The sequence below is a fragment of the Pelecanus crispus genome, chromosome 14 (genome assembly GCF_030463565.1).
Source record: "Pelecanus crispus isolate bPelCri1 chromosome 14, bPelCri1.pri, whole genome shotgun sequence".
Lineage (NCBI taxonomy): Eukaryota > Metazoa > Chordata > Aves > Pelecaniformes > Pelecanidae > Pelecanus > Pelecanus crispus.
Genome location: NC_134656.1, coordinates 16,050,541 through 16,111,488, shown reverse-complemented (window position 1 = coordinate 16,111,488; position 60,948 = coordinate 16,050,541). Strand labels below are relative to the sequence as shown.

General features: G+C 55.7%; 3 protein-coding genes across 4 annotated transcripts; 1 reads left to right on the top strand and 2 right to left on the bottom strand.

Annotated features, from left to right (window-relative positions):
- The first annotated feature begins 1,126 nt into the window (after positions 1 to 1,126).
- On the top strand, positions 1,127 to 28,164 carry NECAB3 (N-terminal EF-hand calcium binding protein 3). Its single transcript, XM_075721197.1, has 13 exons — positions 1,127 to 1,219; positions 6,047 to 6,071; positions 7,089 to 7,197; positions 14,278 to 14,303; positions 14,648 to 14,745; positions 23,322 to 23,458; positions 23,665 to 23,786; positions 24,094 to 24,173; positions 24,596 to 24,649; positions 25,282 to 25,394; positions 26,773 to 26,850; positions 27,166 to 27,257; positions 28,129 to 28,164. The coding sequence occupies exons 1-13, from the start codon at positions 1,127 to 1,129 to the stop codon at positions 28,155 to 28,157; spliced, it is 1,056 nt and encodes a 351-aa protein (XP_075577312.1). The 3' UTR covers positions 28,158 to 28,164.
- Positions 15,862 to 22,209, bottom strand: ACTL10 (actin like 10). The gene is given in 10 exon segments (XM_075721109.1): positions 15,862 to 15,922; positions 17,097 to 17,208; positions 20,959 to 21,128; positions 21,130 to 21,238; positions 21,241 to 21,310; positions 21,313 to 21,358; positions 21,360 to 21,481; positions 21,484 to 21,680; positions 21,683 to 21,811; positions 22,035 to 22,209. Coding segments are annotated over 10 exon segments (1,191 nt in total).
- Positions 28,165 to 32,705: 4,541 nt separating the features above from the next.
- CBFA2T2 (CBFA2/RUNX1 partner transcriptional co-repressor 2) lies at positions 32,706 to 49,706 on the bottom strand. 2 transcript variants are annotated; one of them, XM_075720904.1, is made up of 11 exons: positions 49,571 to 49,706; positions 45,402 to 45,643; positions 42,750 to 42,839; positions 41,985 to 42,166; positions 41,091 to 41,344; positions 39,996 to 40,081; positions 38,689 to 38,884; positions 37,871 to 37,873; positions 36,233 to 36,301; positions 35,688 to 35,878; positions 32,706 to 33,010 (listed from the first exon to the last, which is right to left on the bottom strand). In XM_075720904.1, the coding sequence occupies exons 1-11, from the start codon at positions 49,686 to 49,688 to the stop codon at positions 32,726 to 32,728; spliced, it is 1,716 nt and encodes a 571-aa protein (XP_075577019.1). In that variant the 5' UTR covers positions 49,689 to 49,706; the 3' UTR covers positions 32,706 to 32,725. The 2 variants fall into 2 exon arrangements, with proteins under 2 accessions (XP_075577019.1, XP_075577018.1); XM_075720903.1 differs by lacking the exon at positions 37,871 to 37,873 and having other exon boundaries at positions 49,571 to 49,688.
- Positions 49,707 to 60,948: the final 11,242 nt, after the last annotated feature.

Below are 60,948 nucleotides of genomic sequence, written 5' to 3'. Positions count from 1 at the left end.
CTGGGGCAACCAGGGTTACTCTGGGGCCAACAGCATCCACACTGGGACCACCTGGGACCATACTGGGACCACCCACGGCCAAACTGGGAGCAGCTAGGGCCACACTGGGGCAACCAGGGCTACCCTGGGGCCAACAGGGACCCCACTGGGACCACCCACAGCCAAACTGGGAGCAGCTGGGGCAACCAGGGCTACCGTGGGGCCAACAGGGACCACACTGGGACCACCCATGGCCAAACTAGGAGCAGCTGGGGCCACACTGGGGCAACCAGGGCTACCCTGGGGCCAACAGGGACCACCCACGGCCAAACTGGGAGCAGCTGGGGCAACCAGGGCTACCCTGGGGCCAACAGGGACCACCCACGGCCAAACTGGGAGCAGCTGGGGCAACCAGGGCCGCACCGGGAGCACCGGGAGCTGCACTGGAGCCCACTGGGAGCACAGTGGGGATCACCGGAGCCTAAATGGGACCAGCCCGGGGCACGCCCGCTGCCCCCCGGGCCCCGGGCAGCCCCCACCGCCCCCGCGCCCCTCCCGGCGCCGCCCCGCCCCTCTGCCCTCCGCCAACGACGGGCACGGCGCTGAGCTGCCAATCACCGGCCGCGGCCAACCGGGTGGCCGCGGGGGCGGGCCCTCAGCGGAGGCAAAGTTGCCTGGCGGCTGCGGAGCCGCTCGGCTGAGTCCGGCTCCGCGCCGCGCGCCCTACGGCAGCGTACCGCGGGCTACCGCGCCCTACGGCACCGCAGCGCTCTCTACGGCAGCGTGCCCTACGGCACCGCGCCCTACGGCAGCGTACCGCGGGCTACCGCGCCCTACGGCACCGCAGCGCGCCCTACGGCACCGCGCCCTACGGCAGCGTACCGCGGGGCAGCGCGCCCTACGGCACCGCAGCGCGCCCTACGGCACCGCAGCGCGCCCTACGGCACCGCAGCGCGCCCTACGGCACCGCAGCGCGCCCTACGGCACCGCAGCGCGCCCTACGGCACCGCAGCGCGCCCTACGGCACCGCACCCTACGGCACCGCACCCTACGGCACCGTACCGCGGGGCACCGCGCCCTACGGCACCGCAGCGCTCCCTACGGCACCGCTCCCTCCGGCGCCGCAGCGCCCGCGGCCGGCGGGGCCATGATGGCGTGCGCCGAGCTGCTGGCCGTCTGCCTGCTGTCCGCCGACCGCGGCCCCGCGCCCCGCCGCCAGCCGCTCCCCATCTTCCACGACGTGAGTACCGCGGGGCGAGCCCCTGGCCCGCCCCCGGGGCTAGCGGGGGCCAGGCGGGCCGCGGGGCCGCCTCACAGGGCACCGTGGCGGGGCCGCGCACGTAGGTGTCAGGGTGAGGCCCTTTCCCGCCTGCCCCGGCTGAGGAGCCGAGCCCAAGGGGCGAGTGAGCGGGCCCTGCTGCTGCTCGAGGCCTGGAGCTGTGAATCGAGGCGTGGGTCGCGATGTCTTAAATAATATGGCGCGTTGCGTGCTTTTGCTGGGTTATGGGCCTCCGAGTGGCTAGAAATAGCCCGCTGCTTATCGAGAGCTGGCCGTTGCGACGCCTGGAGCGGGAGCTGTGCGCGTCTGGCAGGAGAGCTGCAGAAGGTACCGTGTAGCTGCTAAAAGCCCTGGGATCCCGCAGGCAGAGCGGGTCTGCTGCCCGCGGCAGCCCCCTTCGTGTCCGCTCCTGGCGACCAAGAGTCGCAGAGGAAGGTGCTCTTTGGGCAGGCTGGAGCTTGGCCGGGCATCCTGGCGGCCGCGGGGGGCTTGGGGGAGGCGAAGATGCCGATGTTGGCCGTCTTCGTTTTCGCAAGACGGGTCCTGGCACGGTGCCTCCCATCACCCCGCGTCCCCTCGAGCCCCGTGGCGAGGGCGCTCCTGTCGAGCGGGAGCCCTGGGGCCGGGGCTCTGTGGCACCCGGCAGGATGGGCAGGCTGCGCGCCTGGCCATCTCCCGGGGCAAATGGCGCGGCCTGAGTCAGAGCCCACGTCTGCTGTTGGAGCCCATCAGAGGTGCTCAGCCCCCCAGCTCCGGGCTGTCTTTTGTGAGCTTGGGTGGGTAGCACCCGGATCTTCCTCGTGGGCTGCCAGCCCTTGCATTCCCCTGTGCCCGCACCACTGCGGTCTAAGTCACCCTATGGAGCCAGGGCTGTGGAGGAGAAAGCGAGCGAGGGTTAAGGGTGCGGGTTGGTGTGGTGCCCCAGCACCTGGACTGCCCAGGACGCTGCCATCATCTCTGTCCTCTCCTGGTCTGGGTGGTGCCACCCCCGGTGTCCCAGTTCATCCCAGAGGAGGGGAGCAGGAGATCTCGGGCAGCGCTTTGGGAAGGTGAATGCCGTGCCTGGTCCGGTTCTCCATCTGGGAGACCTCCTGGCGTCACCAGGGAGCAGCTGGAAAGCACGGCTCCCTCGCCGCGGTGGTGCTCGCGGCTTCCAGCGGAGGGTAAGGGTCTCTCTCCCGCTGTGCGGGGATCTCAGACAGCAGGGCTCTCCAGCCAGCATCGTTAACCGCGCTAATTACTTGGCTGATGGAAGATGGGCTGGAGGGGGGTTGGTGGTGACAGCTGTGTTCCAGCTCAGCTCCTCCGGGCACTCGCTGAGTCCCACGTCTATCCCTCAGGGCGTCATTAAGGCAATTAAAATGGGAAGTGTTAACAGCGCTAGCGGCTGCTTTCCGGCTTCTGGCGGCTTCCCTTCCCTCCTCCCTGTGGCTCCCTTTGCTGCCACCTCAGCTCCGGCGCTTGGCAGGGTGAGTTTAAGATCTCCGCTTTTGGGTCTGGGCGGTTGGCTGGTCTCCGGCTGCTCCCCCAGGCTTGTCGGGGCAAGCTGCCCCGCGCCGCAGCGGGGCAGGGTCCCGGCCAGCCCCTCGGGCAGCGGGAAGGCAGGGCTGCCCACCACAGATCCCTCCTGGCAGCCAGTGCTTCCCTGGGACCGAAGCCGCCGTCGCCTGCCTTCAGGAGAGGTGAGGAGGAGGAGGGCTTTGCATGCTTCGCTGCAGGCGCAGTACGAACTGCAGTGCTGCCATCACGGTTGTTTCTCTGTGCGGACATCTCAAACCTCTGGGAGCTTTGTCCCCCCAGGCCAGTGCTCCGGGCTTGCTTACTCCACTCTTGCTGTACAAAAGGTTCGGAAGAGCCGCTTGGACAGCCCGTTGTTTATCGCCAGCGCGTGGCCGCAGCCCGCGTTAGCCTGCCCAGTCGATGAGCAGCGTCCCCAGGGCAGCTGTCCCCTCCCCAGCAGCCGGTGACTCCCTGGCTGCGTGTCCAGCGGCCGTGGTTGTTTGCAGCCCTGTAGGCAGGGAGAAACCCTCTAATGTCCCTCCGTCCCGGGGTGTGGGGGGTTCATCCCCGCGTAAACGCCGGTTCAGCGCTTCCTCCATCGGTCTCGGCGTGTCTGGTGCCGCAGGCACCAAGCGAGGCTGTGGCCACTTGGATGCAAGCCCAAGAGCCAGGGCTAAGGGAGATGCCTCTCTCGGGCTTGAGGCAGTGTCCCTGTGTTTCCGAGACTGCCAGCCCAAGCGAGGGATTGTCTGTAGGGTCTCTCCAGCAGCTGACACAGATGTGATGCCGTTCCCAGCCTGGCTTTGCATCGCTTTTCCCTGGCTTTGTCCCAGGGCTGCTGTCCGAGCCAGGCTCTTGCACCAGGAGCAGCGCTTACCTGCCATTGCCGTGTGTGTGCCTGTGTCCTGGGGGTCGCCTCGTGGAGCGTGGAAGCGGCTCTGCGCTATTTTTGCTTGGCTGGAGTTGGATCCTGCCTCCCGCACAGGAGCCATCGGTGTTTTCCGGTGCATGCAGCGCTCACCCCTCTGCAGCCGGGGTTGGCCAAGGACGGGCTCGCTGGAGGCGGCGTGGAGCTGCGCCATCCCCGGGGGACGTGGAGCAGACGTGGCCTCGCCTCGCAGGGCTCTCGCAGCTCCGCTGCTTGCGCCACGTTTATTTATTCTGAGCTTCAGGCAGCTGTCGTGTGTGCGCTGGCAGGGCTTTTCTAACGCGCCGCTGGAGCAGAGGGTCCCGTCTGCGAGGGAGAAGTGTCAGCTCTGTTTGCTGAGGTTTATGCTGAATCCAAGATGGGCTTACCTTGGGTTAGAGACCTTCTCAGCCCTATGGGATCCCCCTGCCCCAAATTGCGTTCTCCCTCTTAGCCTGCAGACAGACCCTGTTGAGCCAGGCCAGCTTGGGAGTGGGAAATGTTTGACCTCGCTTGAATCTGCATTTCCTAAGTGCCTGGGTGACACTTGCCTGCCTCTGGGATGGGCTAGCTGGCCTCAGTGACATCTGGAGTCACCGAGATGATGCTGCGTGAGCCGCGTGTCCCTCTGATGACCAGGCTCTGCAGGATTAAGCTTTTGCCTTCATGGCAAGTGGCGAGGGAGGTGGCAGGGTGGCACAGGTGTGGGGACCCGCTGGTGCTGCCCCTGCCTGCAGGCAGAGCTGCCCCTGCAGCCGGGGAGCCCTGGCACGTGTAACCCTGCAGCCGTGAGACCCCTGACGCGCAAGCGGACCCGTTAGCCTGGAGAAAGTTGTGCTTTAAAACCCAGAGAATTCTGCAGCGTGTGGGAGCTGCGGGTTCCTGTCTCAGCTGGTGGAGGTAAAGCTCCAAAGCGCATCCAGCGAGTCCTGTGGGGCGTTCAGAGAGCCCCTGCCCTGCTTTCCTGCGAGGCAGGCAGCCTGGCCGGCTGGAAGCCCGTGTCCCAGAGGTATGGTTGCCTAACCCTGGTCGGCTCGGGGCAGCCTCTGTTCCCTGCAGCGGCTCGGGTCAGGAGGAGCTTGCCTTGCTCAGACGAGCATCCTCCAAGGAGGTGTCCGTGCTCCTGGTTTTGGTCACGGGGAAGGACCAGAGAGCTCCCTGCTAGGACCAGCACCAGAAAAGCCTCTGCCTGGTTGCAAGCCAGCAGCTTCCTCAGGAGTGAGCAGTGGAGGTTTCTCTGGGCAGCTGTTTCCTTTACCTCAGAGTGATTTTTCAGGGACACTTCAGTGGCTAGGTAGGGGCTTGTGCCCTCAAAACGCACAGCAAAGCTGTCGGTGAGCGGTGGAGAAGGGAGCTGGGGCGGAGGGGGCAGCTGGCAGGGATGCATCTTCCTGCAGCAGGGAGCAGAGCTGGTCCGGGGGTAGGTTTAGCAGCGGTCTCTGCTTTGCAGGTGTGTGGAAAAGAATACAACAAAGTCTGCTTTCCCCTTTTCCTGCCCTTTTTCATGCCTCATCTTTCTTCAGACCTTCAGATTTCTTCGTCAACCAGGATGATTAAAAGAAGAAAGTTGCCACACACAGAGCTTTCTGTTGTTGGCTCTGTTAGGATGTGCTGGCCAAAACCTCGTACTGTTCAGTCTAGCAAGATGTTCCCAGGCTTTGGAACTGAGCTGTTCCTCACCGGAGTCAGCCCCAGACCTTCCGATAATTATTGGTGAAAGAGGAGCCAGGCAGGGATAAGAAGCCCCAGCTTTCTCCTGGGCCGTGGGCAGAAGCCGCGTGGTTGGGAACCTAGGTTGAGACCCTGAATTGGAGCAGCTCTCCAACTGTGCTCTGTGGCAGAATTAGTTACAGATTAATTAATTCAGTAATTATTAATTACAGCGTGTGTACATGTCGAGGTGTCGCAGGAAGGATTGTTGTGAAGGGTGATTACGAAGTGCAGGACAAGAGCCGCTCCTCGGTGCAGGCAGTTGAAGCGTCAGCAGTGATGCACAAAGTGCTCCCATTATGGAGTGGTTTTATGCTTAATGTTCTTTCGTTTAAAGGGTCTGAAAAATTAAACGCTTGCCATCGCAAGGGTGTAGCGAAGCCCTTTCGACTTCGTCTCCCTCTGTTCTCTAAAAGATGCTGGGTGTGAGTGCTGGGCTCGCTTGGGCGGCGGCTGTGCATTGGGGGCAAGAAATGGTTTTAATCGTTTGCAAAGGGGAATTTCCCCGGAGCAGCCTGCGCAGCCCTGGCAGCGGGGGCTTCTCCGCGGCTCCCTGGGCTCCGGGGGGTGGTTTTCCGATGGTGGCGGTCCCGGGTGCCGCCTGGCTCGCCGTTCAGCCGCACTGCTCTCCCTGCTGCCTCACTAAACCCTGTCATATTTTTCTCTTGCAGATTTTCCGACGAGCCGACAAGAATGGTGAGTGCTTTGTTCCTGCCACTGCCTCCCCCTCCCTGCCTGGGTCTGAGCGAAGCAACGCAGCCCGTCCCTGCTGGGAGGTTTGGCTGAAAGAGTGAAGGAGGATAAGGGCAAGCGGCAATCTTGGTGCAAGAAAAATGCTTTTCTGCTTCGCCTGGAGGAAAAGACACTGGAGCAAAGGGCTCAGGGGCTGGGGAAGTGGGCTCCCCCAATTCACCATCAATGCGCCACGCAGGACAGAGCCCCTTCTGAGCCCTTTTCCTGCCTGCATGCACACGATCTCTCCTCTGTGCCGCGAGCAGCGAGAAGGGAAGGCAAAGCAAGCTGTGCAGCAGGCAGCCCGGGGGCCGGTGGGCTTCTGCTCCATCCCTTGCAGGATTGATTCAGTCTCTGCGCTCAGACCAGGGTTTTACGGGTGCCCCCGGTTGGGTGGCCCTGTTCCTGGGTGCCTGCTGGAGCATTTGACAGGCTCTGCTACCCAGTTTTTAATCTGGCACCCTTAAACCAAGAAGTCCGAAATCACAAGTTGTTTCTCTGAGCCCTCCTACCCCCTCTTGGGCTCCTCTCCTTCACGGTGGCTTGCAGGCTCCAGGAGCTGCTTTTGTTGCAGATCAGGTCCTCCACAGAGAGGAATAAAAAAGCTCTTGAGTCAATGGAAATATTTTCTTTCCGTAAAAACCTGATGCTGTCCTCACTGGGCTGTTTGTGGTGGACTCTGTGCTTGGACAGTCATCTAAGTACAGAGTGTCTGCATGCATTTCTAAAAACCTTGCCTTCTGGAAGGGGCTGAAATTCCCACCTGCAATGCCAGCAGCAGCGGCCCTGCTTGCCAGCGCTCCTGGGTTTTTGACGGGGACTGGTGGGACATGCTTTCAGTGAGATATCTGCTCTAATTATTATGCGCAACACGCCCAACCGTCCCACGCTCCCGGTAGAGAGGCTGCTGGGAGGATTGCTGGGGCCTGTATGCTTCTTTCTGCAGATATATAATTATTCTTCCCTTTTATTTAAATGCAGATGATGGGAAGCTGTCATTTGAGGAGTTCAAGAACTATTTCGCTGATGGGATCCTGAGCTCGGAGGAGCTGTGGGAGTTGTTCAGTGGCATTGACAGGTGTCATTCAGAGTAAGTACTGTGGTGGCACAGAGGAGAGGAGACGAAGGAGAATATAAAACTGCTTGACTGTAGATGGAGGACGTTTGGAGGCGGGTGGAATAAATAGCCAGGGTGAGATAAATCTACATCTTGTAACACGCAGATGTTAAAAACAATTGAACACCAGCTATGAGCACTGGTGATGAGAGAAGCCAGACATTTTGAGAACAGTTGTTATCAGATTTACTGTAGTTCCGTAAAAGCAAGCATCCATTTTGAATTACGTTACGCTGGTTTTGAAAAATGTATTCCAGAAATATACAGCTCTATAGAGCAGGTTGTGTGTCTGCAGGAGGAGCATGTGTGGACGATGATCCCTGCTGACACAGGGATCATCGCTTTTCACTTACGTAAGAGCTGATTTCCACCGAAGTGGGCCTTATGAGCGTAACTGTGAATTTAGGCCAGCTACTTTTAAAAAAAGAAACTGCCAGAGAACAGGAGAAGTAATTGCACTTAGCCCTGGTCTCCTCTGACTGGTGCTGTCTGGAGGAGTCTGTTGGGCTTGGCAGGGTTTCTCCTCTCAGCCTTTGGGATGTCGACGTGGCCTTGCTGGAGTCCCTCTGCCCTGCTGGCTGCTGTGAGCAAGCGTGTTCTGGCACTGGGAGAAACTGGCCGCTGATAAATTCCATAGAACGCTTTGGGTGGGAAGGGCCCTTTAGAGCTCACCCAGCCCAACCCCTGCAGCGAGCAGGGACAGCTTTAACCAGAGCAGGGTGCTCAGAGCCCCGTCCAACCTGGCCTGGGATGGTTCTGGGGATGGGGCCTCCACCGCCTCTCTGGGCAACCTGTGCCAGTGCCTCACCGCCCTCAGTGTAAACAATTTCTTCCTTATATCCAGTCTAAATCTATTCTTCTTTAGTTTAAAACCATTACTCCTTGTCCTGTCACAACAGGCCTTCCTAAAAAGATTGTCCCCATCTTTCCTATCGGCCCCCTTTAAGTACTGGAAGGCCACAATAAGGTCTCCTCGCAGCCTTCTCCAGGCTGAACAAGGCCAACTCCCTCAGCCTGGCCTCGCAGCAGAGGGGCTCCAGCCCTCGGATCATTTTTGTGGCCTCGTCTGGGCCCGCTCCAACAGCTCCACGTCCCTCTTGTGCTCAGGGCTCCAGAGCCGGGCGCATGTCTGGGGGCTGCCTGTTCAAATGGAGTGGGGCTGCTGGGGGAGAAGGCGGCTGCAGCTTCCTCCTGGTCTTGGGCAGCAGGCTTGGCTCCAGCTCCTGCCGCTTCCCTGGCACCTTGGGAAGCAGCTCCTGCACCTCTCTGACGCCCTTGGCCAGGACATTGTCTGAGCAGGTCCCTGCCAGGGAGAGGTAACTCGGAGCAGCCTTAGCTGCACACGCTGGTCCCAGGGCTTTGCAGGGAGCCAGGGCAGCGGCACGGAGGGCCTGTGCCACGCCGAGATGCCAACAGCCACCGAGTGCCACCGAGGCACTGATAGCGGATACCCAGCAGTCCCTGGCTGCAAGTCCCCACGTTGTCCACCCAGGGCTGGGGGAGCGGGGCTGGCTGACTCCTGCTGAGTGGTGGGTTTAGCTGATGCCCCCACTTCAGCGATGGGGCAGAGAAGTGGGCTGGGGTGTGCAGCCCCTGGTGCCGCTTTCTCTTAAGCGTGGCTGCCCGTTGGTGCCTGTCCTGCCAGTTGGGCTTGTTGGATGTGGGCAGCATGAGGTGTCTCCTGAAAATACCTCTGTCTCTTTGGGCTGTGATCCTAGGGAGTTAGCAGTGAGCTGTTCCCTTTCCTCTTGCTCCATTTTGGGCTGACCTTGGAGTCACCCCCCATACAATACCGCTGGAAAACACGGGTTGCAGCAAAGCAGGGAGCTTTAACTGTGCCCTTAACTGAACGGTGAAGTTCTCCCGGCTTACCATCGCTTTCAGGTCAGGCTTCTCGCATCTGTCCGGAGCAGATAAATGGAACTGGCCCAAGGGCCCCATGCGAGCCGGCTGTCTGAGAGCCATGCGCGACCCTGGCTGCAGCAGTGCTCTCTAACTCGTTACCCGTAATGACGGTGCGGTAGCTATGACAACGTGGCAGTTGCAGCATTGAGCTGGTGACATCTGTTAGCAGGGCATGACTGTTGGGTCTTTGATCTCTTTCTGCCACGAAGAGCAGAAGGGACCCTGCGGACAGAGCTGGTTTCCATATTCTTTGCGTTCAGTGACTTCAAGCAAACTTAGGAGGCACCGTCCCTCCAGCCCTGCCAGGATGCCCTCATTTCTGCAAGAGCAGAAAGGAAAGTCCAGCCCTGAGGCCATTGCAGGTGTTCTTGTTTCCGTCCCTGGCTGGGACAAGGGACTTGAAGAGACGGGCCTGTCCCCAGGGAGGCACAACCCCGTCTGTCCCCAGGGGCCGCTTGCCCACTGCACAGCAGCAGGTAATGGAAATCAAGCAGTGTTCAGCGCGCCGGGCCTCGTAGAGGTCTCTGTGGCTCTGTGTGTAGAGCTGGACATTCTGGCATTCGTTTTTGGGGGGTGCAGGGGGACTTGCTCCTTTGTACAACCTCTGGTGAATCGTAAGGGCTGTGCTGGTGCCCTGCCGTCCCCTCGATGGGGCGGCTGGACAGCCCCTTCCTCCCGGCTGCCTGCTTGCCTTGCATTTGCATGAATTTAATATTTTTGAGAGCTGAAATTTGCTGCCAGATTCACGAGTTATTACCCGAGGTAATGCTCAAAGTATTTCAAAGGTGGAAAGCAACTACAAGCTCTACAAACATATCTAGCGTGTTTCTTTCATGTCCCGTAGCTTTTCTGATGATGGGAAAGTTTCACCCTTAATCCAGATTTGGCCACAAGCCGCTGTGTTCATCAGGTCTAGGCTGAAACTTGGGTTTCTTTGTCTGTGCAAGCCTGACCCGAGGAGGGACAGTAACAGACCTTGGTACCCAGGCACTCTCCGTGTCTGCGTGATGGGGTGCTGCCCAGACACGTCCTGACGCTCGCCCATCCCTGTGAACCTGCAGCTGCTCCCCCAGGTCCCAGAGCTGACATCTGGGAAGATGAATGTTTCACAGGTCTCATATGTTACTTGTTCTCCTTCCAGAGAGCCCACGGCACCACGCTTTTTTTTTTTTTTTTTTTCCCATCCGATCTTTGCTCCACCTCCCACCCACCCGGCGCGCAGGTGGGATGCTGTGGCCTGTGCGTCAGGCACCTCTGTTGTGTTCCCTTCAGATTTTACCTTTCCCCATGAGGCTTTTCTTTGTTCTGCATTTCTGAAAATTGTTCCATTTTGGCTTTAAAATATCTCCTTGCTCTAATTCTTTGACACTTAAAAAATTATGTTGAAACCAAATTCAATTCTTTATGGCAATTTGGTACGGCAGCTAGGTCCACTGTTTTGTTAAGCTTGTCAGAAAGCTCCACGCCAGCTCTGGCACTGGTGCAGAACGGAAAGATTCACCTTCCTGGAAAAGTGTGTTTTCATCCACTGAAACATCTGGGTGAGAAGAGGCAAATGTTTTTGAAGAGATGAGAAAGCTCCATTGCTGCAGAAGCGTCCTGGGAGACGCACGGTGCGGTTTGCTCTCTGAGCAGCCGTGTGTCCGTCTGCAGCCCAGCTGGGGGGGTGGCAGCAGGTCCCAGGGTCTCACGGGGACAACTTAACGGAGAGTTGGTTTTGGGTTTTGGACTCAATGTTGTAGTGTTGCATAGGTTGCACACCTACTGCTCTTTGCAGGGTCTGTGAAACCTGCCCAGGGAAGTGTCGCGTGGACCTCACGTGTCTTTCTGTCCTGCATCTGTCGGGAAAATTGAGAAGAATAAGGTCTGGCAAATCCTCCTGTGCGTGGGAGTGGTCAGATGGTGGTGGCAGGAATTGGGTACAGGCTGCCCAGAGCCTGTGTCTCTGACCTCGGGCCACAAGTGAAGGAGGTGGGAGTGCTGAGCTGGTGGTTTGTAAAAACTCTCAGTGGAAATAACCTCAGGCCTCTGATTCTGTGGAAGAAGGGACTTGTGTGAACTTCCCTCCCCTCTCTTTAGTCAGAGACTCAGAGCCCCAGTGTCTGCCAGTCTTTGAATGCTGGAGAGTGACTGAAACGCTCTGGGTCACACTGGAAAGGTTTGGAAACCAGATCTGTGATGGCAGCAGAGGTTCCCAACACGATAAATAATAAAAATAAAAAAAAAAAACCCATCTGCTTCGCTGAAGCTGATTGCTGTTTTCTTGCATAAATTCCAGGCGCATTCTGACAAAATCCCAACAGCATAATGATGACAAGATCCTTCATCATCAGTTCAAGCTTAATTACAGTTAATCAGTGGTTTGAACACAGTCAAAATGCAGCTATTTGGAAATGTGGAGTGTCTCAGGATGAGTGCTTTGGAGCTGGAGGATGGCTCTTCTCTTGGAGTGGGAGAGAGGGAGGCAGAGAGAGGAGCGGAGCAAAGCCTGCTGCCCCATTGCAGCCCTGCAAAATGGGTTGGAATTCGATGTGCAGGTTCTTTACGTGAGCTCCTCTTGGTTTCTGGTATGAAGTAGCTTGTGGTAGCCTGAAAATGGCACCACGGTTCCTGCCATTTGCTTGCTGTGCTCTGTCCTGCCCCTAACTGTGCCCTGGGGGCTGCCGCAGGATGCGGAACATGGGAGGGGTGGCCGTGCAGGGTTGCTGACGGACCAGGCTGCGCTGGGAAGGGAGCAGATCTTCCACTGGACAGCTCCCAGAGGGCTGATTTTTTTGCCATGAGATCTTGGCGATGGGTTCAGTGTTGAACTGTTCAGTGTTTTAGTGATTGATTAGTTAATGTTTGTTTTCAGGCAGCAAACAGACAAGGTAGAAAGAGTTATTAATAGTCTCTGGCCTCTCCTTAGAAGCCAGAGGGTTGGTGTTGACAGTAGCTCTTTGTCACGCGGACACGGCGTGCTAGAGCCGAGGTGGGGAACTGGGCAGTGGGTTGAGCTGGTGGCCCCTTCTTCCTGGTGAAACCAGGCCCAGGTTCTCACTAGGGATAGATGCAAACGCCTGGGTAATGCATGCATTAGGCGTTTCACTGTGTATTTTGTTCTCTCATGTCTGTATCCCCTCTTTTGTGAATTTTACCCATCTCTCGGGTGGGAACTGGTGGCTGCAGTTACTGCTCTGGGGCACGGGTCTAACAAACAGAGCTGTGGATGCTATGGTGCCAAGTCTCTTGTGGCAGCGCAGCAGCAGCGGCTCTGCAGGCTCCAGACAGCTTTCAGAATTCCGTGGAAACATTAAGAAGGAGCAAGACACTTTTCCAATTTAAATTTGTGCTTCAAACCCCAGTCGCTCTGTCTAGCAGAGCTGTGGTCGGATGCATGGAGCTGCTCAGAGATGGGATCAGTGAAGTTTGATGGAGTGGAGTGGGCAGAAGAAGAGGCTGTGGTTTTGCTGATTTATCTGTATTATGTCTCAAGGGAAACACTTTTTTCTTTTTTTAATCCACTTTAAAAACTGCCTGCAGTGCCAGGACAGTGCGCCAGAGCCCTGCCTTAATCAGCTCCCGCGGTAGGTGTTTAACAAAGATGAGCCAAATTGCATCCCAAAACTGCCCGTCTCCATTGCCTAAGAAGGCGCCTGATGCAATTAGCTAAACAGAGGGGTCTGCAGTCCCGCTGCTGCGGGCCTGCAATGACGTCTTGCACCAAAATATTTTGATAATTTGAAGCACTGCCTATTGTTAAAGTACACTAAGTGGAAGCCCAGCAGAAAGAGAGATGCAGAACCCAGCCTTTAATGTTTGGGGGGAAAGCTGTAGGAAGATTTTGCTTAAATTCTTACACCTGTACTTGGCACGGCATTTTGGACGCTTCCCACACTCTCCTCTAATTTTACCTCAGTGCAGTTTTGCCCCTTTGCCTTGTGAGCAGCGTCAGCCGGCGGGGCAGCCGTCCTTGCGCTTGGAGCCCAGCAAACTCCAGGTATCACTGGTTCCTCCACATGTGACAGCACTTAAACACTTAAAAAACTCTCTTCCGTGCTCTCTTCCACTTTCCCAATCAGGATTAAAAATGGTTGTAATCATTTAGGGGATTTTGAGACAGGAGAATTTCTTGAGTGTAGGCTGATTTGAATCCATGATATCCTGGGGCATTTCCCTGCAGGCGATGCCGGGCATCGCAGGCAGCTCTGCCTCCATGGCTTTGGCCACCTGAGCAGACCCGACAGCTTCGTGCGAACCCACAGCTCTGCTTGACATCCCGTTCTGAAAGTATACAGCTGCTTCTGGATGTTTCCTCTTCACTTTCCACCCCAGCAGCGCCTTTATTAGCAACAGGAGGGACCTGTCCGAGCCCTGCAGGGATGCCAACATTGATTTTTCAGTGCAGTGCGCTCTGTTATTGAAAAGGGGCAGGGAGCTGGCCCCTGCCTCCAGGTTTTTGGACCCAGATCCCTGCTTTAATGGCCTTCATGGCGGGAACAACTCCTCTCGTGGGCTGTGAAGCCATCCAGCCCCCTGCCCTGCGAGCCTGATGGCAGCCCCACATCACCCGGGCTCTGAAGGCGGGGAAGAGGAGGAGCAGCCAGGGGCACCCGTGGGGCAGATGGGAGAGGAGGGTGCCTGGTGCCACGGGGGAGGAGCTGGGCTGGGGTCAAGGGAGGCGTGAGGAGGGAGCCCTGGGTGAATGCTTCGCGCCTTTGGGGGAGGAGGTTGGGTGGAAGCAGCAGCTTCTGGGGCTCATCAGCTCCAGGGCTCAGGAATGGTGCTGGCAGCCCAGGGGTGTGGGGCGCTGCCTGCCTCCCCTGACCTCCCTCCCAGCCCCTTCCTGCTCTCACAGATGCTTTCCCAGCACACTCCAGCTCCAGGAGATGTTGGTGGAGCAGCTTTGCTTGCTCCTTCAGCCCCTGAAGCAGAGGTGATGCTCTGCAGCCCGGCCTGGGTGCTGCAGGTGCTGGGCACGGCTTCTGAGCTGCTGGCTCTAAACTTGTGCAGCTTTTTATTTTTCTAATACAGCTTTTGAAAATACATGGGAGGAGCAGTAAATATACTGGGGGCTCAAGACAAGCCTTCAAGACCCTGCTCACCACAACCATTTCTCCCAAACCAGCCCCACCATCTAACAAGAACTTGTTTTTCTGTTTCTTGTAGCAACGTGGACACGGAGAAATTGTGTGGTAAGTAAGTTCATATTCCTGCCTCGGAGGGTTTCCTCTCTCGAGGGTCTGTGGTGGGGCTTTGTACCCGTCTGGCCTGGGCAGGGCTTGGCGGTCAAGTGGCACTGGCAGTCCCTGTGCCTGAATCGCAGCACAGAGGGCACCTGTGGTTTTCCTAAGGGGATGGGGATTTTGTCCCTGGGGATAGGAAGGGACTCTTCATTTCAGTCCAGGTGGGAGCGTGACTGGAGAGGGATGCGAATGCCCCCCTGCAGCACTGGGCTGTGTGCGGGAAGCAGCAGGCGCAGGGGAGGCAGGGATGGAGGTGCTCAGGAAGCTCACTGTGCTCTTCTCTTCTGCTTCAGATTATTTCTCGGCATATCTCGGAGAATACAGGAATGTGCTTTCCGCCCTGGAAACCCTCAACTCTGCGGTCCTGGCGGCCATGGACAAAACCAAGCTGGTAATGATGGGGCTGTGGGAGGCCATTGGGGCAGGCGGGTGCGTAACAGAAGCTGTGGTGATCTTAGCTCCTTGCTTAGCGTTAAACTTCAGTGTCCAAGGCAGCAAATGTGCTGCTACCTCCCAGATCGCTGGGGTTGCCTGTCCGTGCTTCCGTTGTCTCCATGTGTGGTGAGTGCTGCAGCAGCACAGTCTGCAGTGTGCCTGGAGGAGGGGGAGCCGTGCCGGAGGAGGAGAAGGGTAGGGCTAGTGCTTTTGTGCTCTGGAGACATCTTGGGGCTCTCCTGCCTCGTAGGGCTCTGGCAGTGGTTGTTCCAGCAGCTCCTTGCAGACCACTTGCAGGGTCCTGCCTGGGGACGCTGTTTCTGGGAGTGTCACTGATAACCTGTGTGTTGAGTCTCTGAGCTAAAGCAAGGTCTTTTCCACAAAGCAGTGTGGCACGAAATGGGGGTTCCGGGGTTGAGTCTGCTCTGGACTGACCCCAGCAGCTTGTGCTCAGCACAGCCTGTGCTCACAGCGACAAAAATTGGCTACCGGTGAGGAGACGGGAGCTGCTGCGGTGGGAAGGCTGCTTTGGGAAACGGCAAGGCGCTTGGGAGAAGGTAGGAAAGGGTGAAATTCATTGACTTGCAGCTTTGTGCCGAGTTCATCCCTGCAGTGAATTCTCTCCCTCTCCCTGCAGCTTGTACAATGGGAGGCAGATCGGAGGCTGCTAATTAGGGCAAGCAGCCTCCTGCTTTGTGAGCTCCCCTGCCTCTGTGTCAGAGGGCAGCAGTCTGCAGCGCGCAGCGTCGCGGGCTAAGTACAGCTGCGAAAAAGCGGTGGCCAAAATGGAAGGAACCCTGCTTGGGGACCAGCAGCCCCCTTTGCATCCGAAACGTATTAAATAGTTTAGCCGTGTCCCTCGGGCTGATGCCGTTTTACAGCCACGGGAAGGGCCGGCCCTTTCTTTCCCGTCGATGTGATGGTTCGGTGCTTGGTAAGAAGCAGATGAAGGGCATCATCTGCGTGCACGCTGCCCACTGACCTATTGATCGGGCAGAGGGGTGGAGGGGGACCGGTCCCACTGTCAGCTCTGCTGAGCCATTGAGGTGGTGTTTGTGCTCTGTAGCGTCGGTCACGATCTTGCCCTCTCTTTGAGTTTCCCTCTGGCCAGATCCAGCCTCAGCAGCGTCTCCCTGTACGTTGGGAAATTTCAGGAAAATCACCTGAAAATGCATTTTCTCTTTGGTTCAGCTGCCCAGCCCCCTTCACAGTTATTAAATGCAAGTCCAGAAGGAGAGAATGAATCCTCTTCAGACAGCTATGCTTTATTTCAGTTCTGTTTTGGGGGTTTTTTTTTGGTAATCAGTTTGTATATGCATGTATTTCTCCAAAGGACAGCGCAATTACTGTCTGCTTCCCAGTATTGCCATGATGTATGCGGTCACTTAATAGTTTCTGGTGCCACAGGTGTTCCCTGGCAAAGAGAAGCAGATTTTCCCTGTTGAAACAGATTTTTGTGGACTCGCTTTTCTGCTCGTGTTTGGATCTGCCTGGAGCCAGGGGACCACGGCAGCCCCATGTTCACAGCACTGCTCTCACCCGGGCGAGGTCTGCGCTGATCCGGCTGCTCTGATCCCAGCCCTGAGCTCCTGGGTGCCCCGAGGCAGGTACTGACCCTCCCGGGAAGCATCTCCCTGCGCTTCCCCGGTCTGCTGGGCTCTGCGCCGGGGAGAAGGCAGGAGAGGGCAATGCTCCAACCCTGTGGTCAGGGCTCTTGCAGAGCTGTGGGAAATCTGTCGCTGCTAGAGGCTGGCAGAGATGATAAATGCTGCATTTGTACCTGCTGTGACCTGAATATATTCCCATGTTTGTATTTCCAGAATGGGAATCGATCTTGGGATATTACAGGATTAGTGGGTTTATTGGGTTGGATTTTAGCCAAAGCTTGCACCTCTCTGAGCCAGGGGAGGGGGCAGAGAACAGAGGTTTTCCATATTACACATCTGCCCCTCATTTCTGCTGATTCAAACATCTCTAACACCACCGTGGCTGAGGACAGAGAGCCCCAGCTTGGCACAGAGACTGCCCTCCTGGAAGAGCCAAACGAAGCTTCATCCTGGGGAGCTGCTTTTGCTGGAGATGCAGCTGTGCTGTCTGCCGAGCAAATGGAAGAGACCTGCCTGCTCCAATGGCACTCGCCATAAAGCTGTGCTTCCAGCATGGGGTTGTGAACAGATGTTGGGGGATCTTCAGTCCCTGCCCGTTTTTCCCCAGGCTGCGTTTAAGAGAGCTTCGTGTGACTCCTGAGGAGGCAATGATACCTGGATCAGCTAGGAGAAGAAGAAGGGGACTTGAGCTGGGTCTCACCAGTTGAACCACAGCATCTCCTGGTCGGGCCATGGTCCATCTCCAGTAGTTCTGTACTTCTGCTGCCCCAGGATTGCTCGCTCCTGCATCCTCCAGGTACTTAACCCCACAGCTGTAAAAAGGCTCATGGCAGTATGAGCCCACTTAACGAGCAGGAAAACAGACAGAGCATGGGCTGCTTCGTTAGCACAACAAAAGCAGAGCCTGGGAGATGCATTAGGCTTGCTCAGACCATGCCAGGGCGATGAGCTACAAGGAGGAGGGAGAGGGAAATAAGGAAGCCAAAGCTCAGAGGGAGTATGCCCTGGCTCTGTGTTTGGGAGCTGTGGTTTGAAGCAGTGCTGCCAAAATCCATTTTGGTATTGAGGATTCCCACCTCCGTGCGTGCCGTCGCGGTTGCTGCAGGCCAGGGAACCCGGGCTGGATCAATGGCGTGTCTCAGCGGCTGTCTCCTCGCTGGCAGGCTCCTCGATCTGCTGCCTGCCGTGCACGTTGTCGACCGCAGGATAAACACGGCGATAAAGCATGGGAAACGCAAGCCGGGTTCATCCTTCTCGCTGTGTGACTGTAATTACCGCAAGAAATAGCGTACGTGTGGGCAGCAGACCTGCTCGTGGCCTTTGTTATGGATCCACAGGTTGGCAGGAGGAAACCAGATCATTAGGGGGTCCTACGCTCCTGTCCTTCCTCTCTGGGTTGGTAGAAACATGGCAAAGAAAAGATGCCTTTTCAAGAAAAGAGGGTTTTTCTCCCAATTCCATCATTCCCACTTATATTTCTAAAGTATAACTGTTGATAGCTATGCTGCAGTATATTAAATACGGCTTATCCCGTGGCTAAGCTTTGCATTTGCAATACAATAGTGTCAGCGTAAGAGGTGAACTGTGGAAATACCCTGGGAAACGGTCTGATATTTCTCACAGGGGACCTGCATGCTAAAATCTTTCCATTCTCCGTTTTGCAAACACTGCAAACTAATCTAGAAATACCTTTCCAAGTCAGGCGCTCTTATTTCTCCTTTGGCAGGAATTATGCGATCACCTATTCCACTCTGTCCCAGGCTTAACTATCATCATAAGAAACTAATAAAACTCTCAAAAGCAGAATTACGGCAGTTCTTGGCAACTTTGGGATTTTCATCTGGGTCAACGGAGCTGTAATACCAGCCACAACCCAAAAGCCTTGTCTTGCGCTCGCTGAGTTATTTCCTCTGTGACTCCTTTCCATGAGCCTTTGAGCAGAAAATGCTGCGCTCCGTGAGGCAGAGCGCATTTTTATTGAGCTTCTATTTACAGAGGGGCTTGAGCTGCATGGTGCAACAGCTGACAAGAGGGTTTTGCTTGTTCGCCCCCAAGTGAGGAGTGCGAAGGGGGCCTGGCAGCTGAACCAAAAAGGAGGTACATTTTCAATTGATTCCTCCTGTGGTGTGAAATTTTCCACAGTCGATGCAGAAGGGTGAAACGGCTTTGGGGGCTCTCTTGAGGCATGTTTATTGCCATCCTTCTCTCCGGCGTGTTCCCCTGGGCGTGCTGTGTTTGATTAGGTGAGAGACTGGAGGCAGCTGGCTCCTCGTGTGCAGTGCTCGCCCGAAATACTGACGTGGCCGCGTGGGATCCTGCTTTGCCCTTGCGAGGTGGGCTGGGGCGTGCTGGGAGCAGGAGGATGGGGAGCCCTCTGCGCGGCGAGCTTCAGAGCAGAGTCCCCTCCGAGCTCCGGGCTGGTAGTTGGGTTTTGGGGGGGGTGGCACCCCAGGCTGGTGCCTGCGCCTGCGTGTTTGGGGTGCGAGGGCCGCGCTGGTGCGAGCTGCGGGGCTCGGGGCAGGCTGAACGTGTGACGCGCTGTCGGTGGGAGCAGCTGCCTGCTGCTGCGATGAAACTCCATCCGTGGAGGACATCAGGATTAGGCCATCCTCAGGATGAAAGCCAAGAGGATGGGGAGTGCTGGGAGGCCGGCTTGACGCCGGGGCCTCTCCCAGCACCCGGCCCTTTGAAGGGGAGCGATGCGGTTGGGGGGAAGCGTCCGGCCCCCTGCAAGGGGAAGCGTCCCTGTGCCGAGGCTGCGGGGGCCGCAGCCGGCCCCGGCTGGGGAGGATGCACCGGAGGTGGGAGCGCACCTCCTTAAACGGGTCCACGCCGCTGCGCAGGCCGCTTGCTGCGGGAAGTGCCCTCTGTGCAGAAAGAGGGGGACAGCATCTGGGTTTGGACCGGCTCCCGAAATGAAACGGACTGTGCCTGGCCGTGCGGCGGATGAATAATGTATCGTTTCCGCTGTGCCCCAGCGGGGGCTCGGTCGATTAGTGTTCTTCACCTTGCGTTCTCAGGCTTGTCGTGGGGAGGTTTGAGTGTGGGTTGTTCGTAAGCAGGGGATGCGTCTGGGCCGGCGGGAGCTGAGCAAGCGCAGAGGAGCGGCGCTGGCGGGGATTTTGGTGCCTGCAGCCCTTGGGAGTGAGGAGGGGGAGTGGGCAGGGGGAGCGGCGGGGGCCCTGCCTGGGGTCCCCAGCCCCGTGCTCTCCGTCTGGGGCTGTGGGGAGGGAAGGCTTGTGGGAGCAGGCGGGGTGCTTGGCTGGGGAAAGCCCGGAGATGCAGAGCTGGAGCTCAGCTTCCCACGGCCGCATCAGATCGGCTTCGCTGCCGTCCTCTTCCTCTGGCAGAAAAATGAGATTCGCTTTCAAACGTGGATGAAAACCCACTGGCAGCGCGGCCGCTGGGCTCTGCTTGCCCGGGTGGTGGGGTGGTGTGGGGAGTACTGTGGCCATCCTCGCCTGCTCCAGCACGAGCCCAGTGCTCAGTACACGAGCATCCTCTCCGCCTCCCTTCCCTTCCCAGCCAGCTGCAGCTGTGCCAGAGCCCCAGGCGGACACAGCTCTGGGACTGGGCTGGTGGCTCGGCTGTGGCGCAGAGGAACCAGAAAACCACGTGGGGCTCAAGACCCTCCCCGCTGCCCCCCACCTCCTCAACAGATTTTTGACACCAGCATCAGAAGGGTTACGCCCACGTGCTTTTGTGCAGAGCTTCTGGAGTTCAAGATCTTCATTTCTTCCGTGTGTTGGAGAGAAACACAGTAGGAATTGGAAATATTTGACCTGAGTAATGTGGTAGCGTTGCTGGACTGTATTTTGGACATGGAAGAGGGAGTTCATGGTGCTCGGGGGGTGAAGGCGGCCTGGCTCCTGGTCTGTGCCACAGCCTTGGTGCATGAGGACAGCACGGGGGAGGCAGAGGTGACTCTGGTCCAGCCCGTCTCCTTGTCTTGTCGAAGAAAGGGGTTGATCTCTCCAGGTGGATGCTCCTGCGGAGCAGCCAGCCCTCCTGCATCACGTGGAGACTCCTTCCTTGACCTCCCGCTGCCAGTCCTGTCTCTCTCAGTGCTCACAGTGATGTCCTGCAGTTTCTGTGTCCCTTGAGGAGGTGGGCACGAGGGCTGGCCATGGGAAAAGGCGTCTGCTATGACAGCTGGGCAGTGCTTCCCAGCTGCTTCCCCCATGCAACCTCCGATCCTTTTCTAATCGTCTGCTAAGCTGAGTCAGTTCACTAAAGCAGCAGCAAAGCCAGGTTAGTGCTTTTCTGCCCAGTCAGTGAGCTGAATCGGCTCCCTGAAGCACCAGATGACATCTATACCAAAATTACAAAGAGCAAATTCAGTTCTCTGGTTTTCACCCGCTCATCCTCTGTATCCAGTGCTGAGCCGCTTCAGTGCCAAGGTCAGAAATCCCCTCCCATGGTAGAGCTGCTGCATTGCAGGCGCCCTGTGGACCTTCTCACCACCACCGCCGCAGCTCTGCCCGGAGCAGACCCTCCTCCTGCAAGCCGGAGCTATGCCCCGCCAGCGGGACGCTTCGAGTGCGTGGTCCTCATCTGCTTACCGGCACCACGCTCCTGGTGCTCGCCCTTTGCCGTCCACGCATGCTGGAAGGATGTGAGCGATGCTGCCATCGAGCCCCCCACCCAGGCTGCTGTGCCCCTCTCCGGGCTCGCCAGGACCTGAATCCGGCAGCCCGTGCCGTGGAACAGGGCGTTCAACTCTAAGCACATCGGGAAAGCCAGGAAATGTCGAGGAGCCACCTGACAGCGTGATGTTACCCACAGTGTCCCTCCTGGTGTGGTCGGGTACCTTGTGCAAGGCCCGGTGGTGGATCCCTGGGAGCTTTGGTGGGATGGCTTCAGTTGGAAGAGTGGCCCCAGGCAGCAGAACTGTTCCTTGTCCAGGGTTATCCAGTGCCCAGGGTTATCCAGTGCCCATCAGGGGTCTGAAATCTGGCTGGATTGGTCATGGAGGTCTCCTTTGTAGTCCATGGAGACACAGCAGCATTGCTTCTTCAGCTGGATCGCTGTTGTCTTCTTCAAGGCCTTCAGCACTGAGGGGTTGCTGGGGCTCTCTGTCAGCAGGCTGAGGGAGAAGGGACCACGAGCACGGGCTGTTCCTCTGGGAGGACTTTCAGGCCACAGAAGAAGAGGTAGCTCCACAGGTTTTCCATGCCGTCCCAGTCCTCGATGATGCTGTGCTTGGGTGGGTACGTCCTGGGCGCTAGGGCGAAGCCCGCTGTGCTTTCAGTGGTACTGGGATGCTGCTGGCTCTCCCACCTCAGCCTGCGCTGCAGAGACGCAGCGGCACGGTCCTTAGCACAAACTTGGGCTGCTTCTGGCCTGCAGAGCCTGCCCGGGTGAAGCTGCTGCCGTTGCCTGTGACAACTGCGGGCTTTGGCACGACGGGCACTCCTGAGGGACACCGGAGATGTAGGAAGAGCCTCACCCTGCAGTGGAACCGGAGAAGTCTCGCGAGGGCAAACCGGGCCGGATACCCGCTCTGCGAGGGAGCCTGCGGCTCAGCCCTGGCCGAGGGCGACTGTGCCCGCCCTAGAAGCGTCCGTCTCTGGCTGCGTGCCTCAGCCTTTCCTCCCGCCTTGCTGAGCATCCCCCCTTGGGTACCTCCTCTGGGTACCTTGGCCCCAGGCCCTCGGGTTGTCTAACAGAGCAAGGACAAAATTCCAGGTGGTTTTAAGGAAGCCAGTGGAAACTGGATGGGAAAGTAGAGTGGTTGGATCAGGCTTCAGGGTGCTGCCAGCAGAACCCATACCACGTGGAAAGGAGCCGTGCTCCGGGCTGCGGCTGTTCATTGCACCCAGATTTTTGCCCAAGACAATCTGTGGTCACAGGGAAGGAAGGAATTTGGGGTGCCCGTGTGTGTGTCCAGGCACTTCCCAAGCTCTCTGTGCTTCTCAGACCTGCTGCTGGGGCACGGCATGCATCCTGACCCACTCTTTGGGTGTCCTCTGGGCCAGCCTGCCTTCTTGCCAGGATGCACGGTGACCCCTTCGTTCTCCCCAGCGCTTCTTGCGTGCCCCCCGGACCCACCTCTACGTGCCCCCAGCTCTAACACCCGTGCTGCGCACGTTGCGTGTCAGACCGGGCAGGAGCGTGGTGGGGAAAGGGCCCGCAGCCCCGCGTTCCTGCTGGATGCCCCTCCAGTGCCGTAGGGTGGGTTGGCTGGGACTCGCAGCCAGCCGCGGCCATCCTCCTCGCCGCTGTCACTCGTGCTCCGTGGCCAACGTGGGGCTGGGATGTGGGCGGCCCTCATGCCAGAGCAAGTCAGTGGGAAGAGCTGTGAGCCTGTGCGTTGGAATTTCGGCAGGGATCTCTTCCCGTCGGAGCAGAGAGGCTTGGTGCTGCCTTCCCCGGGGGAGAGGGCACGAAACCGGCCGGCCTGCCCTGCCAGTGGCGGGGTGCTCCCTGGAAGGGGCTGCCTGTGCCCGGGGGGTTGCTGCAGCTCTCCTTAGCCTGCCCCAAAGTCTGCCCCACCAGCCTTGTTCCAAGATCCCCGGTGCAAGCAGAGCAGTGTGTGCACCGTTGGGTGCGGCTAGGGATGCTCTGCCCGCCCCAGAACCCGCCCCGGAGGTGGGGGCTATTTCTGCAGGTGGCCTTTACCTTAGGGCTTGGGGGTGTCCATCTGCAGTCCCCCAAGGCTCCCAGGGACTGTGCCAGTGGGGGGCTGTGGGTGCTGGGGCTGGCGTGGGGGGTCACACCATGCATTCCCTGCTGTGACCTCTCAGGGGTGCAGCCAGAGGATGCTTTTGTCCTACAGTGTCATTGTTTCCTACAATGCCTAAAAAATATTTTTGGAATCCACCCTGCTGGGTTTATTTGAGGGCCAACCCCTTCCAGATGCAGCCCTGCTCCCACCCTGCGCAGAGCCGGGGGCATCTGATGGATCCTCTCCCTTTTCCCGCAGAGGTATGAGACCTCCTCGAAGATGGAGCAGTTCCTGACCCGCTTCCTGCTGCGGGAAACCATGCACCAGCTGCAGTCCCTGCAGGCCTCGCTCGAGTGTGCCGTGGACACCGTAGAGGAGCAGGCGGGACAGGAGAGGTACTGGGATGGGACGTGCCGGTCCTCCCCCTCTCCCCACCACCGCTCAGGGGGCTCGCAGCACGGGGCAGGACTGGGTCCCCTGGTCCCCCAGGTCCCCCGGGGTGCACGTCTGGGAGTAGGATCTGCCCTCTCCAAGCCCACTGTGAAGCTGCCCCACGTAGTGAATGACCCCAGCACCCCCCCTTTGCATTTTATTCTTTCAGAAAGGACATAAAGAAATCTGAGACCTCGGTTGGCCTCAGGTCGGGGAGACGATGCGGGCGCAGAGGACAGAAGAACGTCTGTCTCTCTCCAACGGACCCCTATTCCGGGATGCTAACGACAGGTATCCGCAGCCCGGCCGTCCCTCGGGTCCGTGTCTTTGCCCCTGCCCCGCTGGAGCCCGGAGCGGATGCAGGAGCTGGGGCTTGTCCGGGACAGAGCCTGGACTGTCCCACCCAGACACCAGCTGGAGCTCCTGTGGGATGTCGCATCTCTTGAGGAGTGGGAAAAGTTTCAGGAGAAAACCAAATCTTTTTTTTGGTTTAAATTAGAGGTCTTAAAGCTTCTGTGGTTTTCTGAGTGTTAAGCAAGCTTTTGCTGTGATAAAAGCAAGCTTTTTCGCTGACGACTCTCTGCCCTTCCCCACGCAGGCGTTTGTGTCGAAGACAACAGCCAGTGGCTGGCACAGATCAACAGGCTCCAGCAGCTCATCGAGAAACTGGAGTGCAGGGTGCGTGGCCGAGGGGAGGGGGGCTGGGGGCTGCCCTGCCCGTGGTGCTGCCCTGGTTGGTGCCGGGACCTCCCCCTGTGCCAGCAGCCCTGGTATTCGCGCCTGGCATCGCTACAGAGGCTGCACCCGTTCACCGGACCCGGACTCGCAAGGCTGCTCGTGCTTTGCTATCTCCAAAGCCGCCCCTTCTCCCCTCGGCTCTGCTGCCCCTCCCCTGGCTTCCCTGTGGTCGGTCTGGACCCACCGAGCCCCGCAGATGCGCAGGCCGCGTCCCTTTTCTCCCCTGGGTGCCCGAAGGAGCGTCCCCAGAGGGGTGCCCGTCTGTCACACTGAGCTGGGCTGGCCCGTGGGTTACAGCCACGTTTTACCTTGTTGCAGAGTTCTCCCAGTAACGATGATTTTTCCTGTGGTGTTAAACGCAGAGCCCACGCCTGGAGCCACTGAAGGAGGAAGTGATGTGCAAAGGAAGAGATGCAGTAAGTCCCTGTCCTGCTACTTGTTTGCGGGTAACCCCGTCGGGTGCACAGGCCCCTCTCTCGCACGCGCGCGTGCTCGCGCAGCCCCTGTGCCCCCAAACTGGAGTCGCCTGGGCGAGCTGCTTTGGTCTGGCATGGTGTCCGCTGCCCGGTGATGCAGCGAGATGGGGTCAGAGCTGCGAGCTGGGTGTGGGACCACCCACAGGTCCAGGAAAGCCCTGGGCAGTGCCAGCAGCCAGCCCAGAGGAAGGCAACGCTCCGCTTGCGAGTGCCCAAATCCCTCAGGTTTGCTCCGAGCGCCCGCAGACCATGCAGAGCCCCAGCGGAGGGGTCCCGAGGCCCCTTTCTGCTGGGGCAAGGACACAGGGAACTGCAGCAGCCCCAGAGCGGGACCCCGCCACCGGGGGATGGAGCATCTCCTGTTGGTGCGGTCCTGGTTGTAAAAACCTGCCCAGGTAGGAAGAAGCCACTTTTATGTTGGCGTTGTCCCCAGCGTCGTGGTGCCGGCCCCTTCCTACGGCTTCCCCGGCGGTGCCGTGCCCGGCACTGCCTCGTCCCGCAGTGGGTGGGAGCAGGGAGGGCGGGAGGGGCCGATCGGTCCCTGATGCCGCTCGCCCGCTGTCCCTTCGCAGCACATCCTGGTGGCAAAGAGGCAGATCTCGGTGGCGAAGAGCAGCGTCGAGGAGTTTCGCCAGGCGTTCCGGTCCTACACGGAGGTCACCGCCGGGCAGAGCAGCTGCCTGCAGTAAGTGTGGCCGGTGGTGGGGCTGCTCCTGCCACGGCTTGCGCAGAAACGGGGGCTTTCAACACAGCACCCTTGGGGGACAAAAGGGATTTTTTTTTTTTTGGAGAGCATTTTGTGTGGCACTCAGTGCGTGGGTGGGCTTGGATAAGGCTCTGCCCCCCAGCACCGCTCCGGAGCTCCAAACGGAGCTGAGAATGGAGCCCAGGACTGACCTCGGTGACCGGCTGCTGCCAGCGTGTCCCTGGGGATCGCGCAGCTGCTCTTTGAGCGGCGCTTTCCTTCTCCCATGGGAGATGTCAAGCCTCTCTCAGTGGGAAATGTTCGTCGTGTTCCCATTTAAAGTGTCATTTCTCAGCTCTTGAATTCCAACAGCATGAAATTGCGTTTTCAGTCCAAACAAAAGGAAGATACTTGTTTTGACACGTGTGGCAGAAAGAACGGTGGGGTTTTTTTCTTTGGAACTGACGGGCTTTTCTGTTCATGAGAACTATTAGTGTAGACAACCGGCTGGCGTTGCAGGGGCAGGCTCTCCACACAAGTGGAAAGCTGGAGTGAAGCCCGGGGAGACTCCGCTGCCCTGCTTCACGCCAGGGAATCGCAAAGCGCCTTGCGGCCCCTGCGCAGGGGCCGCAGCCCCCGAGCTACCGGGTGGCTTGCTTTGCTCTCTGCCCCAGGGCTCGGTCCCTCCCTGCAGCCCTCAGCAGCAGCTGGAGGAAAAATTCATCCTCAGCTGGAATTAACGCTGCTGCAGCTGGGTGCAGATGGTTCCCCAGGCCCTGCACCCTGAGCCTTGCGCTCTCGCCTCCCTGCTGCTTCCCTCTCCATCTTCCCATGGACTGGAGAGAGCCCCAGCCCGTTCCCCCGGTGGGAGGGAGCGTGGGAAGCAGCTCCTAGCAAAACAGCATCGCTTCAGGGGGCAGCGAGCTGCTGGGTTTATTGGTTTTAACGCTGCGATCTCAGCTCCTTGCGCTCGTGCCTCAGTTTCTCTCCGTGTGAGGGATGACACAGAAATGACACAGACCGGCTCCAGAGGGCGGGAAGGATTTGCTCCTTGGTCAGTCCGTGTGCTGCAGCGCTAGGGACGCGCTAAGAAATAACAGAGCACTTAACACGCTGGTTTCTGGGCAGCAGCAAGGAGCAGTTTAAGAGCTGTAAAGCTCCTCTGCTGCCTGGCCGCAGGACCTGTGAAGCAGGAAGGGTTTGGGAGCCCCAGGAGCCGTGTGCCTGCCCTGGCAGCCACAGATGGTGGCTGCAGCCAAAGCGCTCTTGGCAAGCCCCGTGCTGAGGCTCAGGTGCAGCCCCGTGCCCCTCGCTCCCCAGCGTGGCCGCGGCGTGCCAGCTTGCCAGGCCCCGTCTCAGGTCACTCCTGTCCCCGCAGCGTGTCCGCCTGCAAGCTGACGGACGAGGCCTGCTTCATCCTTTACGAGTTCTGGCAGGACGTGACTTCGTGGAGAAGGTGGGGGGCTTTCCTTGTGCGGGGCTGGGTCCGGCTGCTCTGGGTGGGGGCTGAAGGGCGTTCCTCTCGGGGCTCACCCTCCTTGCGCAGCCTGTCCTGCTGCTGACGGCTCAGCCCGGAGTGCCCCGGGGGCCGTTTGCAGTGGAATAAAGGGGAAGAAAGGATTTGGGGAGCGGGGCAGGAGTGCATGTGCTGCTCTGGGTGGTGCAAAAGCAGCCCCGGTGCGTGGGCAGGGATCCCGGCGCGCGGCCGCTCTTGAGGCACGCGCAAGTCCTGCGCCTTCCTGACCCTGTGCGCTATTTTTTTTTTTTACAGCCACTTGCAGTCCAGCTGCAGCAAGACTTTCCAGCGGGCCATCATCAGCTTGCTGGAGTCGCCGGAGCTGCTGACCACCATGCTCTTCCCAGGTGAGGGGGCCGTGGGGCCGGCTCAGGGGGCTCCGGGACCCCCCCCCAGTCCCAGGCTCCCGCTCCGGGTGCTCTGCAGAGGGCAGGAGCAGTGCGGGGAGCAGGCGCCTCGGCCCCTTCCGGAGCAGAAGATGGGTTTGGGGGTGCCCAAAATCGTGTTTTGTATCCCAGAGGGAGCCCCGTTTCCCCGGTGCGTTGGGCTGTGTGTGCTGGCAGCGCTGCAGGGCCTCTCCCCTGCCTGGGGGATGCTCCCCAGCCCGCACGGCCCCGTAGCCGGGGCTCTTCCTGGGCAGCAGATGAGCTGAGCCCTGTCTTGAATACACCTGATGCCTCACATTTTTTTTTTCTTTTTTTTTTTTTTACACCTGAGCCCTGAACCCGCTCTGCAGAGCGCTGGCCCTCCTGGGCCAGTGCCAGCGGCTGCGTCCAGGTTTACAGCTCCGTGGTGCTGAGGCAGGGGAGAGGCCAGCTCAGGGAAACTGTACCTTCCCCATGGTGCCGACAGAAATCTGACCGAGCCGTGAGGAACTGGGAGAGCTCGGGGACAGCTAAGCCCAAATGAAGCCCCAGTTTGCTACCGCTTTTGGGTCTTGTGTAAAATCACGTGAGACACGGACTCATTTGGCCTACATCCCCCACTGTCCGTGCTCCTCCTGCCCCCGTTCCCTGCGCTCCCTGCAGAAGTCACCACAGGTCACCCAGCTCCAGTCACCCCCGGGGTGCTGGGTGCTTCAGAGCCGGGCGCCAGGGACCTGCCAAAAAGCCTCAGCTGCCCCGAGCAGGGCCGGCTCCCCGTCTCTGCCACCCGTAGCCCCCCCCTCCCCGTCTAACAGCGACTGCAGGTCCCTGACCCTGTCCCCTCTCTCCCCAGCCTCATGGTGGATCATGAACAACAACTGACCCTGGGCAGCTGCTTCCAGGATGCCGGCAGCGCGCGGGAGGACGCGGAGCCCTCGGCACAGCAGTCGCCTTCCCTCGCATTTGTCACCGCCCCGTCCCTCGTCCCCTCCTGCAGTCCGGCGGGGGCTGCCTTCCCACCGTCTCTGGCAGTGTTTTACCCTTTTGCTCTTTTCCTGTTAATTTATTTATCCCTCCCCCAGCACACTGGTCTGGGTGCTGCCGGGGGGAGCTGGGCACTCCTGGGTGCCATGTTGGGGGTTGGCGGCCTCGCCCTTGGGGAGCCCTGGGCTGGGCGCTGTGTCCCGGCAGCCCTCAGCCCCTCTCGCACCCATGCTCCCCTTCCTCCCCATGCTCCTCTTCCTCCTGGCTCTGAGGACAGGACGAGGCTGCACAGGGGGCTGGGACGGGCTGGGGATGGGGCTCTGGCCCACTGGGGCATCCCCCACCTTGGTCACCAGAGCCACCTGGGGCCAGCAGTGGCTCTGCCCAGGGAGCCAGGCCACCTCGTACAGCTTGTGAATAGTGCTTCATGGGGGGGGGGGGGGGGGGAAATTTAATTGTGGCTGCACTAGCAGCCTATGCAGCCATTGCAGTGGCTTTGAGACTTGGACTTGTGTCCCCCCGAGCTGTGCCCGTCCCCCCAGTACCCCAGCGCACCCCTCCCGGGGCAGGCGAGCGCGGCGAACAGCTCTGTTGCTTCATCCTGCGGCTCAATCAACATAAACCAGAGTTGGCACTGGGCTCTGTGCTGCCAGAAAGCGGCTGTAGCCGAGTTCATGGCGAGGGGGCTCAGCGGCGGGGGGGCACGAGACGCGAGAGCAGCCCCCTTGGCTGGCTTGGCCCTGCTCGCTCGGCGTTTCCTAGCACCACAGCAGCAGCCCCCTCCGCCGAGCCGGGGCAAGCAGGGCTGGCCAGCCGGGCCGGGCAGCGAATGCCAGTGGGCAAATGCCTCCTTGGCAAGGAAAATGCCATGGCCCGTGCCCCCCACCTGTCCCCGACCCCTGGCGTGGCTCACCTGGCTCGCCACAGGTGCATGCCCCAGCTGCACCCCCCAGAAACATTAATTTGGCTGTTTCTTCCCCAAGCACGGTAATTAAAATGCGGTTAATTTGCGGCTGACGGGGCAGTGGGTACAACTCCATGGTGGGAACGCTGCATGATGTAAAGCTGTGCCGGGCAGCTCCGGCACGGTGTCACCCCCTGGTACCATGGGGCTAGGTTTTGGGTGCTTTGCCCCAGCAGGAGCTTCCCGGGGCGCCCTGGGTTTGGGGTGCAGGGAGGGGGAGCTGGCTGGTGCCGGGCGCCATCCGCAGTGCTGGGATCAGGAAAATGCCGCGTGGGAACAGCAGCCGCTGCTGCCCGTTCAGCCGGGCACCGCCGAACCCCGGCCTGTGGCTCAGGCACCCGAACAGCACCTGCCCCCCTCCTGGGGCGAGCGCTGAGCCCACGCGGGACGCATCCTCCCCCTGCCCCGTTATTTACCGAGTTATTGATAACTGCTGATCGCCCTGGCCAAAGCCACAATCTGCGATCACAGCGGCGGCGCCAGCCCCCTGCGCAGGCAGCAGAGGGGACGGGGAAGCGCCGGGGCCGCTGCTAACGGAGGAGCTGAGCCAGGGCCCGGCCAGCGCTGGCGTAGAGGGGGGCACCCAGGGCACCCCCAAAGGGCAGAGCTGCGGCGGGTGCGGGGCCTCCTGAGCTGCCAGCTGCAGGGACAGCAGCGGCCTCCCCAGCCGAGTGGGGGGTTTGTTCCCAATTTTGGATTTCTTAACCACTGGATGAGCGTTTGGAGCCTGAAATCCTCAGATCAGGCAAAGGTGTGCGCAGCGGTTGTCCTCAGGTGGCGACAGCACCTGGCAGGCTGTTCTGCGCTCAAATTGAAAAATAAAGAGTCAGAAAACAGATTTAAACATGAACCCAAAGAAATGCAAAATTACCTGCAGCTCTGCCTGCTCCCCGCAGCAGCATCCCCGGGGCTCCCGCAGCCGCCCCGAGCCCCGCAGCAACACTGCTCTTCCTGAGAGAGGAAGGGAGGGCTGTGTGATGAATATAGTCTTTTTATTGACTACTTCTGAGTAGAACAAACTAAATACATCTGTAACAGTTTGGGTTCCTTTATACAGTACATTAAATAAGTTATGCACAGGAATGAAGTAACAAATTTCTATTACAGAATTAAATGTCAAAAAAAAAAAAAAAAAAGAAACCTCAACCCACTGTCTTCCCATGTCCAAATTTCACATTTATCATTCCATGATTAAAAAAAAAGAAGCAATCGTTCTAATCATGAGTTAGTATTCCATTCATTTACACTGGGGTTAATTTTAGTACACAGCCATCAAAGTCGCATGAGAATTATGGAAGACAATCTATTTACAAGCACTTTCTTCCAGCCCTGCCCTTCTTTCCGCGTCTGACCTCGTGGCTGTCGGCCGCCGCTGACCCACAGGGTATGGTCAGGACCGCAGCGAGGATCGGGACGTCGCGCCCGGACTTTATTTACCTGATGCAGCTCCGCGTTTGCACGCGTCCCGTTCGGGCAGGGAAGCCCTGCAGCCCTCGCCCCGGCACTCGCGCGTTTGCCGCTCGCCCCAGTGTCCTCCTCCACGCTCCACGCCTGGGCACGGCGGAAATTTTTCAGCTTCGCCGCAGCGGCGCGGGCAGAGCCGCTTCCCGGGGCCTTTGCGAGGGGCGCAGCAGGGAGGGCAGCCCAGGGCTGCGGCGATTTGGGGCTGACCCCGCCGCCGCTCCTGGGGTAAGCACCCGCGGGCTGGTGGCCACTTCCCCGGGCCACCGTGGCCTCGCAGCCCCCGCCGCACTGGCGTGCTCGGCTCCCAGCAGCCGTGTCCATGCAACCGGCACCGGCGGGACACGGGAGATGGTCCTGACGGCCGCTCCAGCGCTGTCTGGAACAGCGGGCGACGTCGTGGCTTTTTTTTTTTTGCATAATAAAACCTTGCAGTCGGGAATCACCTGCTCCGTCCCACGACAGCAGCTTCCGAAACAGCTTTCCCTACGGGCCAAGGCTGGGTCAGCCCCAGGCAGCCAGCTACACCACGGCAAGCCCAATGACGCCTCATTACATCTCCATTATTCACCTCCAATTGAAAAAGTGATCAAAAATAATTTGGGAATTACTCGCCTCATCAGCCTCCGGCCCAACAATTGTACAAAAACAGTCACGGAAAGATGGCTTTGCTGAAGAGCTGGTTTTCCAGAGCCCGTTTGCGCGCAGCATGGGGAAGCGGCACGGCTGCCCGGCGGGAACGAGCCCACCCCTCCGACAGCTTCAGCAAAGCGCCCGAGCCGAGCCCCGCGGCGCCCTGGAGCAGCCCTTCCGTGGCCCGGTGCCGACTACGGCGTCTGACTGCCCTGGCTGCCTGCTCCCGCCCCGCGGCAGGGACGCTCGGAGCCATGGCTCGCCCCAGGCTGAGCACGGCAGCCCCGCGGGACCTCGCTCTCGGAGCCTGCGTTTTTGGGACGGGCTCCGAAGGCCGGCGTCGGAGCGCAGCTGGAGTCGGAGCAGCACCGCAGGAGCCCCCCCGGGGTCGGTAAGAACCGACGTAGGACACCGAGTCCTGCGTTTATTTTAACAGTTTGGCCAACGCGCGTGGAGAGAACAGACTATAAATAACCCATGGCAATCGCGCGAGGATCTTTGCGGTTAACAACAACGGCAGTAACTCTCAAACCAACAACTTCCATGCAGTGAGGAAAAAAAAAAAAACAAACCAAAAACGCTTTCTGCATAGCAAAATAACGGTACCCAGGCGGAAAGGGCAATAACCGCCCACAACCAATCCAGATTTGCTCTGCGCTCTCCCCCAGCAAAGGTCCCACCCCGGGTAACACGCAAGTGGCCGTCCCGACACGGAACGGGAGCAAAACCAGGCCAGCCAGAAGTGACCGTCCGGACTTCCCTGGTACTGACGTTTGGTTTAGAGCAGACGAATCCTCTCCCCGCTCTCGGCAATCATCAGCCGCCAGCCTGCAGGCAGGAGAAGAGAAGAGGAGAGCTCGGCTTTTGCCATTGCACTAGAGGACGAGATGCTCCTGCTGGGAAATCGGCTCCGGTCTGTTCACAGCAACAACCGGCCAGCACCACTGTCTGGGAGCAAGGAAAAAACCAGATGCCCGTCATGGAAGAAAGGCAGCTGAAGGAGGCTGCGGCTCAGACACCTCGGGAAAGGAGCCTGAGCACGTTTGACCCGTGAGGACGGGGCTCAGCGTCTCCCGCGTGTGCCGGCAGCGCTCTCCGCCGAGTCCGGCTCCCCCCGAGCGCGTGCCCGGCCTCCTCCGGGTCCCGAATGACGCCCTGGTAGCCCCTGCAGAGAGACGGGCATGGAGGCGCCGCGGGCGAGGCCGGCCCCGGTTCTTCACGGGCCACAAAATAAACGCAGAATGAGATGGCAAAGCCCGAGTGCCGGCGCTCTGAGGAGGCGGTGGGATGTGTGTCAAATGTGTCGAGTGATACAAGTTGCTGCGGGGTTGGTTTTTGTTTTTTTTTCTTGCCAGCTTAAAAAAACCCCAGGGAAACTAATCAAATGGACTGAACCAAAACTTCCCCTTTAGAGTCCGTTCGTGTCTATTGCTGTCACGGATGCCGGGGTGGAGGAGCGGGAGGTGGTCGCCGAGGTCTTCTCGAGGGCCGGGCTGGGCACGCCATCGAGGCTCTTGGCAGCGGCCGACCGGCCCGCGGGCAGGGCCAGGGGCTTGCTCTGCCCGTGCAGGCCTTGGCCGCAGATTCGGTGGTGCCTCTCCCAGTCCTTGTGCTGGCAGAAGGAGCCGCAGTACCGGGCGATGTTGCAGCCGCTGCACGTCTCGCTGGCTTTGCGACCGCAGTTCCAGCAACTCTACAAGACCAAAGACGCCACACTTTAAAATGGGTTTAGTTTCCAAGAGCTGGAGGATGGTGCTGATTCAGCAGCTCTGGAGGGGACTGTTCATCCCCCCCTGGCCTAGATTTAGTAATATTAAAATGAGCAATCCATTAATTCCCGCTATTTCACAGCCCTTTGCCAAGGGTACTAACCCCTACTCCTCTGCTCTGCCCAAAACCGCCTGCCAGACTGCACCGGTCACATCCTCTGCCCTAGATCCACCCAAATGCATAGAGGAAACAGCAGGCGAGGACTAAAAACCACACTGCAGATGCTGCTATTCGGTCTTTTTATTTCCTGTTTTAAGCAGCTCTATTTTGGTATCGCTCCCAGCCAAGCGCTCTCTGCAGGGATTACAGCGTGCTGCACAGGCACCATTTGCTTTGCACCCTGCCTAGCTGCACAAGAGGTCAGAGCAGGCTAATTTGGAAAAGAAAAAGCTCATTTGAAAGCCTCCCAGCCAGGTGGAAGCACTGCCAGAGCCCGAGCTTCGATCTGGAAGCGGAGCAAAGCCCCTCTGGCCGCTGGGAGAGGCGTCAGCTGGTGGGCTCACGGCGTGCCACCGCTTCCTTACGAGCGCGGGGGCAAGGGGCCAGCGCCGGGAGCTGCGGCTGCAGCTGCTCCGAGGAGGGGAGCAGGCGGATTAGCTTTTCTGCAGCTGGACTCGTGCGTTAGCAATCGCATACTGGGGAGGGCAAGTTCAGCAGCGGAAAAAAACAGCCTGCGCCGGAGCCTGCCGGCCCCTGATCCTGCCTAACAGGATGGCCGCCGCCGCTGCTGCGACCGCAAGCGAAAAAGCTGTCGGAGCAGGAAAGCGGGGTGATGGGAGATGCTGACCTGGATCAGGCAGCCCTGTTGCAGGGAAGGGCAGCGAGATTCCCCGCTCCCGGGGTGTGCGCCGGAGCCACCAGCTCCCGGCAATGATTTATGGGCCAGCAGCGAAGCGCCAAAGTGAGCTGGTCAGGAGCAAGCCGCTCCAGAGCCAGCGCATCCCCGAGGCTCCTCGGTCTCCCGAGAGAAGCAGGACTCGCGACCAAAAAAAAAAAAAAAAAAAAAACCAAACCCCACCAAAGCCTGTGGTAACTCTTGGAAAACTGGGTCACTGCTTTACAGCTGTTTACACTTCAAGTGGTGTTTTTAAACCGCATTTCAAAGGTTACACGGTGCGCCAGAACACACGACCGCTTTGCAACGTGGCCTTTCGAGAAGAGCGCTGGGTGCTGGGGAGACGGGGCTCGCGCTGGCCGGGGGACGCTCAGCTGCTCCCGAGCTCCCGCACTGCTCCCCGGGATGGCCGGAGGAGGAGGAGACTCCTCCGGTATTCCCCTATGGAGAAATCATTACTTGTCTCATTTCTTCCATGGCTTCCTGAGCAGTTCCACCCACTCCCATCATGTCTTTGCTGACTGGTGCATTCGTCCTTCAGCGATTTAATCGGGAGACAGTACACACTTCTCCGTAACACCACCTCACACATACGTGGTTCCTGCCATGTACAGGGACCCCGGCACCAGAGCCCCAGTCAGCAGGACGGACAGAAACCCCCCAGGAGGAGGAGGAGGAGGAGGAGGAAGAGGAGGATGGACTTGCTGCCCGCACAGCCCCAGCAGACATTAACTCCACATTCCCATCTGATTTCTTGCTCGGCAGAAGCAAAGCCTCTAGCTCTCGCATTCGTGTGGAGAAATTAAAACAAGAAGCAAACCACACATGGATGGGACGTGGCGGCGCAGGAATTAGCTGCGCAATTCTCCTCGCCCAGTCCAGCTGAGATCTCCAAAGCTTAACGAAGCGAGCTTCCAGTTAAGCAACAGTGAAGGTAATTAATGATTGAGGAGTAGAAAGAAATTCTCTAAAAGACACCCATTCAGCGGGCATTGCTGGCTGTGACAAACTAGGAGCCATCCCTTCTCTTCCAACGTGCAAACGTCTCGTTACGCGTTACGAGGCTTTCCGCGCGGCAGGGACCCATCCCCGTACGTGTGGGAGCGGCGTAGCAAGAGGCGTGGGGAGCCCATTTCAGGAGATGAGGTGACCACACGCTGCCCGGGCCCGTGTTTCGGGAGCCCGTGACACGACAACATCCAAGACAACACACGTGCCCCAGGCTGGGCTGCAGCGACACGGGCTGTGGTACAGACCATCAGGTACAGCGCAGCGTCACCTGCAGCCTGGTTCCTACACCTGCAGCCTGGTTCCTACCCTGCACTATTTCAAAGCCCGCAGGCAGCAATTCCTCTGTCTGCACAGATCAAGTGCCCCACAACAGCAGATTTCTGAGCTAACCAGAGAGCTGCGTCCACCAGCATCCCTTGGCCTTTGCCTCCACACCTCCCTCAATCCCAGGAAATCCCTGGTCATCACACTGGGTCCAGCTCACGGTGCCCAGTGGTGCCTTCACGTGGCTGTTGCGCACACGCAGGTGCCACAGACACCATTTGGGCCAATTCCCCCGCCAGCAAAATCAAAAGCAAAAGGTTTTTTTTTTTTTTTTACGGCATCAGCGCATCCCTTTAGTTACTGATTGGAGAGAGACTTCTAACAGGAAAAGGGATGGAGGACCTGCAGGCTCCGAGGCACTGCCGGGCAGGACCTGGAGACTTTATGAGTCTTTGAAAGCCCCTTCCTAGGCTGTCCCCTGGCACCTTACCTCCGTAGACTCCTCCTGTTCGTTTATCACCAAGAAAGCATCCTCGGTGGCCTGGCGCTTGGCATCCGCGATGGTCTGCTCCATCCGAGCCCTCTCGGAGGCAATCATCTCAAACGCCTTCTGCTCAGCCTCCGCCACCGCTTTCTGCACCTCCGACATGGCCTGGCGCTTCACCTCGTTCACGGCTTCTTCTGGAAGAAAAGCACAGCTTCACCTGCCCGCCCGCGGAGCGGGGAGAGCCTCTGAGAGACGTCGCGTTCCCTGCGGCCGGGGCGCCCGCGGGTCACGGTCGGCACCAGCGCCACGACCGCTCCTGGGAGCAGCGAGGAGCAGGCTCAGCCCCATGGGATCCCCGCTGGCATCGTACAGAGGGAGCGGAGCCCTCTGGAAAACCCAGGCTGGGGGCGTCGGTAGCCAGATGTGCACATCCGCAAGCGTTCCTGCAGCTGGGCTTCTCCCGTTTCTGCAGAGCAAATCTGCAGCATCTGTGTTTACCTCAACCGATCCCGCAGAATCCCTCGCCGAGGTTACTAGCAAACACTTACCAGCTTTTTTCCATATCTCCTCAGTGACGTAGCCCGTTCCCGACCTGCTGCTGAACTCCCGCAACGAATCTGTCGGAGTAAGGGACACAGGGAAAGGTTGGCAAAGCCTCGTCTTGCCCAACCGCTGCTCAAGGGCCCAGCGGTACCTCGCTACAGCGTGGGGCAGGGTAGAACTCACCAGCTAAAACTCAAAGCAGGAGATTCCTACAGTTAAAGCCATTCATCAAACACTCAGATGATAAATTACAACATTTAATTAGCGCCTTGCATAATTTATGACACCGTATAACCCATTTCCATCTCCTGGTGCTCTGCAGCAACAGGCAACGTTTATAAATGTGTGCCATCAAACACCTGCACTGTCCAGCGACGCTGAGCGTCAATCTATGCGACCAGCAGTTTACGTTAAACGCAGCGCTCCCCACTCCCAGGGGCCGTTCAAAGGCTTGAATTGACGGAGAAACCGTCCTGCAAGAGCCCTTATGGCGAGAGGTGCGTGCATCCCCCAGCACCCACGAGCCTGCGAAGAGCCCGTGACAGACGGGGGCGGTCACGCGAGGCCCTAAACACCGACCGCAGGCACACAGGGAAGCTTTTCGGAAGCTTCGTCCTGCCTTCCATCTGCACCCCTTTTTTTTTAAGGCTTCAGAGCAACCTTCTGAAGGGTCAAACCAAAAACCGATTCACGTCAAAGGCTTGAAAATCAGCCCAAGGTCCCACGAGGGGAGAAAGCATCAACAATGCATCAACAATTCATAAAAAAAAGAATTAAATTACATCGCCTTTAACATGGGGCTGTGAGTATATTAGTCATCGTACGCTTAAATATAGAAGGGCCGAGGGCTGGCTGCGCTCATCAGGTCGTCACGCGCGCCCAGCCACCCCGTGGGCTCGCCGCACGCTGCTCTGCAGTTACAGCTGGAGCCATGGGCGCTGGGTTTCTGAGAAACTCGGATTAATATATTCTATTTTAGTTCTTTCTGCTTGTGTACTTGTTATTGTTTTCCCAGGAAACAGTCGTTCTTGCTGTCTGGGAACTATCAAAACTTCTTCAGTTGCTGCTAAATCTGGGCTGGGCTCTGATTTGGATGGTGCTTTTTGACATGCAGGAGGATTCACTCTATTTTGTATATAAACAAGTTGAATATATATCAAATTGAGATTTTTAGTTTGACATTTTTTCTTATTGTTAGAAAACATCCATTTTTTTTTAATATCAAATGATCAGGGTTTTTGTTCCAGCATTTGATTTGCAGCATATTTGTTTGGATGGAAATTAGAATTACATCCAAATGTATAAAATCAGCATTTTTGACTTGTTTCTTGTATAGGGTCAAAACTCCTGCATACTGGAGGGGAAAAATAGTCAGCTTTAATAAAGCTAAGTTGACTTATGATACAAAAATAGAACTAATAACTCAGGTAGTAGCTCTTACACTTAGAGCAGTCTTTGGTATTTTTAGAATAAGTACACCTTGACATTTAAAATCCTTTAGGCAAGACAAATTGGAAGGGCAAGAGGGGTGGAACCAACCACCTCTCCTGCCTTTCCAGCCCCTGGTTTCTCAGCTTTGAGCGACCTTGGCTTGGTTTGGTCACCGGGACGGCTCAGGGACGAGGGAGATGCTCTTCCGGCACCAGCTTTGGGTGCTGCTGTTGCCCAAAGGTGCCTTCGCCCGTCAGCAAGCGCTGCTTCCAGGAGCTCACCTGGGAGCTTCCACATGTCTGATGACTTTTCCCTCTTAGAATAGAATCACCGAATCGTTTAGGTTGGAAAAGACCTTTAAAGGTCCAGTCCAACCATTAGCCTAACACTACCAAGTCCACCACTAAACCAATTAAGGGGAGAGTCATAATTTCATGTTTCCTGGCTTGGGGGCTGGATGATTTTTTAATGAAAGTAAAAACTAGGAATCACTAAGGTTGGAAAGGACCTCCAAGATCATCAGTCCAACCATCAACCCAACACCACCACGCCCACTAAACCATGTCCCAAAGTGCCACCTCTGCCCGTTTTTTGAACGCTTCCAGGGATGGGGACTCCACCACACTCTGGGCAGCCTGTTCCAATGCTTGACCACTCTTTCCATGAAGAAATTTTTCCTAATATCCAACCTAAACCTCCCCTGGTGCAGCTTGAGCCCATTTCCTCTTGTCCTATTGCTTGTTACTTGGGAGAAGAGCCCAACACCCACCTCACTACACCCTCCTTTCAGGCAGCTGTAGAGAGCGATCAGGTCTCCCCTCAGCCTCCTCTTCTCCAGGCTGAACCACCCCAGTTCCCTCAGCTGCTCCTCATAAGACTTGTGCTTTTCAAAGCTTTGAGAACAGTTATGCACTGCTTAAGTATTTAATTTATATTATAATCTGAATATATTACCATCACTTTATGGCTTTGTTGCAATTAGACACCTACTTAAAAAGGTCCTGGCACAGCACGCCCACCCCTCGCTTACCGCTGCCGATGGAGTCGGAGCTGCTGGGGCTGTGCTGCCTGGAGATGAGCTCGCTGCCTGCCTTGCGCGGCTCGGCCGTCTCACTGCACCGCCTCTTCCAGTAGTTGAGCTCTTCCCGATCGGCCTCCTGACAGCGCCGCAGCACGGCCATCGAGCGCCGGGTTTTCTCCACCATCTCCATGATGCAGTTCAGTGCCTGCAGGGAGGAAGGCGTTTGCAGTCTTGCTGCCTGCTCGTGAGGTCACCTCCCAAATGTCTCGTCGGAGGTACCACAGAGACCATCCCCGGGACATGAAACACAACGTCATTTCACAGGAACAAGCTCTGAGCACAGTATTTCGGATGATGCAGTATTCAAACGGGCAGGTAAGACTGTGGGTCCCATACCCACACATGCAGCAGCGATGCTGAGCAGCACCGGCTGCGAAGGAGGTGATCACACCTGCACCATGGGGCTTTGGTCACCAAAGGAGGTCTAGGGCCATGCTTCTAAAAGTGGAATTGAAAAAAAAAAACCAAACCCCACTTTCCTATGGGAATAGGGTGTCCATGCAAGGGCTGGCTGTGATCCTGGTGCCTGCTCTCCATAGCCACATCCCAACTTGCAAATATTCAGCTACGGGGCCTCTACTCCACACATTCCCCCTCCAAAACATCAGCTTTAGAGCATAAGCAAGCATGGGGTCTCTCTGCATTTGTGATCAAAATTGAATTTCAATCCCATCTGTTTGGGGGAAACACTCCAGTGAAGTGCTTGGATGAGCAGCCTTCCTCAGAGGGAGGAAACAGAGTGCAGAAACTCCACCAGAAGTACCAAGTCTTGCTGTTGGTACTGCGTTGAGGCCCATAAAAGGCTGGCAGCCCAGGAAAAAAAGTCTTCAAAAAATAATGATGGGTTTACTCAGTCTGTAAACTCCACATCTGTGCTGCATGTAGCACATCTGCATGCTTGTCAGCACAGCGACGGCCTGGGCTGCTGCAGAAGAGACCCGTGTGGGGACAAGGTTGGGTTTGGTCGCTCAGCCAGGGCAGCATGAGGCCGCGCTCTGCAGAAGCCCCCCAGCTCCAGACACTTTGTCCGGAGTGATTTTGGCTTCCACTGACCATGGGCAGAGAAAACCTGCCAGGAAAGTGCTACTGCTCCTGTCTGCCCTCCCCACCATCCACGTTCTTGTGGTGGCTTGTTCCTCTACAAGCCACCAAGAAAGCCCGGATACGGTATCAACAAGAAAATAATGAATTGGAACAGGCGGAGCACTGGGTTGCTGCGTCCCACAGAGATTCCCACACCTCCTGCCGTTCCTTACGTGATCGAGATGTTTCCACTCGTCAGCCCACTCTCTCTCCGTTAAGCGGTGGTCCACCAGCTCGTCCTGGTATCCTCCATTCAAACCTGCAACAGCCCGAAGAGTGATTAACTGGACCGAGCGCTGTCAGTGCTGGAGAGGGAAGGGGGCCCCGAAGCAATAATGAAGAGCTGTATTTCCAGCTACCTATAGCTGGGATTTTAAAACACATCTCAAGGAGGTGGCTCTACCGGGGCAATTCCACGCCGGTGCTTTTATCCCTGTCTGTGTCACTGTCTCGGAAGCGCTACAATCCACTCATGGGCCTGGGTCTGACCTGCCTGGGGAGCTGGCTCCCTTGTTATAATCCCACAGGAGCTCAGAGCTCGTGATTCAGGCTCCCCTGTTGGAAACACAGCGTGCACCTCCCACTCACCCCTGGGGAGAAACAGGGCGGGGGATCGGGCTCTGCTCTCCCGCTTTCGTGATCTTGGAAAAGTTAATTTCTATTTCCAAGTAGTTAGCGATAGGACGAGAGGAAATGGGCTCAGGCTGCATCAGGGGAGGTTTAGATTGGATATTAGGAAAAATTTCTTCACGGAAAGGGTAGTCAAGCATTGGAACAGGCTGCCCAGAGAGGTGGTGTAGTCCCCATCCCTGGAAGCGTTCAAAAAACGGGCAGACGTGGCACTTTGGGACATGGTTTAGTCTAGTCCACCCTTAATTGGTTTACTGTGGACTTGATAATGTTAGGTTAATGGTTGGACTGGATGATCTTGAAGGTCTTTTCCAACCTAAACGATTCTATGATTCTATTTCCCTGCCCTCAATTCTTGCCTGCTGGATTGGCTATACTCAACTCACACACCAGCTCCTTCCTCCTCATCCTCAGTGGCTCCAGCCTTTACACTATATAGGGAAATACAAACTCTCAATCTTCCCATTTTTAACCTCCCATGGTCAGTTGTTTTCTCCAAATTCCCTGCAAAAACTCTGCTGAGGACGTGCCCAGCTTTACACAGCTCTGGGTGCCAGTGGCCAAGCAGTGACTGCTGCTGAAGCTCAGCTGCTGCACCTCACACCTCCTGTGCCCAAAAGCCCTCCAGGCTTTCTCACCAAGACCGCCGTGCCTGTCCCGAATCTCTCTATGCTCCAACATCTTGCTGGGGTCCCTGTAGAGGTGGGAGGTCGCGATATCTTCCAAGGTGTAGTGCTGGAGGGGCGGCGGGGTGGGGTGGAACTGCCCGCCGGGGTTCATCAGGGGGATTGTCAGGGCAGGGCTGTGCCGGGGCGCGGGGCTGATGGTGCACACCCTCTTGGCCGGAGGCTCCGTCGGCAGCGGCTCCCTCTCAAAGCTGCTGTCTTCCCTTCTGCAACCACACCGGCAGAGAGAGGTGTTCGTTAGCACCACGTAAACATGCTCGGAAAAGGAAAGATGAAGATTTCAAATCAGCGGAGTTTGGGCAGCAATGATTTTACCGGGGGGTAAAGGCAGAGAGCTAAACCAAACATGCTCAACTTGTGAACAGATCCACAAAATGACCCTGTCAAAGAAGAAGTGATGCCCGAGTGTTGTGATTCATCTTTCTGAGCATGACCAAATTAAAATTTCACAGTTTTTATAAATTTGAGGCACGCTCCACATAATTACATAACAACTTTTAACTTGGAATAAAAGGTGGTGAAAATGAACCTCATCCTTCCCGGCCCCGACAGTGCCTCCGCTCGCCGCCTGGGGAGGCGGAGGACTGCTTGGCTCTCCAGCTCGGGCTTTTCAGTGCTACCCAACAAGTCCCTCTGGAACAGAACCTGCCTGAAAGAGGATCCCAACCTGAATTCGCAGCGCAGGAGGAGCAATCAACGGTGTCTCATTAACAGCCAGAATAGTTGCTGGGAGTGATAAGATCCTACAGTTTAGCCCTGGATGCTGCTTGAAGCTTTGACAGCAGCAAAGTTGAAACAAAAGTCGTGACTTCAAGAATTTGGCAGAGCGACGAAAGCTGGTTTTACCTGTCCGGACTGTGCCTCTTGCCATTGCCATTCACCTCGATCAGCAGCTCGGAGGAGTCAGCGGGGGACGTGGTGTTTGTGTTCAGCAGGATGTGCTCGTGCTGCGCCAGGTACTGGGAGGGCGTCTGCTTGGCAGCCCGGGCGCAGTGCAGCAGCTCTCTCTGCAGCAGCGGGAGGTTGGCCTGGAAAACAAGCGTGGGTCTGGTTTACGCAGGCTGCGGGCAGGCATTTCCAGCCATTCAGAAGGTTTGCTCTGCGCACGTTAATACCTCGGAGCAAGAATACCTAGAGCCTGCGGACCCCACTCAGGATCCTCCAGCTCCTGGTGTCCGCGCTGTCAGAATTACCCATCTTTTCTCAGGAGCTGTGGATGCCTGACACCAGTGCACCCAAAAACCGAGCGTCACGGAAAGCGCTCTGTGCTTCCATCATCTAACCACCCCAGACACGCTCCGTATGCCAACACTTCAAATATTCTAGATCTGAACATTTGCAAATAAGATTATAGGATCAGAAGCTGCCGAATGGAGCTTGGTTTGTCTCCTTTATCCCTAACATACAAGCAGACATATGCGGCACTCGTTATAACGTTAGCTTTCTGCAAACCAGTCCCACATGGCCACCGCTACGGTCTGTGCAGTCTGTCTTGGACTTTAACAAAATTGCTGTGGTGCTCGCAACGAGAGCTTTCCCAGCAGTGACACGCTGCCAAGCAGCACAGACCAGCACGCGGAGCGTCGGTAAGCCCCACCAGCTCCCTGTCACCTTCAGGAAGGGGATCACAAACGGCCGGAGGGGGAAGTTCGTCGCCTCTTGCAGCTTGCAGTGAAATTCCTCGATTGTCACCGTTGAGTTCTGAGAAAAGAAATTAAGAAACAAAATGACAATTTGTTCTTATTTTTAGAGGCGTGGGAAACAACTCCAAACGAACAGAACTGGAAGGGAGACTGCATCTGCCACTACAGGACTGACAATGTTTGCATCGGATCCTGCCTAACGCAGCCAAAAAGACTCAGGCCAATGGAGTAGAAACGCTGCACTAGGCGAGGGGCGAGTGCTGCGCACAGCCGGGCGCTGCCTGGCCCGGCTCCGGGGCCGGGAGGCAGACGCTGGCTCTGGGAGGCAGCAGGACCCAGCTGGCATCTCCTGCACCCTGGCCAGGTGGCCCGGGGCAAGCTGCGGGAAGCCAGGCAGCGATTCCAGCTGCTCTGAGTTGCCCACCTTCCTCTCCTCCTTCCTCCCTTTTCAGCTCACCTCGTCTAACCCAGCCACCATCACCAAGTCTCCATCAGCCTGCTGCTCACCCAGCTAGCACAGTCCTCCCCCGGCCCAGCGCTGCATCCCCTGCGGCTGTTCGGCCTGGGTGCTCCCTGGGACAAGCAGCATTTAATCACCCGCACGTACAAAGTTCATCCCTGCAGCAATTAGCAGTAAGAATGACAGTCAGAGGAACCTGGACAGCTTATCGTTTCCTTTCCAAATAAGCTCAGGTACAACCCTACACCCATATTTATTTGTACGCCTGCCTTCTTCAGCAGCAGTATTCTGCACCCAGTGCTCGAGCACTGTGAAAGCCCCCGAGGCCATGGACAGACTCACGTTTGCTCTGCCCACGCCAGCCTTGGAAGCAGAAATACTCCAGGCTGCTGCAGTCTAGCTACCTTCGCTGCGTGCTGAGCCTCAAAAGACACGTGCCAAAAAGCAGAGATCGGCTCGGGAGCAGCGGTGGGTGCCACACAGGACGGCAGCTGGGCAGGCGGCGCGGTGCTGTGCTCCAAGGTCTGGGCTGGCACAGCATTTCTACCAGTTAGTTTGTATACCTGCAAATTAATATTAGATACAATTTCGCAGCAAGACCTGCATTATTTGGTTTTTGAAGGGTGTTTTCAGCTGTCCATAGCTGCTAAAGGGCACGAGGGCATACAGGCACTGTTTGCACATGCACGCACTGCCACCAACCCCAGCTCTTGCAAATCCGAGCGTGGGAATGCAGGAGAAGGGCAGAATCCTAGAATCATAGAATTGTTTAGGTTGGAAAAGACCTTTAAGATCATCCAGTCCAACCATTAACCTACCCTACCAAGTCCACACTAAACCAATCAAGGGTAGACTAGACTGAACCATGTCCCAGAGTGCCACCTCTGCCCGTTTTTTGAACGCTTCCAGGGATGGGGACTCCACCACCTCTCTGGGCAGCCTGTTCCAATGCTTGACTACCCTTTCCGTGAAGAAATTTTTCCTAATACCCAATCTGGCACAGCTTGAGCCCATTTCCTGTCGTCCTATCGCTAACTACATGGGAGAAGAGCCCAACACCCCCCTCACTACACCCTCCTGTCAGGTAGTTGTAGAGAGCAATAAGGTCTCTCCAGGCTGAACAACCCCAGTTCCCTCAATCGCTCCTCATAGGGCCTGTGCTCCAGAAGATGCATAAATGTTATTTACCAAGCCCTTTCCTGTAGCTGCACCTTCAGACTGTCACAGGCATGAATATGACTGGAAGAATCGACACCTTTGGTAATGCAAATACGCACTCACACAAAGCAGCAGCAGCAGCACACCAGAATCCCAGACCTCCTATTTTGCAACAGCAGCCTTCCGTGGACCTTGGCAATAGTTAACTTTGCTGTGCCAGTGGGCTTGTTTTAAGATATGCAGGAGCAGCCCATAAAGAGGAGAAAAGCCCATTTAATACATTGCTGTGTATCAATAAATGAAGTCTTTGAAGTGTCATGGTGTTCTCTACACGCTCAAGAGCGGAGCGGGACTACCAGCTTTCCAGAGCGAGTCCCCGCTAGCGACAGGACCCTGCTCTTTCCATTACGCCTGGCTGCCTTGCCGAGCAAAGCAGCGCTGAGTTTGAGCACACCGAGGTCAGGACAGCGCTAACGACGTGGTGGCTGGAACCGGCATTTCTTTGTATGGAAGCAGATCAGAAGTAAACTGATCTGTGGTTGGGATCGGGCAATCATAAATCTGCACGAGCAAGGAAACATTTCCCTAGTACAAAACTACAGGGTCCTCTGAATTGTGTGAAAAGTTTCATTTACGAGAGGAAACGGAGAAGCCCAGCATAGCCCACGGCTTCCAGCGAGCCCACAGCACCAGACCTGTGGCCTTTATAGAAAAGCTTTGTCCAAATCCTTCCAGTTTTCCTCAAGTTTAGCTGCACACAAGCTCATGTCAAAGCCTAGTGACAAACAGCTTTTTGAAACTCACCAAAGAGGAGAAAAAAAAGAAGTCAGCAAGTTTACCAGAAAGCATAAACATTACAGAGTCTGGCTCAGTCAACAGCTCTGCTCGTAAAGACGCAAACAGATAATATTGTGTAACACGGGCACGCGCTGGCTGCCAGGATCCCACCGCCAAAGTCGTTTGGCAAAAGCAAGGCGGCCCGGGCCGGCGTGCGGCACTCACCACTAACGCCAAGACCAGGGTCCGGACCTTCTCCCCGATCTCTGGCGAAATGTCGTTGCCGAACTGCTGCAGGGTAGTGAGGAAGCGCTTCAGCTTGCTGAGCTGCCGGGCACCGCATGTGGCCGGGAGCTGCTGGTTCGTCAGTGAGGAGGAGGAGGAGGAGGAAGGGCCGTTGCTAAACCTCTGGGGTGGGGATGGTGCCCCGTTCAGCGTCGGGGGGGAATGGTTTATTCCGTTGGGCACTGCAAACGGGAGACAGAAGTGACACTGAGCATCAGATGGGCACGTCCCGGTGGTCTGGTGTTTAAGAGGATCCATCTTCCACCCCAGAACCTGCTGCTGCTGGCTGTTTGCTGCTAGCAAAGGGGGCAAGAACCAGAAAAGGGGCTACGGGCAGAGCGGAGCCCACACGCCGCGCCGGAGGGCACCCAGTGATGGAGCCGCTCACCAGCGACGCGCGTGCCTTCGCCTCAACCTTCCCCTGAGCTCGCGGGGACGCTCTGCAGCCCCCGGCACGTGAGAACCACGTGCCCAGCCAAGGCACCTGCAGGCGTTTTCCTTGTGGGATTGCTCCGGTGTGTTTTACACCCCAGCCAGTGACTTCCCCGGCATTTCTCTCCTCCGCTCAGCGAGCTTCGTATGCAGGGCCATCAAACACCAACAGAACGAGGGCTCAGCAGAGCGGGCACACCTCTATTCGCATTTGAGGCAGCCCGGGGGGACACGGGGTCAGGCTGCATAAAGCCGCCACTGCGGCAGACCGAGCTGTGCCGTCCACTCAGCCCAAGGAATTAAATGTGCTTCAGCTCCAAGTTTACAGCCCTCGGCAAGAATTACCGATCAGCGTTTTCTGGCCCGTGTCAGGCAGAAAATGACACCAGACAACCCAACGATCCCTCCCAGCCCTGTCGTTTGCAGTAAGTCATCAGCGCTCGTCACAGCCGGGGTCCCACTAGCAGATACGGCAGCTCAGGTGCCCGCACCTCACCCCGAGGAGGGCCGAGCACCCCGTCCTGCAGCGCCCGCCCGCCGTATCTCCCCAGGGATTTACGGGCAGTTTTGCAAACAGTTGTTTTTTCCAACCTGGTCCCATCTGCAACTTTGCCTCCTGTAAGCGGCAAGCATGTCGAAATCGAGCGAAGGGCTGGAAGTTTGGGAACTCGGCAAGGGATTAGAATAAATTGTTGACATCCTTGCACCACCGTTGTGCAATCTAGAGCCCTGTCTGAAGAGCAGCTGTGCGCTGGGGCCCCACCTCACTGTAAACCCAGAATTTTAGAGGTGAAAAGTCCATCATCCTAAATACAGTTTTAGCTGATCCGCTGGGTTATCCTTAAAAGCCCAGCCCTGAATCCCTTATGGATGCAAGCGCTGAAGAGAAGGCCACAAGCTACAAAACCCATCTCAAACGACAGCGTTTGGAGGAGAAGCACTGATGTCACCTGGCAGAGCTACCCCTTGCGCGCGGGGCAGGGGGAGGTACGTGCTGTGATGGAGCAGCAATTTGCAAAAAAAGATGCCAAAATTTACACTGCAGCTTCACGAGAATCATACCAAATCCTCACGACCCCAGTGAGAGTTTTTCGGAGAAGGCAGGAGGTACTCGAACAGTTAAACCGCTCTGGGGCACGCCAGGATCGGAGGCTGGAAAGGCTCCACGCACCTGGACCTGCCGTGGTGAGCACGGGAGGGAACCCGAGAAGACTAACCAGAGTCAGTTAAGATGCAAGGGAAAGATAAGGCTAAAGAGACCATCAAAGGTGGCTCCGGCTAACCAAGGGGTGACAGGCTCTTTGGAGGAATAACAGAGACGTGTCCTTTCGTAGACAGCGAGATGATGAAATGAAGGTGAAGGCTGGGATTGAGAGACAGAGGTGCAAAGGCAGAGCAAGCTCACGCCTTTTGTTACGGAGCAACGCAGCCTGAAAAACTCCTGTCCACACCGGCTTCCCCAAAGCAGCAAAGGAACAGAGATGTCCTACAGAGATGGCACGTACCTGCAGGGTCAGCTACCGTGTGCTAACGAATGCAGAGCGAGCAAACGCAGTACTAGCAAACACAGAGTTATGTGAAAGGCAACGCTTCTGGCAATTACTCGTAAAGAGCATTTATTACACAATAAAAGTGTTATAAATGGGGGGGGGAAAGCCGCCCAGAGAAGCTCCTCTCAAACAGCAAAGGACTGCACAGCTCCGTGCTCTCCAGCAGCCACAGCCGAGGTGCTTTGCCCCCTTCTCTCTTTCACTTCCTCTTACTCTTTCAAATGAAAAACTAGGGAGAGCAACGGGCTCTATTTATAACCCGGGAGAAGCAGGGGCTGTGCAACCCAGCCAGGGGCCGGGGGACCCTCGGGAGTGGCCGCCAAGGACGGGAGCAGCGGACGTTGATGGACTCAGGTGATGCCACGGAAGCGGAGCGAGCCGAGTCGGGTCGGGGCTGCCGTTAGACGCAGCCCCCATAACCGCTTTCTGCGTTTTTAGGCTTACCCTGCCTGACCCTCCTGCAAACGGCGTTACCGCAGGGCGGCTGGCAGTTATCTGATCCTGCGCATCGCCAGGATCTGCTCTGCCACAGACCACAGAGCTGGGCTGGGACCTCTACCTCCAGGTGAGAAGACAGCGCTGAAGCAAGCGAGGTAGCATACCGAGACCAGTGGGGTTACTGGTTTGGGGAGAGGAGGACGCCAAATTCCTGGGAACACAAAAGTCATCATCTAGGGCTACTCTGTTAAATTCTGCCTTAGGTCCTTAATAGTCGAAGGCTTTCGCTGCTTCTCCAACCCTTTTGTTAGCAATCTGCAGGCAGGCATGGCCTTCCTCCGGCACGCTCCTCCTTGCCTGCCCAAGCCGTGGGCTTTTACAGGGCAGGACACACAGCTGCCGACTCTGACCAAGGCCCTTTGGTGCGACCAAGAAGTAAAACAAAACAAGAACGAACTTCACCACAGGTCGCATCTCTCATCTATCTTGGAAAGAGGCAATTAAGTCATCCACAATCAGCAGATTCAGGCTCCTTGGCCCTTAACAGCGTGCCAAGCAACCTCATTGGAAAAATTAATTTCTGTCACTTTGCTAATGGTCTTTTTCTGCCTGAGCAAAAGGAGAGCCTTTAAAAACCCCTCAGCACATAAAGATGGGGACAATGTGTCTGGCGGGATAACCCGGCAATTAGTGCTATTGCCAGCATCACGCAGTACATTAGTGTGTGTCCTGAAAGAGGCTGGACTGTAAATCTCTGAAATTCACTGCCAGCGTGAAACTGTGAGATATCCCAGACACCGTCATGGACAGCAAAATGATGCAGAACCAGCTAGGGAACACTGAGCGCGGGGGAAAAACGGCAAGGAGAACCTGGAAAATACGTACGTGCCACGTGCGGGGGTCAGATAACTCCATGCCCAACAAAGTAAAGCAGCTTTGCTCCGGAATGATGCTTTTTTAAAATACAATAAATGGCTTAAATGCTGGCTGAGGGAGAAAAAACACGACTCTTTCTATGCTGTAAGAAAAGGCTGTGTGTCCCTCCCATCCATGGAGTCACCTCTGAGCAACACCCTGCTAGAAGTGGGTGCGAGGCTGCGCTACGGCTTGGCAGGACCAGGATCAGCTCTGGCTTAACAGGAAAGATTATAAAGAGAAGGTGGAGAAAAGAGAATCTGGGTGGATAGCAAGTAAATCCTGAGGCTGGGAAATGAAAAAAAAAAAAAAAAAAAAAAGGAAAACTTTCTAATCTCAGCTATAGAAATGCTGTCTGCAAAGTAAGATACAGCAGAGCAGGAATTAACTCCTCCAAAAGATATAGTGAAAAGCCCGGCTCTTGGCTTGTTTGAAGCCAACCTGATAAAAGACTTCAATTTCTCAAGGAGTTTATGGCGGAAATCAAGGCTGCGCCTGCAAAGAGAAGGACTCAAGGCAGCGCCGGGAGCAAGGTAGGAGCAGGCAGGGGCGTAGGGGGGGGATTACAGACCCCGTTACATGTCCTGCATACGTAGCAGACAGCAGGAAAGCCCCAGCCCCCCCTCCTCACAGCCATGCAGCATGGCTAACGCTCGCCGTGCTGGCAAGCAGCCCCGGCCAACGGCTGAGGCATCCCCAGTGACTTCTACAAGCAGAGCCTTTCCTCCTGGCTAGAGCTGGTTCCCAGGAAAAGCAGCGTTACTGGGGTCTTACGTGCAGTCGGGGTGAAGGACACCGGCCGGGGGCCACCGGGGTTCACGGGGGGCAGTGGCGGCATGTTGGGAGGAGAGGACCTGGACTGTATCTTCACTTCCACGGGCGATCCAGGCATCACTGGCACCCTCTTCTCACCAGCAACTGTACGAAGAGAAGGTGGTAACGCTTAGTGAGAGTCACGGACAAGCATTTCCCCGCCCAGCACACGAAGTACAGTTGCAAGGGTGAAGACGAGAGGCTGGGGGGAAGTCACGCAGGGCTCCCACGCTGCTCTGCACGGCCCCGAGCCGCTGCGGGGAAGAGGCAGGATACGGCCCCGAGCTGGGGGACAGGCACCCGGCATGTCCCGAGGCGTTCCCGGGCAGGCTCAGGCTGCCCGCATTCCCCATCCCAGTCTCTTGACTGCATCTCCTCACCCCTTGTGCCTGAAGATGCTTCCTCAAAGCGTTCCTGCCTGTTTGCTTTGCTTTCCCCACATTTGAGACCCCCTCGATACTCCCCAGGCGTGCCCACGCGCACCTCGCCAGCACGGGGTGCCGAGGTTTCACCTCCAGCCCTGCTCCCCACCCAGCAAAAACACGCTCGGAAGCAGCCACTTTGGCAAACAGCTCTCTGACCAGTTTTGCACGCTTGTTTTAAAAAAAAAAACAAAAAACAAAAACAAAAACGAACAAAAAGCACTCAAAATGAAACGATCCTGCACCTCCTCTTCCTCACACCACGGCAGTCCTCGCTGCCCAGCGCGACCTCTCCGAGCCAGCACGCACGCAGCCTTGCGTGTACCCCGTGTCCACGCTGTCCGGCCCCGAGATGGCCTCTCCGGAGGAATTGCAACCTCTCTTGAAGCCATCAACACGCAACCTGGTTTTTGGATGGGTGCCGGCCCGGTGTGCAGGGAGCATCGGTGCGGCTGTGCCAGCAAGCGACCGAAACGGTCACAGGGTTGTAAAGGTGAGCCGGCGTCAGCTATCCGCACCCCCTCTCCTGCATGCAGTCTCTGGTGTCTAATACATCGCCAGCTCACTCCGCAGCTTCTTTTTCAGCCTCTGAGGGTCCCTCCTGCGGGCCCAGGCTCTGGCGGGATGTCCCAGCTCAGCTGAACAGTGTGGCCACGCTCCTGGCTCCGGTGGCTAAAATCAGCCTCAGAAGGCATCCTCGGGGAGAAACGAGAGCGAAGGAGGAAATATGTGCTTAGGCAAGCCTTGGTTTTGGTTTGTTGGTTTTTTTTTTTAAATTTATTTCAGGGGGCTGGTTTTGGTTTTCTTGTTTTTTAAATCCAGACAGCTCAGCAGACAGAGCCTAAGCATCTCCGAAGCGCAGCTCCCATGGGAGCCAGCCCCAGCCCAGTGGTGCCCCGCATCGCGCTGCCGGCAGCTCCGGCGCCCGCCTGGCCGCGGAGCTCACGACCCTGGCCGATGCGATGCGATGCCAATCGCCCCTCCGAGGACACCGTCACTGCTCCCTGCTCCTCAAGCTGCCGCTCGCCTCGTTCAATTAGCTCGCTAACGAGTTGTGACCGCGCTCCAGCACGGCCCCGCGCAGGAACACTGGCGGGTTCCCAGCGCCCATCCGCACCCCGGCTCGAGGGAGGTGCGGTCGTCTTTCACCCCTCTCCGGTGCGTGCGAGCTGGGCTTCGGACCGGTGAGTTTTCTCAGGCTGATTTTGGCTGTCGGCAAGCGAAGTCTGCCGGAGCTAAAGGGCGGCAGCCAAGCACGCAGCAGCTTGCAGACAGGCGAGCATCGCTGCCTGGCGCGGCGGCCCAAGGGTGCTCCCAGCGCACCCCTTTGAAGGGGGCACGGCTGAAAAGCGACACGTGCACGTTTCTAATTACGATCTAATTCATAATCCACCGCTTTTACAAACGTCTATCAGCTGTAAGAAATTCAGCTTTCGAGTCCTGGCAAAGCAATTAAACGCTGTATTCCTGTAAAGCAGGGAAGCACTCAATAGATGGCAAAGTTTTGCCCTGAAATACAACCACAAAACCTGCTCCTTCGCTACTCCTGACAACAAAAACGCTGCTTTGGAGGGCAGAGAAGATGAGAACTGGCACCCGAGCCCTTCACGGCGCTGGCCTGAAATCCTCTCCGTGAGCCACCAGCACCTGCTCTGCCGCCGCACACCAGGCACGAGCTGCCTCATTTATTTTCCTTATGGCAAGTCACCCTTACAAATGAAGTTCATTATTCCTAGCGGTTTTTTTTTTTTCCCCCCGTTTGCAGGACGATCTGTGGAAGGGGGAGCAGAGGTGAACACACACTGAAAAGAAAAATCTATGTTTTCCTGCCCTTTCAGTGCAGCTGGGATCACTGGGGTGGTGGGGCTGGAATCGCTATAAAACCTGCATCCACCACACTTCCATGGCAGAAAGTTTGTGTCTTCATTTATTTAAACCTGTTTTAAAAAAAAAAGAAAAAAATTTCCAGGCTGTGCTTTTATGAACAAAGTGGGGAGATACCGAAGCCATGGGAAACTAGTATTAATTTTAACATCATAACCGTAGAATCATAGAATCATCTAGGTTGGAAAAGACCTTTAAGATCATCCAGTCCAACCATTAACCTACACTACCAAGCCCACCTAAACCAATCAAGGGTAGACCAGACTAAACCATATCCCGAAGTGCCACATCTACCTGTTTTTTGAACACTTCCAGGGATGGTGACTCCACCACCTCTCTGGGCACCCTGTTCCAATGCTTGACCACCCTTTCCATAAAGAAATTTTTCCTAATTTCCAGCCTAAACCTCCCCTGGCGCAGCTTGAGCCCATTCCCTCTCGTCCTATCGCTAGCTACTTGGGAGAAGAGACCAACACCCACAACCGTATTAATATAATACTGCAAACTACTATTCACATACATTTGGTCCAACTTTCATACGATTTAACACTGACGCGCCGACTCTCCCTGTCATATCCACGCACAAACGTGACGTTTAGATGAATAATGATGCATAGGTGTAGGGATACGATATCGTTTATGCACGCAGGTACCTATTGCAGCAGGCGAGTTTATTGGCAAGAGCGGGAGGGGACAAAGCCCTGCCTTTCCTCCCTCTCTAAATAAATGCAGCAAAATGGTCAGAGCGCAGGTTTCGTGCATGAAGTTAGGGGTGTTTCTACCACAAAAAGTCTGAGTTGACTCACCCAGGGAAGGGAAACGCTGCTAAATGACCCAAATTTTTCAGTCAAAACAGCACTCATCGTGCCTATCCACCACTCAGTGCCAGCTGCCTGATGACCATCAGGGGACGGAAACACGTTTTTGCTCAGAATACGGGAATAATTGCAAAACCGTGAGCTAATACGCGAGAAGCACGGCCTGTTCGCGCGCAGTCCCGGGATGGAGACGCGAGACGTGGTTCACGCTCTTCTCTGCGAGCTCTCTGCCCACCTCCACGCCTGCCCAGCGGCGGGCAGGCCAAGGAGAGCGTCGCATCCCTCCCTGCCTGCTGCCAGCCCTTTCCCACCGCGCGCCCCAAATGCCAACGCACTGCCGCCCGCCTCGCTTGATCTCCTTCGCCCCCTTCCTACAAAACTCTCTTCCCCAGGCGTACATGGCCAACCTGATATTGCCGTGCTCTGGGGAGAAACAGAGCGTGAAACCAATCCTTAAGGTTTCACCTCTTTCCTCCTAAAACACTCCTAGGGCACATTAAGAAAGCAGAACTAATTTAGTTAATTTACAGGGTAAGGGGAAAAAAAAGTCACATGGAATTTATAACCCCAAAATAAAACCAGCTACTGCTGGGCTACTGCATGAGACACCAAAACCAAAGCCCGCAAGAAGCCAACACCTTCTTTTCCAAGCTCACTCCGACAGACAAGAAACAAACAGGATTGTTAAATTTAAAAGCTTCCTGCTAGTGACCTGGGGCATCTATAAATGCAGATAAAAACCATCTTTCTAAAACTCCTCATTTTTAGGCTAAACACATGCATTTAATGAGATTCATGTGAGCAGACCAGACTGTGAACAAGGGCTTGAGTCAGCCTCGAGTTGACCTGGGGCTAAAAACGAGCCAGTGAGATGGTCCCTGGAGAAACGCCGCCTTCCCACTCTCTTTCTTCTCCATTTCACTGTTCGGAAATATTTACTGGCTCACCAATGGCAACATTTCGGCGCTGCCTCCAGATGCACGGAGAGGATGCCGAGATGCTCCTCAAAATGCCTGCAAGTCACTCCACCATATCAGTCATCTGAAATCATGCTGACGAGTCAAATGCCATAATAGATTTTTGGATGATGCTCTAGGAAGAGTAATTCTTGTCAATGACTGAACACTCCAAGTGTCAAGAGCAGGACACCTGCCTACACTGGAAACGTTGGGTTGTCTTCCTTCAAAAAGAGCAGAACACCTGCCTAAACTGGAAACGTTGGGTTGTGTTCCTTCAAAACCTCCTTCCAAACCCTACCTGCGCTTAGAAACATTTACAAACGTTGTGTTGTTATTTTTCAAGCAGTGCCTGCAAGACACAGATTGAACGTGTTTATGGCACAACGCTTTTGTCATCAAGCTGCCAAACGTCAAAACTTTGCAGTGACACGTGTTCAACTTTGCACCCAGGGCCTGCAAAGGGCACCCAGGGCAAGAGGCACCAGCAATGTGGCCACCCGGCTGGGTGGGAGAGCTGCTTTCCTGGCCTTGAACATGCTGGAGTTTCACATGGGAAGAAGATTCATTCGCAGCAAAATGAAACCCGATCACAGAGATGCTGTTTTAGTCTTGGCTCGATACAAGAATTTCATCTTCTCCAAAAGCCGATGAAGCCTGAACACCAGATTTCACAGCGATTGGAGTTACAGATTTCAGATGCTGCAAAGCTGCTGTCTGGGTAAGGACAGCTGTAGGCACATATCGGTTTATGCTGCGTGCCCTACATATTCGCGTGTCCCATTTAAGGAGCCCAGGTGTGCGAGAGGCTGGAAAGCCCCAGAGCTTTGAATACACCTGAAACCCTTCATCCCTCTGCTCTCCAGCGACACGCTGAAAGGCTCCGGTTTTATTTCACTCTCCGCACTGTTGGTATGCACCGTATTTCCTTTGCTGCTCCAGTTCTCATCCTAGCGTAACAAATTAAAAAGGAGCATATGTCAAGATTAAGTGCAGCTGATGATTTTCCTTTCTGGAGAGGAGAAAGAGCTCAGTGAGACAACAGGACAGCATGCCAGGAGAAAACCTGGGGTCTCGACTGGTCCTCAGAGAAGTCCCACTCCTGCACTCCCAGGGGAACAAGGCTCCAGCTCTCCAACAGCACATTTTAGTGGGGGCAGTTTCAACACCCACTTGAGACAGATTTCATCATATTTATTTTCTTTAAAGACGTCTTCCACCTATGCTGTTTAGTACAAAGAGGGTGTTGCTGTGATAGGTAACCTCTGAAGAATGGCTAGCATTTACTCGCATTGTACGCTGTATAAAGAAGTTGCTTTATTAATCTCACGCCCATGGGTTTGAGAAAAGGGAAAAGGCACAAGAAAAAAAAATAGTGACAAGTTAGGGAGTATCTCAAGTACACTGGAATTTAAATGAATCCTTAAATGCCTTTGGCAATTATAGAATAAACTAAGCGATGAAAAAGAAATAAAAACACTGCATGAGGAAAACTGGATGTTACCTTCCCCCAAAAAGAAGATAGGGAACCGGAGAAGAGAGCCAGGAATAACCCTGAGGGGCAGACAGACACAAACGGTCTCCTCCCCATCCGCTTCCCAAAGTTCAAAATATAGTTCCGACAGACAGCAGAATGGTATCAGGATGGGAGATTTATATTTGTTAACAAAAAGCCAATTGTGAACCTGCCTCGCATCTTTGCTGGGGCTACGACTCCTGGGTTGCGTCTCCCATACGCGTGGGCGCATTTCGAAGAGGTGATGGGCAGCTATGAAGCACCCGAGGCTGGCGGTGCTCCGCTCTGCAGGATGATGCTCAAGAGAAAGCCTTGATCTAGCTGCGATGGCAGAGCCACGAGCTTGCCGAGAGCGAGGGAAGAGAGAAAGAGCCACTGCTACGGTGCAGAAGACACGGATGCTTTATATGAATTTACACCGTAGCGTTTGCATGGGCACAACTTAACACCATCCAGCAACCTCTATGAGTGAGCACATGGAGTATGTGCAGGCTCTTAAGCCCTGTATCAGCTCAAGACAGTGAAGCCTTTCCTCCTCCCCCATGGGAAATGGATTTAAAGTCTGCAGCTGCACGTTTGGAGGGCACGTACAGCATGAACATCAGTATCTTCAAGCCATTCTTGACACAGGTGTAGGATTCCCCTTGATTCACTGTTGCAAGAGTTAAGGAAGGAAGGAAGAAGGAACCTGCCTGGGCCTGGGAGCAATTTTGTAGATCCCATTTATAAATAAGCTGCACGGAGTCGGAACTGCTTCTCACAAACTTGTTTGCCAGACTCGAGCGCTCCAGCTTTCTATAGAAGTCAAAACATGAAACACATTGGAAGAAATAAGGGAAAAACACATTAAACATGAGACAGCACTGCATAACCGGCAGGTATGCACAGGTAAGGGTTTGCTTTTCCCTTTTGCAGTTTGCAGGGCAGAGAGAGCAGACTCAAAAATCAGACCTTGTCAACAAGGCTTTGACCAATAAGTGGTTAGATTGAAAGTCTGTAAATTAACAGAGTTCTGGTTTTAGTTGATGTCTTTTGAACAAAAGACTGCATACAAGGTTTTGCCCAGTGGTTCAGAGTCTCAGCAGCAAAAGCACATAACGGTTTCATACAGAAAGAAGAGGTTTAATCAGAGCAGGTGTTTTCAACTTTCATCTAGAACAGGCAGAATATGCTCATAACCTAAAATGCCACTCCGCACCTCAAAAAGTTAAGAACCCAAAATTCATACCTGCCTCTTGAAACCAAGGGACTGGAGAATCGTCCCAGCAGCAGCAGCCAAGGTTCGGTCTGGCAGGAGAAGCTCTTTGGTCACCCAGGAGCTGGGGTCTGAGCTTGTTCTGGAGCCAATGGACAGACCCCCCCAAAGGCGACTGCGCCCATCCCAAAACATTCATCAAAGCACGGGGGATAAGCCACGCTCTGGACACACTTCTCTTTCCACTGGCCCTACCACCTCAGATGACCACTCGGACTAGAGGCATGAATTATAGATCGCCTGCAAGTCAGCAAAACGAAACCTTCCTAGAAATAGTCCTTGGAGCCAGAGGCTTGCTTCCCCGCCGTTTACATGGTTAAGAGTCTCTGGTTTAAGATGAAGCAACGCAAAGCTTGTCTAAACGGATAAAGAGACCATTTGAAAGAGGGAAACGAAGGAAGGACGCACCTCGGCGTCCTCTCCGGTGGCTGGCAGGACCCTGCCTGCAGCCTGGGAGAGCTGTTTGAAGATAACTAGCTCAATATATCGTCCTGGAGCAAGAGCCAGGGAAATGGCCCAAACCCATCCATTCCAGCCCAAACACGTCTCTGATGAAAAGGACATGCTGCAGTTGGCTTGCGTCGCAGGGTTCCCTGTTGATAGTCTGAATGCAAACGAGAGGCAGCATCAGTGTAACCTGACCTGATAATGTAAATAGGGTGAAATGAAATATGGTTCGCCACCTCCCCAGCTTTGGCGAATGTTTATTTTGAATAACATGCTTATCTGCTCCAACTGCTCACCATCTGTTTTCAGTCTCCACCAAGCTAATATTTTTCACATTTAGGAACAGAGAAATGGGAAGAATTACATTTCAATTTTATTAACATCTTTCCTCCGCTCTACGGTTGCCTTTCCCTCCCCTTGACGGCTCCAAGCCATCTGTAGAGCACCTTTGCAGTTCTTTAAGGCATGCAGATGAGAGGTTATCTACATGCAAAGCAAGAGTATCATTACTCAGACTTCCAGGAGGCGCCGTTTACTGCTATGCCACTGCAATCCCTCCATCACCTGCTTCCAGACAGCTTCCCCCAAGCTCAAACTGAAATCACATCGTCGAGGGAAGAGCCAATATTTTATCTTTTTGCAGCATCACTGCATCAAAAAGCGATGGAGGGGGAAGACTGAAGATAAGCATCTGAAACAAGGCAGCCAATACAGCAGCCTTAGGAAAAGAAGGATGATTGGGTTAGTCCCAATTTGGTGGAGAGAGAGACGTTAAGAGGTTTGCAGCAAGATTACATTTCTATACAAATATTGACATTTATTTGCATGTAGGGTGGTTTCCAGAGGTCTCCCTTCGCTCGAGAAAATAAAGGATAATTTACAACCAGACCTGGGAGACACGAGCGAGTCACATAAACAGGTCAGCAGCAAATGATGGTCAACTGAGGTCCTTCTCCATCCTCCTCCCTCCACACCAAAGCACGCAGTTGGCCAAGATGATACTACAGCATCTGTTGCAGTGGGTAACTTATGTTACTGTACGGATACTTCCTCCACTAAATGCGATCAGCCTATTTTTACCCTGTTTAGCTTGGTTTTATAGCACATCTAGGCTCCTGAGCTGTAAGATGCTGTGGGAGTGGAGAGGACTCGGCACCTCGCAGGAGAGCCTCGCATCACACAGGAGGGAGCTGCTGAGCCTGGGATAGGCATTTTATAAATCAAAAATAAACGCGTGTATCTCCATTGCCATCTACTCCTCTCCCACACACAGCTGTTTCACTTTAAATTTCAATTCAAAGTGAAACTCAGATAGAAGAACTTGAAAGAGCAAAGTATGTTACCGTTCGCAACCAGTCCAGAAAGCAGTTAATAAGGGAAATAAGATTAATAATTTATTCTCGAAGGCAGACTGCAGATCTTTATCCGTCTTGCCCTTCAGTGATTTTTATAAAAACCTATTAACGTGCCTGGCTCTACAAACTCATCGGTAACACAGGTTGGACTTCACAGCAGTTCTCTTCTGCTGTGTTCCCACCCAGACAAGATGGTTGCAGCTCCGGCTCTGCCCTCGCCTTGGCCACGCCTGACCCATCAGCACAAACCCGCCTGCACAGCATCCCTGCCTCCTTAGCTCTGGTTTCCTCTTGGTCCACGGACTCATACCGGGGCCAGCGGTGCAAACCCATGGATGCAGGATCCATCCCACAAACCATCACATCCAGCAGCCCCCGGAGCGGGGTGTATATCAAGCCCCTCAAATTCTGGTTGTCTTGCTTCTACAAGAACACAAACCATTTTGGCGTGGTACCCCGCGCTCTCCTGCTCTCTTTTCCATGAAGGAGCGAGGGAATAGTCACTCAGACCATGAGAGCTGCCCTAAAAACCATTTGCACATGGTGTGGCAGCCACCTGGGAGCTGTTGCTGCTCTCACCAACACACCATAGCAATTCACTTCCCACGCTGCTAGTGCCCACGCAAATAAGTTTTGGGGACCCACGTTCATCTCTTGATGTCCCTGCCAACAGCTTTTGCTCATCGGCTGTCTCGAAGGGATGCAGGGAGCCCGCGATGCCCCGGGGCGAGGAACCCTCCCCATCCTCACCAGCCACTTGCTCTGCCCCGCTCAGAGACAGCCACCCTGAAGGGAGGGATATACTCCTGGAATATATCCCAGCAGAGTATTTTCCTGGAAACCAAAGCCTACAGAGTGGCCAGAGTTTCAGTTTTAGGATGGGAGGCACTTTGGGGACTGGGGGGAGCATTCCTCCCTCCCCAAAACCACCCCTCTGGCTGCTCAGACCTCCCTGGCCGGGGCTATAGCTTGGGACACGGGCAGGGGCTGGGCAGGGCAGCCGTGTTCAAGCAAAGCCAGAGATGCTCGCTAATTAGATTAGTTACTGCTAAGATATTTTGGTAGTTTTTCATTAGTTCACTGTTCCATTTAAAGTTACAGAATCAAGACTTTTTTTTTTAAAAAAAAAAAAACAACCCATCCACTCCTATTACAACATTAAGAAATATTTACTCCTCCGCACTATTTACTTATTAGGCTAAAGCACTCTGAATGAAAAATGAAAGCAGTTACAGATATCAAACAGGCAATTATCACAATCATGGAAAAATTAGTTCTTAAAAGTCTCAAGCCTGCCGCACTGCTCTCCAAATCCTCCGACTCCAAGCGAAACGACGATGGCGGGAGCAAACTTTCCAGATGGGAACATCTGTCTCTCATTTGCTGCAGGGAAGAAAACACCAGGAATATTAATGGCTCCCAAGTCCGGTGGAGCCCAGACACAACACGTACAAAAGGGATACCATTTAGAAAGAGACTTGGAGCAACAGCTCGGTATCAAAGATTTTTTTTTTCTTTTTTTTTTTAAATTATTATTTTGTGGGTCTTCTACACACGGAGAAATGTTATGTCAGGGAAGAAAAGAGCTTGAGTTTCACTTATAGTAAATACTATGCATAGCGAAAGCAAAAATTGAGTTAACCATGCTTATATGAATGATATATGGCACTTTTACCATCTCAGCTACTTTTTAGATATGAAAAGTCATTTAAAAAGTTGGCTTTAAGGGGTTACGCCCAAAGTTTCTGAAATCGCTCCCTGCCCAGAGCAGCAAGGCCATGGACAGGGTGATTCACCCCTCTGGGGTCCAGAAAGTAAACACCAAGATTACTCCAGAGAGTAAAAAGTGACCCAACACGCGGGAAACTCACAGCTGAAGGACACGCTAACCCAGCCTCCCCCGGCAACACTGGCACCGAACGTCCATGCCTCTTATTAGTATTCTTCAAACTCCGCCGCATTTTAGGGACCACATTCCCGAAGGCAGGCAGGCGTTTCGCCCAGGCTCCATCCCCTCCAGCCACCTCACGCCGCCCAAACCGAAGCGTTGGACGCTAGCACACGGCCAAGGTGCGGGACGCGCAAGCCATCCTTGGCACGTCAACACCAAAGCCACCGGCTCTGCCGCCGCTCCGCGCCCAGCATCGGCGATTCGCAGCTTTCCTCCCATCTTCGATGTCCCTCAGAAGCACTTTTTGATTGTAGTTACCCATTAAGCAACTCATAAACCTGTCTTATTTCTAATCAGTGGCCTAGATCTTGATGTCTATTCAATACCCACCAGTTTTAGCTGGTGTAAGCCCTCTCTGGAGGAGTACCAGCCTGTTGTACAGGGTAACGACATTAAATGCAGTTAATTCTGAAAGAGGACCCAAGCGTTAAAAAAAGGCGGCTTCAGAACGGATGCAACTGCGTTTAAAACTTCAGACTTTCGCAAGCACTGGTTTTAAACCAAAGTTGGGCTAAACTCTGCTGAGGTATAAAGAAAATAATTTGTTACCAAAAATCCCATAGGTTTTATAGAAGAACAACTAAGCACTGTAATTTTGGGAGTGGAAATCTTTTTTTCTTCGTGCTTAGGCTAAACACCATCGAGTAAATAACTCTTTCCTACCTGTAAAATTTTGGATGACCCAAAAGGGAGAAAACACAGTGAAACAAGCTCTAACTTTTGAAAGCGTTTTCC

Coding starts and splice junctions, on each gene's coding strand:
- NECAB3 (XM_075721197.1), top strand. CDS start 1,127: ATGATGGCGTGCGCCGAGCTGCTGGCCGTCTGCCTGCTGTCCGCCGAC. Junction 6,072..7,088: donor CCGACGAGCCGACAAGAATG/GTGAGTGCTTTG, acceptor ATTTAAATGCAG/ATGATGGGAAGCTGTCATTT. Junction 27,258..28,128: donor GACCACCATGCTCTTCCCAG/GTGAGGGGGCCG, acceptor CTCTCTCCCCAG/CCTCATGGTGGATCATGAAC.
- CBFA2T2 (XM_075720904.1), bottom strand. CDS start 49,688: ATGCCTGGATCGCCCGTGGAAGTGAAGATACAGTCCAGGTCCTCTCCT. Junction 40,082..41,090: donor GGACAGGCACGGCGGTCTTG/GTGAGAAAGCCT, acceptor GGGCTGTTGCAG/GTTTGAATGGAGGATACCAG. Junction 38,885..39,995: donor AGTGGAAACATCTCGATCAC/GTAAGGAACGGC, acceptor TCCTCCCTGCAG/GCACTGAACTGCATCATGGA.